General features: G+C 46.5%; 1 pseudogene; it reads right to left on the reverse strand.

The window, feature by feature from the left end:
* Positions 1-36,348: 36,348 nt before the first annotated feature.
* Positions 36,349-56,148, reverse strand: LOC125121953 (zinc finger MYND domain-containing protein 11-like; annotated as a pseudogene).
* Between the last annotated feature and the right edge of the window lie 15,941 nt (positions 56,149-72,089).

Here is a 72,089-nt window from a genome sequence, read left to right on the forward strand (position 1 = left end):
TGGCTCCTTTGAGCCCATTGGCTCAAAGACCATATGTGCCGCAAGGCATAGGTTTTCGTTTTTGTTGTCTTTTTCCTTTTGCTTAGCTGGCACAAGAAACATGTCTAAGCAATGAGAATAACTTTTGAAAATCAATTTATATTCTGTCAGCCTGAGCATCGTTAACAACCTCTGCTAATACAGCAGTAATGAACACCTGGAAACACAGCAGCTGTTGGGAGAATGAGGTATAAAAAAACACCACGATGACAGCTTGTTTTTCATAAGCTAGATTGGTGCTGTGCAAATGGGAGAGGCAAACAGACACAATGGAAACTAGAGAGAGAGAGAAGAGGAAGGGAAAAGGGAGGAGCAGTTATGTTCTGGAAGGACTTTACTGGGAGAGAGTCCTCACTCCTCCGTTGGTGACCCACCTCCTCTGAACTGGGCACCCTGCGTAAGATACCTGTGTGCTCAGGGATCCCTCTGGCCAATCAGAGGCCAGAAGTCCTGTGTACAGATGCCTCCAGCCTGGGAGTGCATCCAGAGGCACACGAGCTGTCTGAGCAGACCGGGAGGGCCAGGGCAGGAGACATTTAGAGTTGGAATTGAAGCTAGAATCAGAGTTTGTCTGGGGTGCAGGAGAAGAAGCCCCAGCTGACGAGGGGCACTGAGGGTCTTGGGGATTCTGGGTGTGGCCAGAGCATTGGCTCTGGAGTTGGGGGGACAGAAGCCTGTCCACAGGAGGCCTGGGAAAGCAGGATTCACAGGTGACAAGGCAGATGAGAGCTCTGCCCTCCTGCAACACATGGAGGAGGGGCAAGGTCAGCAGAAGAATGTGATACCTTCCCTGGGGAAGGTGCTACTTCAGATGCAGCAGCTTGGAGCATTTTATCAGAAGAGACTGGAGTGAGCAGAGCCTGAGGCCAGGAAGCCTGATCCACAGCCTGGTGGGGAGCCCAGGGAAGACTCCCTCACCAGTCTCCACCTCACCCACCCAGGCCTCAGGGCTTTGTCTTCCTGAGCACACTAGACTTTGCCCTTGCTGGTTCCTCTGCTTGGAACACTATACCCCTCCCCCAACACACAATCACCACCCTTTTCCCTCCCCCTCCCCCCCCCCCCCGCCCCCACCCCCTTGCCTCTCTCACTTAGTTGTGTGACTTCAAGTCCTCTCCAAAAAAAAAAACCACACACACACACACACAAAAAAATCCACATTTGTGGATTAACCCACTGAGCCACAGCAGGAACTCATATAGTAGGATTTAAAATAAACTCAAAGAGCTTCTGGCTGGGATAAAAATTATCAGGCCATTAATTGCCCCTTTAATCCCATTGCAATTGTTACAAGGTTCTCGAGCCCCTCCTGAGTAACTTGGCCTACCCCTTCCTGTCCTCTACTAGGAAAAAGTATTTGACCCACTCCTCACCCTGCCCCTATAAGGGCAATATATGCCCCCAAGCAACCAGTAAGTGTATGGTAAGACTTCTCCTCACTCCTTTGTCCTGGGGCTAGAAAAGCAGACATGACCACGCCACACCGTAGGGGTAGGCTCTCCCTGATCATCAGGAAGTCGTCCAGGACCTCTTAAAGCAATAAACTTATCTTTCTTTTCACCTGGCTATGAGTCTGGAGATTCTTTTTCCAGCCCAAACACTGACCACTACGTTAGTGTCTAGACATGGTGTCTCTGGATTGTTTTTATTACTGCAACTTTGCAATAAGCTTTTATTTATTTTCTTTTTTTTTTTTTTGAAATTACTTGGGAATTTTATTTTCTGTTTAATAAACTACGTTAGTTTTCTGAAAAAATCCATCTACTATCAAGGCAGTAAAAAAAAAGGAAATTTTTTTTTCTTTTTATGGCTGCACCTGTGGCATTTGGAAGTTCCTGTGCTAGGGGTTGAGTCAGAGCTGCAACTGCTGGCCTACACCACAGCCACAGCAATGCCAGATCCAAGCTGCATCTGCAACTTATGTTGCAGCTTGTGGCAATGCCAGATACTTAGCCCACTGAGTGAGGCCAGGGACTGAACCTGCATCCTAACAGAGACAATATCAGATCCTTAACCTGCTGAGCTGTGACAGAAATTCCTGCAGTAAGGTTTGAAGTCAGGATATGTGAGAGTCCTCCCACTTTACTTTTCTTTCTCCAAAAAAGAAATTTTTGGCTACTTGTAGTTCCTTACAATTCCATATGAATTTGAGGATCAATGTTTCATTTGTGCAAATAAAAAAAAAAGGTCATTGGAGTTTTGATAGAGGTTGCACTGAATCTGTAGGTCATTTTGGGAAGGTGTGTCATTTTAGCAATCCTGTCCTCCAACCCATGGATATGAGATGTCTTTTCATTTAATGAGATCTTTTTAAATTTCTTCCAGCAACATCTTAGGGTTTCGCTGTATAAGACTTTCACCTCTGGAGTTTCTGTCGTGGCTCAGTAGTTAATGCATCCGACTAGGAACCATGAGGTTGTGCCCACTGGCCTTGCTCAGTGGGTTAACGATTTGGCATTACCATGAGCTGTGGTGTAGGTTGCAGACGTGGCTCGGATCCCATGTTGCTGTGGCTCTGGTGTAGGCTGGTGGCTACAGCTCCAATTAGACCCCTAGCCTGGGAACCTCCATATGCCATGGGAGCAGCCCCAGACCAGGCAAAAAATACCAAAAAAAAAAAAAAAAAAGACTTTCACCTCTTTGGTTGAATATATACCTAGAAATTTTCTTATTTGGGGTGCTATTGTAACTTGAATTGTTATTTTCAGTTCTTTTCAAACTGTTCACCACTCTTATACAAAATCACAATGGATTTGTGTGTGTTGACCTTGCACCCTGCAACTCTGCAGAATGTATTAGTTCTAATAGTTATTTTGTGGATTCTTAGGGATCTTCTATGTGTAGAATTATGTCATCTGCAAATAAAGATGTTTTCTTTTCTTCCTTCACAATTTGGAAACTTTTATTTCTTTATCTGTCTAAATACGCTGGCTATGACTTTCACAGCAATGTTGACTAGACCTTGGCATTCTTGTCTTACTCCAGATCTTAAAGGAAAAGCCTTCAGTTTTTCATCATTGTGGTTCTTTAATAAATGCCTTTTATCATGTGAAGGAAGTTCCTGTCTATTCCTACTCTACTGAGTGTTTTTTATCATGAAAAAATATTGACTTGTTCAACTGTCTTTTCATATCTATTAAGATACATATGGGTTTTCTCACCTCCATTCTATTAATGTGGTACATTACATTGATTAGTTTTCTTATGTTGAACTACCATTGCATTCCTGGGGTAAATCCCACTGGTCATGTGGTATAATCCTTTTAATGTGCCCTTGGATTTGGTTTGCTAGCACTTTGGCATGGCGAGGTTGTATCCATATATGTAAGGCCTACTGGTCTATAGTTTTCTTGTGGTATCTTTGTCCTGCTTTGGCATCAGAGCCCAGGAAATTTTTAAGGATTGAATTGTGTCCACCCTTAAAAATCCATATGTTGAAGCCCTAGTCCCAATGTGACTGTATTTGGAAATAGAGCTTTTAAGAATATAATTAAAGGGAGTTCCTGTCATGGCTCAGCAGAAACAAATCTGACTAGCATCCATGAGGATACAGGTTCATTCCATGGCCTCACTCAGTGGGTTAAGGAGCCAGCCTTGCTGTGAGCTGTGGTGTAGGTCATAGACATGGTTCAGATCCCAAATTGCTGTGGCTGTGGCACAGGCCAGTGGCTACAGCTCCAATTCGACTCCTACCCTGGGAATCTCCATATGCTGTGGGTGTGGACCTAAAAAGACAAAAAAGACCAAAAAAAAAAGAATGTAATTAAATGAAGTCATAAGGAGGGGGGGCCTATTTGATAGAACTTACATTCTTATAATGAGAGGAAGAGACACTAGAGAAAGGAAAGTCCACATAAGGACCCTGCAAGAAGATGGCTGTTTGCTAGCCTAGAAGTCTCACCGGAAACCACCACTGCTGGTGCCTTGATCCTAGGCTTCTAGCCTCCAGAACTGTGAGAAACTATTCAACTATTGCTAAGCCACCCAGTCTATAATATCATATTATGGCATCCTGAGTTAACTGAAACAGAAGTATTCTCTGCTCTTCTATTTTGGAAGAGTTTAAGTAGGATTGGTGTTAACTTTTAAAAAAAATTTGGCATTTAGGAAAATTCACCAATAAAACCATCTGATCCTGGACTTTTCTTTGTTAAGAGGTTTTTATTCTTTGCTACACAAATGGGTGTTCCTCCAAGTTAGGATATATTGCCCAAGACCTTTTTTTTTTTATGGTTGATTTACAATGTTCTGTCCATTTATACTGTACAACAAAGTGACCCAGTTATATATTTATATACATTCTTTTTTTCACATTATCCTCCATCACATTCTATCACAAGTTATTACATATAGTTCCCTGTGTTACACAGCAGGATCTCATTGCTTATTCACACAAAATGCAATAGTTTGCATCTACAAACTCCAAACTCTCAGTACCTCCCACTCTCTCAACCACAAGTCTGTTCTCCAAGTCCATGAGTTTGTTTCTTTTCTGTAGATAGGTTCATTTGCGCCATTATTAGAGTCCAGATATAAGTGATATCATACAGTATTTGTCTTTCTCTTTATGACAATTCACTTAGTATGAGAGTCTCTAGTTCCATCCATGTTTCTGCAAATGACATTATTTTGTTCTTTTTTTTTTTTTTTTTGTCTTTCTGTCCTTTTAGGGCAACACCCATGGCATATGGAGGTTCCCAGGCTAGGGGTCTAATCAGAGCTGTAGCTGCTGGCCTACACCACAGCCACAGCAACACCAGATCCAAGCCACATCTACGACCTACACCGCAGCTCACAGCAATGCCAGATCCTTAACCCACTGAGCAAGGCCAGGGATCAAACCCGAATCCTCATGGTTCCTAGTCGGATTCATTTCTACTGTGTTCTTTTTTAATGGCTGAGATATGTGTGTGTGTCTGTCTGTGTGTGTGTATCACATCTTCCTAAACCATTCATCTGCCATTTGGACATTTAGGTTGTTTCCATGTCTTAGCTATTGTGAATAGTGCTGCAATAAACATACAGGTTGATGTATCTTTTTCAATGAAAGTTTTGTCTGGATATATGCCCAGCAGAGGAATTGCTGTATCATATGGTAGTTCTATATTTAGTTTTCTGAGGTAGTTCCATACCATTTTCTGTACTAGTGTACCAACTTACATTCCCACCAACATTGTAGGAGGGTTTCCTTTTCTCCACACCCTCTCTGGCATTTGTTATTTGTAGACTTACTAATGATGGCCATTCTGACCTGTGAGGTGGTACCTCACTGTAGTTTTGATTTTCATTTCTCTGATACTTAGTGACATTGAGCACTTTTTCATGTGCCTGTTGGTCATCTGTATGTCTTCTTTGGAGAAATGTCTATTTAGGTCTTCTGCCCATTTTTCAATTGGACCGTTTTTGTTTGTTTGTTTGTTTGTTTGTTTTTGCTGTTAAGTTGTATGAGTTGTTTGCATATTTTGGAGATTAAGCCCTTGTTGGTTGCATTGTTTGAAACTATTTTCTCCCATTTCAAAGGTTGTTGGGTGTTAAGTTCTCCTACTATTATTGTATTCTCATCAATTTCTCCTTTTAGGTCTGTTAGTAATTTTTGTGTGTATCTTGGTGCTCCTATATTAGGGTCATATATATTGATGATTGTAATATCCTCTTCTTAAATGGATCCTTTTATCATTAAATAGTGCCCTTCTTGATCTTAAATGGCCATCTTGATCTTGCCCCATTTTTTAATGTCATCAGACATGGAAATCAGCCCAAATCATAGAAGGTCATAGAATGAGAAATTAGATCTCAAGTGTCCAAATTGGCCAGTCAGACACTTCTATCAAGTGAATAACGCTCTAGGGTCACTTAGTATCCTTTAGTGGCTAAAGACTATTTTTACTGTTTGCTACACAAATGGGTGCCTATCCATGTTAGGTTATTTTTCCCAAGTTTTTTTTTTTATGAACATCATTAGACTGTTAAGAGAGGTTTTTGATGACCAGTTTGATCTCTTTACTCATTATAAGTCTGCTGAGATTTTCTATTTCATCTTGTGTCAATTTTGGCAATTTTTTTGTTTCTAAGAATGAGTCCATCTCATTTACATTATGGGGGGCAGTATACAGTAATCCATGGTATTCTCTTACAATCCATTTACTTTCTATAAGGTTGGTATAATTTCCCACTTTAATTTTTGGTAACAGTTATTTATGGCCCTCTCTTTTTTTCATAGTCTAATTAAAGGTTGCCAATTTTGGTGATCTTTTCAAAGAAATAACATTTGGTTTTGTTGATTTTCTCTATTGTTTTCCTGTCTTTCTTTTTTTTTTTTTTTTAATTTGGTCTTTTTTAGGGCCACACCCATAGCATATAGAAGTTCCCAGGCTAGAGATTGAATCGGAAATGCAGCTGCTGGCCTACACCACAGCCACAAAAACACAGGATCCAAGCCACATCTGTGACCTACACCACAGCTCACAGCAATGCCAGAACCTTAACCCACTGAGCGAGGTCAGGGATTGAACCCGCGTCTTCATGGATACTAGTCAAGTTCGTTAACCACTGAGACATGATGGAAACTCCTCTCTATTGTTTTTCTATTCTCTCTTCTATTTTATCTCTATTCTAATTACTATGACCCTGTATTTTCTGTTAGCTTTGGATTTAGTTTGCCTTTATTTTGATATTTTCTTCAGTTGTAAAATTAAGTTGGTGACTTGAGATCTTTCTTCTTTATGTTTGCTTTTATAGCTATAAATTTCTGTCTGAGCACTGTTTCACCATATCTTAAAATTTTTGGTGCATTGTGCTTTAGTTTTCATTTATCTCAAAGTATTTTGTAATTTATTTAGTGATATCTCCTTTGACACATTGGTTGCTTAAGAGTGTGTTGTTTCATTTCTATGTATTTTCTTATTTTCCAGTTTTCCTTCATTTATTTACTTCTAGATTCATTCCACTGTGGCTGGAAAAGACACTTTTATGTTTTAAAATTTTGATGTTTTAAAATTTATGTAGAATTGTTTCATGGCCTAAATAAATATGACATATCCTGGAGAAAGTTACAAAGACACTTGAGAAGAAGGTATATTCTTTTGTGATTGGATGGAGTGTTTTTGCTTTTGTTTTTGTTTTTTATGACTGTACCCATGGTATACGGAAGTTCCTGGGCTAGGGGTCAAATCAGAACTGTAGATGCTGGTCTATGCCACAGCCACAGCAACACCAGAGCCAAGCCACATCTGTCATCTATGCTGCAGCTTGCAGCCATGCCAGATCATTAACACACTGAGTGAGGCCAGGTATGGAACCCAAATCCTCATGGACACTATATCATGTTCTTAACCTGCCAAGCCATAATGAGAATTCTTGGTGGAGTGTTCTTTTTATGTTTGTTAATTCTGATTGGTTTATAGTACAGTTCAAGTCCTCAATTCCCTTATTGCTCTTCTGTCCTAGATGTCCTGTCATTGAAAATAGGGTGTTAAACTTTTATATTATTGTTGTAGCATTATCTATTTCTCCTATTTTGTCAATATTTGCTTTACATATTTTGAAGCTCTGTTGTTTGGTGTGTACGTGTTTCAAATTTTTCTATCTTCTTGATAACTAGAAACTTTTCAAAAACATATTATGTTCTTCTTTGTCTCATCATAGTAATTTTTAAATGAAAAATCTATCTTTTCTGATATTGGTATAGCCACTCCAGCTCTCTTTTTCCTTCCTTTCACTTTCATCCTATTTGTGTCTTTGGGTCTAAAGATGGTTTATTGTAAGCACCATACAGTTGGATCATTTTTTTTTAAATCTGTCCTGCCAATCTCTGTGTTTTATTTGGTGAGTTTAATCCTTTTACATTTAAAGTGATTGCTGATAGTAAAGAACTTACTTCTGCCACTTGTTTTTTTTCCTATATTTTATGTTATTTTTCTCCATTTCTCCAATAACAACTTCGTGTTTGAATGATTTTTTTCTAGTATACCTTTGTGATTCTCTCTTCATTTACTTTTTTGCATATTTTTATTTATTTTCTTAGTGCTTACCATGGAGATTACAGCTGACATCTTAAATTTATTACAACCTAATTTCTGTTGATACAAGCTTAGTTTAAATAGCATACATTAGGAGTTCCCGTCGTGGTGCAGTGGTTAACGAATCCGACTAGGAACCATGAGGTTGCGGGTTTGGTCCCTGCCCTTGCTCAGTGGGTTAACGATCCGGTGTTGCCGTGAGCTGTGGTGTAGGTTGCAGACGCGGCTCGGATCCCGCGTTGCTGTGGCTCTGGCATAGGCCGGTGGCTACAGCTCTGATTCGACCCCTAGCCTGGGAACCTCCATATGCCGTGGGAGCGGCCCAAGAAATAGCAAAAAGACAAAAAAAAATAAAATAAATAGCATACATTATCTTTAATCCTATCCCACTTTGTCTTCCTTTTGTGTTATTATCATCATAAATTTACATCTTTATATGTTGTGTGCTCTTTAACATAGATTTATAATCACTGTTTAAGCATTTGTCTTTTAAATCACATAAGAAACAAAAAGTGATATTATAAAGCAAAAATGCAAATATTAACTTTTTATATTAACCTATGTAATTAACTTTAGTGGAGAGCTTTATTTCTTCATATAGCTCTGAGTTACCTTCTAATGTCCTTTCATTTCAACCCAAAAGGGTCTCAGCATTTCTTTAGGATAAATCTACTAGCCACAAACTCTCTTAAATTTTGTTTATCTAAGAATGTCACAAAGCTACTTTGGTCCAAATAGTAAGGTTGTAGTTTCCATTGCAGCTCAAAGGTAATGAACATGACTAGTATCCATGAGGATGCACGTTTGATCCATGGCCTTGCTCAGTGGGTTAAAGGATCTGGCATTTCTGTGAGCTGTGGTGTAGGTCACAGACACGTCTCAGATCTGGCATTGCTATGGCTATGGCATAGGCCAGTGGCTTTATCTCTGATTCAACCCCTAGCCTGGGAACTTCCATATGCCACATGTAGGGCCCTAAAAAAGATCCAAAAAAATATGGTACTGGCACAAAAACAGACATATAGTTCAATGGAATAGAATAGAGAACCCAGGGAGTTCCCGTCGTGGCGCAGTGGTTAACGAATCCAACCAGGAACCATGAGGTTTCGGGTTCAGTCCCTGCCCTTGCTCAGTGGGTTAACGATCCGGCATTGCCGTGAGCTGTGGTGTAGGTCGCAGACGTGGCTCGGATCCCGCATTGCTGTGGCTCTGGTGTAGACTGGCAGCTACAGCTCCGACTCGACCCCTAGCCTGGAAACCTCCACATGCCGCGGGAGCGGCCCAAGAAATAGCAAAAAAAAAAAAAAAAGAATAGAGAACCCAGAAATAAACCCACACACTTATAGTTAATTAATCTATGACAAAGGAGGCAAAAATATACAATGGGGAGAAAACAATTTCTTCAGTAGTGGTACTGGCAAAACTGGATGGCTACATGTAAAAAAATGAAATTATAACATTCTCTAACACCATATGTAAAATAAACTCAAAATGGACTAAAGACCTAAATGTAAGACCAAGACCAAGTACCATAAAATTCCTAGAGGAGAACATAAGCAGGGCACTCTTTTTTTTTTTTTTGTCTTTTGAGGGCCACAGATGAAGGTTCCCAGGCTAGGGGTCCCATCAGAGCTACAGTTGCTGGCCTACACCACAGCCACAGCAATGCTGGATCCTTAACCTACTGAATAGGCCAGGGGTCAAACCTGTGTCGGGACACTCTCTGACATCAGTCTTAGTAATAATTTTTTGAATCTGTCTTCTCAGGCAAGGAGGAAAATAGTGAAAATTTAAAAATGGTATCTAACTTAAAAGATTTTGCACAGCAAAGGAAACCATAAACAAAATGAAAAGACAATGTACTGAATGAGAGAAGATATTCACCAATGATATGTCTGATCATTAATATCCAAAATATATAAACAGCTCAAATGACTCACCATTAAAAAAAAACCCGGAGTTCCCATTGCGGCGCAGTGGTTAACGAATCCGACTAGGAACCGTGAGGTTGAGGGTTCGATCCCTGCCCTTGCTCAGGGCAGGGACTCAGATACAGAGAACAAACTAGAGGTTTGTTGAAGGGAATGGTGAAGGAGGAGCAAAATAGGGTAAGGGGATTAAGAGTTACACACTACAAGGTATAAAATAAATAAGATACAAGGATGTGATGTCCAGCACAGGGAATATTGCCAATATTTTGGGACGGTTTGGTTTTGTTTTCGTTTTTATTGTGGTTTTGGGTTTTGTTTTTTGGCTATGCCTACAGCATGTGAAAATTCCTGGGCCAGGGATCAAACCTGTGCCATTGCAATGACCAGAGTCACAGCAGTGACAATCAATGCTGGATCCTTAACCCACCAAGCCACCAGGAAACTTCAGTATAGCCCATATTGTATACTAATTTTAATGAAGTATAATCTATAAAAATGTCACATCACTATGTTGTACTGCTGAACCTAATATAACATTGTAAATCAACTATACTTCAATTTAAAATAAGAATATCTTAGAGTTCCTGTTGGACCTCAGCAATAATGAACCCAACTAGTATCCATGAGGATGTGGGTTTGATGCCTGGTCTCACTCAGTGGATTAAGGATCTGGCATTGCTGTGAGCTATGGTGTAGGTCGCAGACATGGCTCAGATCCTGCATTGCTGTGACTATGGTGTAGACCAGCAGGAGTAGCTCTGATTCAACCCCTAGCCTTAGAACTTCCATATGCTGCAAGAGAGCCCTCACCCAAACAAAAAACAACAACAAAAGAATATCTTAATTTCCTCTTCATTTTTGAAGAAAAATTTACCAGACATAGTATTCTTGGATAACAGGGTTTTTGTTTTTTTTTGTTGTTTTTTTTTTTTGTCTTTTTGCTATTTCTTTGGGCCGCTCCCACAGCATATGGAGGTTCCCAGGCTAGGGGTTGAATCGGAGCTGTAGCCATTGGCCTATGCCAGAGCCACAGCAACGCGGGATCCAAGCCGCGTCTGCAACCTACACCACAGCTCACGGCTACGCCAGATCCTTAACCCACTGAGCAAGGGCAGGGACCGAACCCGCAACCTCATGGTTCCTAGTCGGATTCGTTAACCACTGCGCCATGACGGGAACTCCTGGATAACAGGTTTTTACTCTCTCAGCATTTTAAATATCATTCCACTGCCTCTGATCACCATAGTTTCTGATTAGAAGATGGCTGTTAATCTTATGAATCATTTTTTGTACTTGACATGCTGCTTCTCTCTTGCTCTTTTTCTCTTTGTCTTTAATGTTAATAGTTTGATTATAGTGTGCCTCACTGTGGTTCTCTTTGCATTTCTCCTGCTTGGATTTGCTTAAATTTCTTGTCACTGTACACTCGTTAATGTATTCATTCATGTTTTCCATAAACTTGAGGAGTTTCCAGCCAGTATTTTTTCAAATTTTTTTCTGCCCCTTCCCTTCTTCTCTCCCTCTCCCTTTCTCCATCTCCTTCTTCCTCTGTCTCTCTTTCTCTCAATCTCTCTCTTTCTCCCCTCCCCTCTCCTCTTTCTGGGACTTCCACATGTATATTGGTCTGTTTTACAGTATCTCCTTTGTTCCTTCAGCTTTTTCATATTTCTTCTTTCTTTTTACTTTCTACCCTGATTTTAGCTGTCCTACCTTCAAGGTCACTGATGCTTTCTTCTGCCTGATCAAATCTTCTGTAGAACCTCTCTAGTAAACTTATTTTGTCTATTGTAATTATCAGGTTCAGAATTTCTATTTAGCTCCTTTCTATACTTTCTCTTTGCTGATACTCTCTACTTTTCCATACACCATTCTGATTCTTTCAGTTCTTTGTTCATGTCTTTCTCCAATTCATATATAAGATAGTTAATTTAAAGTCTTTGTCTAGTTAGTTCAATGCTTGGGCCTTCATGGGAATGGCACCTATCAATTTCTTTTTTCCTATTGAGAATTGGAAATTTTGAATATTGCAATATAATAGCTCTGGAGATCAGATGATGCCCCGTACCCATGGATTGCCATTTTTGTTTATTGATGGCTGCAGTCATCCTTTTGTTTAGTGACTTTTCTGTACTAATTTTTGCAAAATCTATATTCCTTGTTTTATATGGTTGCCAAAGTCTCTGTTTTCTTATCTCTGTGGTGAGTCAGTGACCTGACAGTGATTTCTTTGAATGTGTGGATCCAATTTTAAAAGAAAAGAAAAAAAAGGGTATCTTGTCCCTTTAAATTCTTTCAACAGAAGTTGCTTCAGCCAGAGTGGTTGAAACAATGGCCAGCATCTATGCCGGCTCCTTAATTACCCATCAAGGCAAAATAAAACACGCAATCCTATTTTTGGAGGCCAAGTTTTATTGCCCACATTGGCACCAGAAAGCACACAAGGAAGACAAGCCATCTTCCCCACAACTGCTTACATCAAGCCTGGAGAGTAGAGGATGGTAGCTGCTATACAAATACCAAAGTTTGCCAAACTTCTCTTCATCAAACACTCCCCTGGATGCTGCAAGGATTTGACTATATTCCAGAGTTCTGAAATAGCTGATTATGATAGTTTATGCCAGTTCAGGAAGTGTTTTGATAGAACAACCAATTCTACTCTGCCATCTTCTATAATATGTAACCAGTTGTTTATTTACCATTTTCTGGATCACTTTTCTACTTTTTCCATGGTTGGGTCTATATTCAGGCTTCCTCTCTCTTTGGGATAAAGTTTTGGTCCTTTGTACTTACTTGGGAAATCAACCATCTATTGAGTTGTATTTAGCAGCTTCAAAACCCTAATTCAATCCCCTCCACATTTGAGGTCCTACCCCTCCTTTCCAGGCCCTGTACTTTTTCTTTTTTTTTTTTTTTTTTTGTCTTTTTAGGGCCATGAGGCACATGGAGGTTCTTAGGCTAGGGATTGAATCACATCTGTAGCCACCGGCCTAAACCAGGGCCACAGCAAGGTGGGATCCAAGCCACATCTGCGACCTACACCACAGCTCGTAGCAATACCAAATCCTTATTCTGCTGAACGAGACCAGGGATTGAATCCGTGTCCTCATGGATGCTAGTCAGATTCGTTAACCGCTGAGCCATGATGGGAATGCCCAGGCTCTGCCCTTTAGATCCCTGCTTCTGTTCCATTATGAAGATGCGACACTTTCTTCAGGGGCATGAAGTTTAACATACAATGAAAGGGGTTTTTTTTTCCTAATTATTGTTCAATTTCTAAAATTTTGCAGACTTTTTTTTATTAATTAGACCAAATTCAAGTTTATCCTTGAATAGACTGCACTCCACTCACTTGTATTCCAAGAGAATTTCCTGGGTGCTTGAGAAATGGAGTTCCTGGGAGGGGCTGTGGACCTGCACATTAACTTTGAGTCTGATGTAGGGAGTTGGTCCTGTTGCAATGCCATCCATCATGTGGATTCTGGCAAAACACACTGGGGCCAACAGGACTAGCTAGCAATTTATCCCTTTTGTTGAGAGTTTTCCAAAGAACCAGTTCAACTATTTATTTACGGCTTGGGATTTCTAATTCAGTAATTTCCATTCCTAACTACTAATTCCTTTGTCCTGATTTCCTTATGTTTACTTTATTCTTCTCTTTTTTAACTTGAATTCAAGCTTACTTTATTTCTCTTTCTGCCTAACATTGAAAGCATTTAGGGTCATGAATTTGCTTCATTATAACTTTGACAAATTTCCTAGGTCTTGATAAATAACATTTTCACATTGCTGTTAATCTTAAATGTTCAGCATTGTGGTTTCAAATTTGTCTTTGATTCAGAAGTTATTTGGTAAATGGTTGCAGTATTTTATGCTTATTTAATCTACACATGGATGGGGTCTTTTGTTTTTACTTTTGTTATTTGTCTCCATTTTCACTGCACTGGGTCAAAGCACTGACCTATAAATTTCTGTTAGAAGGAATTTACTGGAAATTTCTTCTTGGCTGTTGCCTAATGAATGAAATATTTTTTGTAAGAGTCCCATGGGCACTGAGAAAGAGCATGGCTTCTTAGTCTGAAGGGCACAGAGTTTGGTGTGTAAGTTTTAGGTCACCCCCCTGATTACACCACTAAGAGTCTCCACGTCCTTATTGATGCATCCAACCCTCAGAGCTATGCTATAGTTTTTCAGTATTACTGTGCTTCTTTCACATTTCCTTGGGTTCATGTTTGCAGTTGAAGGAGGGTGATGTCAGCCAAGGGAATGCTGATGTTAACAAAGAAATACAAGTGGAAAATATCACTGAACAAAGGAGAGGCAGCACATACATCCACAGTCAGTGGCAGGAGCCCCTGTTTCCCCTGCAGAGCCCTGGCTGCCCATTGAAGGCAAGTGACACCCTAGCCTGGGACCTGCTGCTCATGGGACATCTTCAGGCTGCTCCATGGTCCAATTCTGCATGTTAGGAGATTTTCCAGATTGCATTGTTTTGGGTGACCAATCTATAGAAAGGGCTTGGAGAGTTGGGCAGAAATATAACACCAAGTTAAGGGAATTGAATTATACTACCAGCCCCTGCTTAAAACCATATCCATCCTCCCCTAATTCTGCCCCATTGATAGCTTTAGCCTCTGTGGCCCCTTAGAAGCAGAACTAAGATGGCCAAAGAGGAAGTTTTCAGTATGACTTTCAAAGGCCTTCTGGATCTTCCTCTGCTCACATTATACAAGGCCCAGTAAATTGCCCAGGCCGCAAGCAATGTCCACTGACTAATCCAGTGCTAGATGGAAAAGAGGCACGTTTTTATTCTCTCTCTCACACTTTTCTCCTCCCCTCTTCTACTTTTTATTGATCTTTGGAATCTTAGAATCAGTTGCTCTTTGTTTTGATATTAGATCACTAGTATCTTTTCATGACTTGTATTAAAATAGTCATACATGCTTCACAAATAAAACAGGAAAACACAAATTAAGGCCATGACAGAACACTCCTCTACACCCACCCTATTGGCAAACACTGAAAATCTGACAGTACCAAGTACCGGCAAGCACCATGGACACATAGGAACTCTCAGACACTGCCAGGAAGAATGCAAATTGCTGCTAACACTTTGAAAAACAGTTTGGTCTTGGAGTTCCCATCATGGCGCAGCGGAAACAAATCCAACTAGGAACCATGAGGTTGTGGGTTCGATCCCTGGCCTCGCTCAGTGGGTTAAGGATCAGGCGTTGCCATGAGCTGTGGTGTAGGTTGCAGATGCAGCTGGGAACTGTGGATGTGGCTCTGGCATAGGCTGGTGACAACAGCTCCGATTAGACCCCTAGCCTGGGAAATTCCATATGCCACAGGTGTGGCCCTAAAAATACAAAAGACAATAAAAAGAAAAAGAAAAAAAGAAAAACAGTTTGGTCTTATCTAGGAAAATTGAAAATATGCTTGTCTTATGACCAAAAATCCCCTTTCTGGGTAAATGGCCCAGGGAAACATGAGCACAGATGTACATATACAAGGATGATCATAGCAGAAATACCTGTATTAATTAATCAAATGTCCGGCATAATCCTTCTGACCATCAAAAGTGGAATGGATCAATAAACTGGGGATGTATTTATACAATGGAAAAATAAATAAACTATGGTACATACAACTTTCACAAACATAATGTCAAGTGAAACAGTAGGACCCAAAACACTACATGGAGAACTGTACACAATCACCAGCCCAAATCCCTACCCCAAACTGCAGACTATACACCACTACCCACTTTTTCACATGCATCACAAAATCAACACACACACACTGAAGTCCTGATCTCGCCCCCCCAGGTCTGCTTCTCCCATCAGCTTGGTTAATGGTGATTCCACCTTCCCTTCAGGCCAAATACCCTGCAGTCATTGTTGCTGCTCCTCCTTTCATGTCTAAATCTGATGCCTACTTGCTTCACTCCAAGCTCTACCCAGAGTCTGGCCACCAATTCTTCTCAAACCCTGGTCCAAGCCACCCTTATCTCTCACTGCACTCATCAACAGCAACTTCAGATCTCCATGCTCCTCCCAATACTGACAAGTCTCGCAACCCAACATGGTCTGGTCTTCTGTGACCCCTATTCTGCCCCTTGTTCACCCTGCATCAGTCACTCTGGCTTCTCTCTTAGGCCTTGGACACGACAATCATGGTCCTGCCTCAGGACCTTTGCGCCTCCATTCCCTCAATCTGGAACACTCTTTGTACCCATGGGCCCTCTCCATCACTTTCTTCAGATGTCTGTGTTCAGATGTCAGCCTTCTTTGGAACACCCAATGTAAAACTGCTCCCTCAAACTTTTCTTTATGGCTCAGGGAGTTAAGAACCCAACATAGGAGTTCCCGTCATGGCGCAGTGGTTAACGAATCCAACTAGGAACCATGAGGTTGCGGGTTCGGTCCCTGCTCTTGCTCAGTGGGTTAAGGATCCGGCGTTGCCATGAGCTGTGGTGTAGGTTGCAAACGCGGCTCAGATCCTGCGTTGCTGTGGCTCTGGCATAGCCTAGTGGCTACAGCTCCGATTCGACCCCTAGCCTGGGAACCTCCATATGCTGCGGGAGCGGCCCAAAGAAATAGCAAAAAAAAAAAAAAAAAAGACAAAAAAAAAGAACCCAACATAGCATCCATGAGGATGTAGGTTCAATCCCTTGCTTCACTCAGTGGGTTAAGGATCCAGTGTTGCTGCAAGCTGCAGCTTAAGTCACAGATGTGGCTCAGATCCCGTGTCGCCATGGCTGTGGCGTGGGTCTCAACTGCAGCTCTGATTTGACCTCTAGCCTGGGAACTTCCATCTGCCATGGGTGAGGCCCAATAAAACTGCCCCCTCTTCTCCCCTTGGCATCCCCATGCCTGAGCCCCACTTTAGCTTGCTCATACTTCTGCACTTTTTGACATTGTCTGTAACTTGCTTATTTCTTTATTGCCTTCCCCAGCCCACCACCACATGGAGAACATCAGCTCCATGAAGACAGGGATATTTTCCTGGTTTGTGCCATGCTGTGCTCCAATGCCTGGAAATGGCCTGGGACATAGTATGCACGTATTTTAGCTTAGCATCCTAGAAATCAGAGCCTGAGATCAAATATGTGTGCCAATGCTTCCCAGGAGAAAGAGTGAGAGAAAGAAAAGGGAACCCAGAAGGAGGAAAAGCAAATCCTGACAGTGCTCAGCCAACTGGGACACAGCCTGAGGCCAAAGTGCTGCAGGAAGGGGCAGCCCAGGGTGCTATGTGCTTGCTCCTCTCACTGGCCGAGCTCTACTCCCTAGGGCACTGACTTCGTTCCCCGCCTCTCTAAGCAGCTCCTGTTGGTCTGCTGGGTCAGATCTGGGCAGGGAGCTGCAGAGACAGGATTCAGAGCTGACTCTCACTCTTGGCCCCAGGGATGCCCACATGCTATGTCTCCAGAAAGCACAAGAGCCATGCCCAGGACCACTAAGCCTGGAAGTGAGGTGAGCAGCCATAGCCAGGCATATCCAGGCCTAAGCAAACAGTGGGACATAAGAAAATTGTATATTTGCTCCATGTATTTGCTGGTAAATGTATCCACTCTTCCGAACTGACTCGAAATGTCACTTTAACATAGAATAAATTTTTGGAGTCACTGATTTGATTGATTGATTGATTGATTGTCTTTTTAGGGCCACACCACGGCATTTAGAAGTTCCCAGGCTAGGGGTTGAATTGGAGCCTGCGGCTGCCGGCCTACATCACAACCACAGCAACAGGGGATCTGAGCCATGTCTGCGACCTACACCACAGCTCATGGCAATGCTGGATCCTTAACCCACTGAACGAGGCCAGGGATCAAACCCACATCCTCACGGATACTAGTCAGGTTCATTACCGCTGAGCCACTATGGGAACTCCTGGAGTCACTCATTTTAAATTACTATTTTACATTATTTACTGTCTTCAATTATTTTTAGAAATACATTATTATTCTGTTTTGCTCTCTTATTTATAACAATACATATGACTCATGGTGTGGCTTAAGGGTTTCATAAAGTCAGGCCTGATTGCTTCCTGCTGGCACATTTGTCCCAGGATGTCCCTATTTTATCCGCTTGTTCCTCCTTGAACAGTGAGGAGTCTGACATTGAGCCCAAACCAAGAGAATCGTTCTCCTTGCACCCCCTCACTCTCCACATGGGTATCTTTTTTTTGCTTTTCTTTTTTTTTTTTTTTTTTGCTTTTTAGGGTCACACCTGTGGCATATGGAAGTTCCCAAGCTAGAGGTTGAATTGAATTGGAACTGCAACTGCAACCTACACCATAGCTCAAGGCAATGCCAGATCCTTAACCCGCTCAGCAAGGCCAGGGATTGACCTCATCCTCATGGATACTAGCTGGGTTCACGTCCCTCTGAGTCACAACCGGAACTCCCCCAACATGGACGTCTTGACAGTTTCTGTCTCAGATCCCATGTGGTGGGTTGCAGCTGGTTCAGTGGTCCGGGCTCCTAGAAGAGGGAGCAGGACCAGGTACAGAGTGCTGGAGGGCAGACTTCGTCTTTCCCTAGGCCAGCAGCCAGGAAGTCTGGGCGGGATATTCCTGGCCATGTGGCCTACATCAGGGCTCCAGACAGGGGCTCCAGGTGTGTGGGTACACAGAGTCATACTTAGACACTCATGGTCACAGCCAGCATAAATAACACCAAGAGCACTGAGCATGGCAAAAAGTAGTAAGATCATACCTTTGTTTACAACACAACTTTTTTTTTTTTTGAGTGAGGAAAACAATACGTTGCATTGGTTTTTTATTAAAGTATAGTTGATTTATAATGTCGTGCCAACTTCTGCTGTACCGCAAAATGACCCATATACATACATTCCCTTTCTTATATTATCTTCCATCATGGTCCATCCTAAGAGACTGGGTATAGTTTCCTGCGCTATACAGCAGGACCTCATTGCTTATCTGCCCTAAATGCAGTAGTTTGCATCTACTAACCCCAAACTCTCAGTCCACCCCCACTCCCTGCCCCACCCCCTTGGCAACCACAAGTCTATTCTCCATGTCTGTGGGTCTGTTTCTGTTCTGTAGATAGGTTCATTTGCACCATATTTTAGATTCCACATATAAGACAACACAATGCATTTAATTGTAAGGTCCTACAATTTAGTTGTTGATAATAGTTGTGTTTGACAACCTGTTTGTAAACTTCCCAAATATCTGGCTATCTGTTCTGGGTGGGCGAGCCTGCTCCATGTCCCATGGGGTCCTTCAGAAGCATGACCCAGGTACCACCAAAGCAGGGAGCACAGGAAGCCCTTGTGGTTGAGAAAAGTGGGTAAATTGGGGCATTTCTAAATCAAAAATCATTCCAGAGGGACAAACCACCAGAGTTTTATCTTCAACCTGGAGGGTTGAAGTCTGCAAGAAAGAAAAGGCCAGGTGGGCTAGAATTAAAGGATTGGCAGGCAGGAGGCCTGAGGTTGAGCCAGCACCAGGCCAGCTATGGGCCTGGAAGGGGATTGAATATGCAGTTAAAGGACCCACCTTCGAACTGGTGTCAGCTGTCTGCCTAGCACTGGGCTGCACTCAACAACCTAGCAAGGTGGGTTAGAAATGCCCCAATTTAGAGTCACTAATTAACTGGTTAAATCAATGAGCTTGCAGAGTTCCTAATGTGGCACAGCGGGCTAAAGATCCAGCTTATCTCTGTAGAGGCGCCAATTCGATTCTCCATAGTGCAGTGGGTTAAGGATCCAGCATTGCTGCCGCTGTAGCATAGGTTGCAGCTCTGGTTCAGATTCAGTCCTTGGCCCAGAAACTTCCATACGCCACAAGCAGGGCTGAGAAAGAAAAAAAGAAGAAGAAAAATGAGCTTGGACTTTGTGTCTAATGTATCAGTCCTCAGGGACTCAGTGGTGAGCTGAGGGCAGGTGGTCACAAGGGCTGTGTGGGCTGGATTGGAGGGAGAGACAAGCCACTGTCACTTAGGTGGCCAAAGCCTCCTGAGAAGGGAATGTTTGAGCAAAGCCCTGAAAGAGGTAGGGAGCTGCCCCAGAGACAAGTGTCCCAGGCAGAGGCCCCCACCCCCACCCCAGGGAGCTCCCAGAGAAGCAAGGTACATGGGCGGCAAGGAGAGACTGGGCAGTGTGGTCAGGGCTCAGTCTCCTAGGGGTTAGGGATGGGGGCCCAAGTTGAGCACGGCTGCTGGCAAAACAGAGTCATGGGGCCAGCAGTTGGGAGGAGGGCCTGGGGGATGATACCAAAGTGCTGAGGCAGGGCAGGATTTCAGGTGCATCCTGAAGGAAGATGGAGGGTTGGAGGGGCCTGTGGAGGATGGGCTGATGCAGAGACCCAGCTGGAAATGGGGAGAGGGGATCCAGCCCAGTGGACCCATTCCCAAGCTTCCTGCCCTGCCCCACCAGCAGGCCAGAGCTTTTGAGCACAGAGATCAGATTTCCAGTTGGGGATTATATATGAAGTCTGGATGGGGAGAGGGGCAAGATGAAGAGACAGAGGGCACCAGCGGGGAGGGGGCAAGGATTGGGTGCAGTGATGGGTTTTATTTTTATCCACGTTATATATACACTACAGTCAGAAGGATGGTGAACTGAGAGATGCTGCTGGTGAGAGCTTCAAGACAGGCCACTGACCAACCATGTGCTTGGAAAGTGGCGAGGCATCCACCAAAGCACTCAAAGCCTGCCAGGTGCAGCCCCACCCTGGCTTCTGGCCATCTGACCAGCCAGGCTTAGGCTGATTCTCTGCCCTGAAGTCTGCAGCAGCCTGCCATCCTGCCTCAGCCTGTACCACTGAAACCCAGGCCTTGGGCCCGCTTCTCCTGGGTAGAAGCCTCTCCCTTCTCATTCCCTTTCTGGCCACCCAACTAACAAGCCAGGGTCCCCTGCACCTTCCCGGATATGTACAAGGGCAAGGGCACATTCTTTCCCCAGATACCATGAGGCGAAAGGGGTGCCTGGCGGGGGACCCTGAGTGCACACCCTGCAGAAAATAAGCACCTTGTGTCTCCTCCAGCCTCCCCAAGCCCCACCTGAGGGAAGCTCAAAACCACATTCAAATTCAGCTCTCAGCTTGAAGAAATGATGCAGGTCCTAAAACATCTGCTAATTTGCCTGCTCGCTTTTCTTAGATATACTATCCTACCTTCCTTTCTACTTTTATTTTATTTTAACTACATCCAGCCTTGTTCCATAAAAGAAACAGATGTTGCTACCAAGTTACATATACAGAACAATGTTAAGTTAGAATTTTAAAAAAAAAAAAGAAAGAAAGAAAGAGTTCCTCCTGTAGCTCAGCTTGTTAAGAACCAGACATAATGTCCATGAAGATGAGGGTTCGATCCCTGGCCTCACTCAGTGGGTTAAGTATCCACTGGTCACAGATGCAGCTCAGATCAGGCCTTGCTATGGCTGTGGCTGTGACTTCACCTGCAGCTCAGATTTGACCACTAGCCCTGGAACTTCTGTAGGTACAGCCACTTTTAAAAAAAAAAAAAAAGGCAAAACTACTCCAGGCAAAGTGGAGTGGGCGGGGCCTGGGACCAGGTGACCTATCTGCTATATGGTCAGTGCATCACCTCTGCACACTCAGCCCCTCCCTTCCGTTCCAAGCACTTTCCTAAGGCATCTTCCGGGGACCCAGGGCAGCCACAGGGAAGGCAGGTGGGAAGGCCCCATGTCCAGCCTGGGACACAAACTCAGGGAGAACAGAGAGAGTTCCTGGGGTGGAATTGCCCCACCACCGGTGACATGGTTCCTAATGAGGAGGACTCCTTGCAGGTGGCACATACTCTGGAGCCCAGACCCTGGACACTGGAGGGCAGGGAGTGCGATCTTGATCCCACGGTCATGGGACAGCCTGGGCAAGGAGTCTCTGTCTTTTTTTTTTTTTTTTTTGTAATTTTTTTTTGCATGAGTCCCTGTGAATTGCCTTGAACCCTTTGTGGGAAGAGGAAGGGCATTCATTAATTAACAAATTAATTAGGAAATCTTTCTCCATCTACTCTTTACACCTGGGCCTGCCCATTCCCAGCACAGTGGCTGCCCTGAGCATCCAGCAGCGTAGAGGAGGCTGTGGGCTGGCAGGCATGGCAGTCCCCGGGAGAGTTTGGAGCCCTAGGCCTCTCCCCATGCCTGTGGGCAGCTCACAGAAGCCTGGCGCCCTGTAACTGGATGCCTCCCTCAGGAGCATCCTGGCCACCTGGGCCTCCCCTACCCCCATCTGCTTCCTTCCTTCTTCTCCCTGAGCCCCCAAGGACTGGGACCCTCCAAGCTGCGCAAGCTCCACCCCGTGTTCCCCTCTGCCCATGGGTCCACAGCAGCTATGCAGTCAAGCTGAGCTGCAGGCACAGGGCAGAGTGCTCAGCACCCTGAGCCTCAGCCTCCCTAGGGAACCACCAGGAACACCCCTGCCCCAGGCCTGGCCTCAGAGCCTTGCTCCTACCTCACATTACCTGCCCTGGAGCTTCCCATTGGGCCTGGCCAACACGAGGCCTTTGCAGGAACCTGGAGGCAGAAGCAGGCAGATCAGACCCAGGCTGGCATCGATGCTCTGGCGTTCTCCCTGCCATGCCACAGCAGGCAGGGCCGTGTCTTCTACCTGCAACCACTGTCTCCATGAGCAGTGGCTTCCTCCAGCCAGGGCTTTTTCCAGCTCCAAATTGTGGCTGGGCCCCCAACCCCAGGCCTTAGTGAGCCTGTGGCTGCTTCCTCTGCTCACTGGTTCTGTCCAAGGCCACCCAGGTTGAGGATGCCATTCCCTGCTGGGACTCTTTTTGGTACATCTTTTTCATTCCAAGCTGCCTCAAACAAGGCTCTTTGGTTGGCAAGAGGAAGACATGTACAAACCACATTAAGCCCCTGTGTCACCAGCCCTGAGACCATCCTCAGGCTGGACTCAGAAAAAATTGTTATATGGGAGTTCCAGCTGCAGCTCAGTGGAAACGAATCCGACTGGTATCCATGAGGATGCAGGTTCAATCCCTGGCCTCGCTCAGAGGGTCAGGAATCCAGTGTTGCCCTGAGCTGTGGTGTAGGTTGCTGACACGGCTGGGTTCTGGCATTGCTGTGGCTGTGGTGTAGACCGGCAGCTATAGCTCCCGTTCAATCCCTGGCCTGGGAACTTCCATATACCACAGGTACAGCCCTAAGAAGAAAAAGCAAAAAAAAAAAAAAAGAAGAAGAAAAATCTGTTATACTCACAGGCACAGTTTCTGACAGGGAAACCGTGCGGATGAGGGTCAGCAGAGGAGAAAAGCTCCAGCTAGAAGCCCAGCTAGAAGCCCAGGCACAAACCTCCGTGTCCTTCTCAATGGAGTCACATGGGGACACACTTAATTTGGCTAATAGCATGGAAAGACTTACAAACTCTTCCCAACCAGGGAGTTTCCCTGAGCCAGGGTTTTTACTGGGGCTCAGTCCCTGACTCCAGCGCCCTCCCAGAAAACACACAGGCATTCATCAGAAATCAGCTCGACATGGATGGTAAATTTCTCTGGTCAAACTGGCACAGTGTGGCCCCCAAGGCCTCAGAGAGGCAGAAATACTCTTGCCCGGCAGACTATTCTAAGAACTCTGAAGACAGGCCTTTCTCTGGAATGGGCAGGGTTTGAACAACCCAGGCCTGCCAGGAAGCAGAATGAGGAAAAAGCTATTCCCAGAGCTCAGGCAGCACTGCCAGCTGGGCCTCCAGGGAAGCAGGAAGGTCATCCCTCCTCCATCTCACAGGGGCCACCCTAGTTTCTCCTGCTTCTTCTCGCCCTTCTCTGTTTCCCTGTCTTCCCTTCTCTTCTTGCCATCTCTCCTCCCTCCTCATCCTCCTCCTCCCTCCCTCAGTCTCCCCTTCTATAGGTACTTTGGTGAAAGGCAGCTGCCGCAGGCCACCTGTCTCCCTTGTTCTTCCTCTTTTTTTTTTTTTTTTTTCCTTGCTTTTTAGGGCCGAACATGGGGCATATGTAAGTTCCCGGGCTAGGGGTTGAATCAGAGCTGTAGCCAAGGGCTTACACCACAGCCACAGCAATGTGGGATCCAAGCCGCATCGTCAACCTACACCACAGCTCACAGCAACACCAGATCCTTAATCCACTGAACAAGACCAGGGATCAAACCCGCATCCACATGGATACTAGTAGGATTCATTTCTACAGCACCACAGTGGGAACTCCTTCTGTATTCTCTTGATTCAAGTACACTTGCAGGTGTCTGAGGTCCAATTCCTAATGACTGAGAGAATGTGCTTGGACCAGCCTGAGTCATAAGCTCACACCTGCTCCCATCAGCCATGGCAAGAGAGGCAGGTGCAGAGAAAGGTCGTGTGGGCCGTTGAGACTCCCCGGAACACATCTGCTCCACAGGCACAGCACTCAGTAGCCACACGGACAGGTGAAACCCAGGTGCTCATAGATGGTGTGGGAAGAAGCAAATGCACATGGGAGGAGGAGCCTGAGGAAGCCACACTCCTGTTTCAGCCCCAAAAGCTGTCAGCACAGCTTCCTGGAACTTATCTTCTTTTTCAGAAAGACCTGAAACAGTCTCAAATGATCTCAGTCTGAGATGATCTGACCTCACTGCCAAACGAGGGACATTTCTGCCTGATGCTGCCCCCTTCGTGGGCATAGCTGGTCTCAGACAAAGGGGACAAGTCAACTTGACCAGGAGCAAGGGGGCCCTTTAATGTAGGGGACAAGGCTGCAGACCCCTTGTCTTCTGGCCCCACATTATTAGGGCCCCTCTGGTGGCCAGGGCAGCCCTGACTGAGGTTCATAGGACTCCCAAAAGAGTCCTCACCTAGGAGGAAGGGGGCTGCTTGACAAACCGGGCCAGGACCTGATGGGGGGGATGCTGTGGTGGCCAATGGGGTGAGGCTGGAAGTGGGGGCAGCTACTTTGGCCCACATGCAGAAAGAAGCAGGGAGCCCACTGCAGGGAGAGAAGAGGATATGTGGCCAAGCCGTAAAGGGACCCAGCCCCTGGCTCAGGTGTGAGTGTGCAAAAAGAAAGGTGAGAAGAGAGGCTGGGCCAGCAGCCACCAGGCTGCAAGGACCACTGTGCAGCTATGACACTCTGTGGCCAGGCGGGGAAATAGGGCTGACTCCTCAAGTGGAGGCAGCCCCAGGACAGCCAAGGGGAAGGGCGGTCTCCTCCCAAAAAGGTGAGCGTGAGTGCGTTCAGCCTGTAGCTGGAAAAACAAAAGTGATAGCATGTTTTCTGGAGACGTGGGCACCGTGATCGTTGGCCCAACACCCAGCATGGAGGCACCCCGCTCCTTGTTCTCTCCTGCTTCTCCACTATGCAAACCCAGTTTTGGGAGTCATCCTGGCGCTGTCACAACAGGCTGCCAAGACTGATGTTGGGTTAAAGGTTATTCCTTCCGGGAAAGGTAATGTTGAATGTGTGGAGGCCAAAGAATGAAAGCTGTGGGGATGGACTGTCAGTACTTAGAAAACAGGAGCAGGCTCAGCAGTAATGAACCCAACTAGTATCAATGAGGACACGGGTTCAATCCCTGGCCTCACTCAGTGGGTTAAGGATCCAGCATTGCTGTGAGCTGTGGTGTAAGTCAAAGACATGGCTCAGATCTGGCATTGCTGTGGCTGTGGTGTAGGCTGGAGGCAGAATTTTAACTCAGGTAGTCAGCGTAGGGATATGGGCCTTGATACATTCTTTGTGGCTATTTATTAACATTTGGAAACTGAGGGTGGCATGGCAACCCCAATTGCTATAAAGATTGTGGGTATTGCCCCGTGGATCCATCACATCAGAGTCAAGAAGGCTGCATCTGCTGCTGACATGGACACCAGAGAGGCTGTACAGCACCTCGAGAATTCCTTCATGGTCAAGTTCCAGAGACTCCCTTCACCATCATCAGAGAGTGCTAAGCCTTGGCCCTGGCGACCCCTGGAAGCTGGTCAGTCTATGCATAGCAGAAGCCTGAGCAGTTGCACGTGAGACTTAACTTGGACTCTGAGACTTAACTTGGACTGTGTTCTGTCTATAGATGTAAGAAGCGAGTAATTCAAGAAGAAATGAAAAAAGTTGCAAGACCTATTTTTGTCTTCCCACAAAAACAAAAAGGGGGAGGAGATGTCGCAAGACATGTTTCTTTGAAAACTCCATCTTGTCCATCTTTACTTTATCCCATCTTCTTGCCTTACTTTATCCCATCTTCCTGCTTGGAAAAACAGTCACAGTGCTGGTAAATGACTTAAGCCTTTAAGCTTAAGTTATGTGCCTAGAAGTCAGAGTAAGAGCTTAACCTTTTACCAGCTAAGTGGCTTTTAAAATAGTAAAAGAACTTATATAATAGCAAACAAACCCTATATCATCCACCCATAGCCACGCCTCACTTGATCTCATCTAAAGAGCACAATAAAAGCAGTGTGGTTTCTTGAGGCAGGGCTCTTGGTCCCTGAGACCTTGAGTCCCCCCCAGTTCCCACCTTTACTTAAGATAAATGTCTCTGTGTCTTGTTTTATGTTAACTTTTTTCCTTAAGTTCCACAGCACCCGTTCTTCAGCCCCATCCTGCTGAGCTGGCCTCAGCACAGCTCCAATTCAACCCCTAGCCTGGAAACCTCCATGTGCCATGGGTGTGCCCCCCCCCCCCCGAAAAAAAAATAAAACAGGAGCAACACTAAGGGCCTAAGTGTTCTTCCTGCTGCCCTGCTCCTATCCAATCAGAAAAGGAATGGATTGTGCATCCAGAGTGCCCTTGGCCACCCCTGTCCCACGGGCTCCTGGAAGCTTCTGTGGCCCCCAATCCAGTCTCTCCAGCAGGGAGTCTGGGCTTCCCACGAGTCAGGGCAACACTTGGCATGCATTTCCACCATCCCCATCTTTTTCATTTCTTCCCCCAGGCCAAGCATTTAACCCCTCTGAGCTGCTGTTTATCCATCAGTAAAATGGATAGAATAGTATCAATCTCACCAGGGTGTTATTTAGACTTATTTATTAATGCTGGCAATATACTCAAAGCCCTCAAGATTAAAGCAATAGATCACTGGGAAATATTATCGCATCCTGTTGCCATAGAGATGGTTCCACTCTCTGGGCTCTTCTTCAGAGCTCCATGCAGCCTTCGGCTCCAAGGGTCTGGGGAGTAGAGCTGCACCAACCAGGACATTAACACTAACAACAGTGATAATTAAATTACGCAGAGAGGAAGCCCATGAAATATGTATGGGAGAGAAATGGATCTGATTCATTTAGGCAAATGGGCATGTTTTCCCATTAGAAATGACTCCCCTGAGCCTGGGGCTGGCTCCCTGTAGCACTCATCTGTTTAGACAAGGCAGGGGAACTGGGGTCTGGGTAGGAGCCTTAAGTTGGGGGCTTGGGTGGGGCAGAGACCCAAGTACAAGCTTCTTGAAAACAGCAGCGCTGCAGGGCCCAGAACTGGGGTGGGTGGCCCTAGAGCACAGCAGCCCTAGGCAAGACTCTCCTGCAGCCCCCCGACCATCCCTCCAGGAGCCTCTTCTGTAAGACAGAGTGGCCCTGGGGTGACCCACGTCTGTTGCGATGATGCAAGGAGACAGGAATGAGGCAGGGGCTTCTCTCAACAGGGATTCCTGAAGGAATAGGATCACCCACCCCTTTGAAATGAGAGGACTCTAGGCTTCAGAAGCAGGTCAGGAAAATTCTCTGTGTTGTTGGCTCTCCAACTTACTGTCCAGTGGGAACAAGCCACATGAACTGGGTCCCCGACGCAGAAGCATCAAAGCTAGCTGCATCTCGCAACCCTCCCCTCTCCATCCCACTGCCCTCACCCTGTCAGCCAGCTCAGTCCAGGATGCCTCTTCCAGGCAGGCACCCTAACCACCTCGACTGACCCTGCTCAGCACAGGCCCAGGAACACGTCCATCCTGTGGACAGAGACCAGCTGTCTCTACTCCTTCATGCCTCCTTCCTGTCCAGGATGGGAGTGAACCTCTGATGGCAGGGAGCTCTCAGATCCCAGAAACACGTCCCTGCCCTGCTCTGACCAGGAGCTGGAGGAAAGGCTGCTGCCAGAGGCCTGGGTCCCTGAAGGGAGGAGCTGGAGCCCCAGCATGGAGCTGGACACACAGTGGGTGCTTAGCAAATGCACTGTTGGCTCCCAATGACCCTAAGACAAATACCCCACACTTCCTGCCTCCAAAACTGCCTCTGTCAATGGCTCTCTCTGAGCCAGAGTCCAGGCCCGAGGCCAGGTGGAGACAGACCACACATACAGGCCAGCCCTGAGGGCTTCTGTTCCCCTAAATGGTAGGGCCCTGGCATCTGCCCCTCCTTCACTAGCTCACCTGGGAAAGTGGCTGCATGTGCCTCCTGTCTTGGCTTGGTCTCCTCTCAAGGCCTCCAACCCCGACTTCAGTGGCTCAGGATGGAGGCACCACAGAGGCCCTTTGGAGAGGGCACTATCACTCTGCCCATTTCCCAGATAAAGAAACTGAGGCTTGGTGAGCTTGGTCGTTATCCCACGGTCATCGAGCATGTCGGCGGGGGCAGGGTGCAGACCTGGCCAGGCCCCATCTCCCAGGAAGGTTTTGTTGCTGGCTGTGTCCCCATCATGGAGAGACAGGCTCTGTGTCAGGGGCAGGGTTTGGGCAGGGGTCCTGACTTTGTCCCTTGCTGCACCCCACCTCCCTCAGTTTCACAGAGTCCTCCTCCATCTGTGTGTACCCCGTGATAAAGGGAGAATGGCTCTCAGGCACCCAGGGGCAACGCCAGAAAGGAGCCCAGGTCACCCTGACCCAAACAGAAGGCACAGAGAGGGGCCCTGCCAGGAGCCATGAAGCAACCCTCTGAGGTCACCATAGGACATCCTCTCCCTGGGAGGTCACTGCCCTGTCCTGGTTCTGTCCTGGTTCTGAAGTCATCATGGGTGGCTCTAAACACGCCTCCATTTAGGTCTTGTGCCCCCACAGATGAGGAGCTCCTCTCAGGCTGCAACAGACCCTCAATCATTTGGGGCCTGACCCCCACTCCTACCCCCCACCCCCACCCCCAACCCACACACGCGGTCTGATTCAAAGCCCAGCATGCTCTCCCCACTCCACCGAGGCTCAGAGGATTGGCCCAGCCTCCTTCACCGTGACTGTAACCCTGCCTGGGCCCCATTTCCATGGCTTCCCTTCCCCCCCTTGGCACATGCCAGGCAGTATTCTGGAACAGAGGAGATACAGGGGAGAAAAATAAGAGCTGCACCCTCGTGAAGTTCACAAATCAGATGGCACATGTGTGGGGTTGTGGGGTGGCCAAGGAGCCTTCCTGAGAAGGTGACAGCAAGCAAACAGCTAAAGGAAGTTTAGGAGCTGCCCACAGGGTATCAGGAAGAAGAGCACTCCAGCCAAGGACACAACACGTGCCAAGGCCCTTCCCACTGTGTCCAAGCATATGAAGGGCACCTTGTTGAGCTCCCAGTGCCCAAGTACAGGGCTGGCACATGCCAGTTTCCTTAATAGTTACCTTATCCCTGGAGCCTCTCGACCACCTGAGAAGCCCCACTTTGCTGCTAAGGAAACTGAGGCTCAGAGATCTCAATGGCTTGCTAAAGATCACATACTCATCTGCCTGGCTCCAAGATCTGTGTCTGTCCTTGTCCCCTCCCCACTTAATGCTGGGAGTCCAGCCCACCTGGCCTTGGCATTGATATTCCTCTAGAGAAAGACTGTACAGGTGAATGAATGAATGGATGAAGGAATAAAGGAGCCCACACCAAGACATGCCTTGCGGTCTGGCCGGGCAGGGGACTGGCCCCAGTCTCTCTTCAAAATAGGTTGTGGCTGGTTGATCCCTGTGTCCCATGAAGCTACCCTGCAGCCAGAAACCTCAGGCCAAGGCTAAGGCAAGCAGAACCATGACCCCAGTCAGCCAGCTTTTGCCGGTGCCAGGGCCAGAAGGGGCATCTGAGTTACTGGCAGGGAGCTGATCCACACCTGGATGACAGCCGCAGAAAGGAGGCAGCAAGGAAAGGCATCAGGAGCCCCATTACCACCCCGCCTTCTTCTCCAGCCACCTCTCACCTCCATCCTGTGGGCCCCAGCTCCCAGGCTCCCACTGGTTTGCTGCAAGAATCCCCCTGGCCAGGGCTTGGGTTGGCGTCCCTCTACCCAGAAAGCTCAGCGTGGCCCCCTCCTGCTTCTGAGACTCAGCCCAAATTCTGCTCCCCCCAGGCAGCCTGCTGACCCTTCCCTCCCCTCCCCCACTCCCCGCCCCTGGGTCCATCATTACCCCCCTTGAAGACCCAGCCCACCAAGGACTGACTGCTTGTCACTGTTGTACAAACAAGCTAGGGCCCTGTGGGACTCCTGCGCACACAAGCATTTCTGGGTCCTCCATTCCTTGTTTTTAGGGAATAAGCTTCAGCCTCTAAGACCTTTCCTGAGTTCCAAAGGGCAGTTGCTAATCAGGGAAGGGAAGGGATGCAGAGACCAGGGAGAAGAAGTCAAGAGACAACAGTGCAGCCTTGGGGCAGGGTCCTGGTTCCTCTTCAAGGAATGTACATAACAATATCTTCAAGCCTTTCGGCACAATTAAAAGCCCCAACAGATGGAAGAACTACTTGATGAAGCTTTCTTCATTCTGGGAAGAAGGAGGACCACCAGAGCCAGTCCTGGACCACTAAACACCAGCTTTGAAGGACAATGCATGCTTGCCTCTAGCCTGATCCTCATCTGCAGCCTTGTTTTCCACTTTCCAAACTATAAAACCACCTCCTAACCCCTTCCAAGGGGTCACAGTCTTTAAGGCATTAGCCTGCTGTGGTTCCCTTTCCTGGCAAAGCCATCTTTTCCTCCTCCACCCAAAACTCTCTCCACATAGCTATTCGGCGCCAATGGACAGAGGCCAAGTTTGGGCAACAGTTGCAGTGCTCGATGCAGACCTTGTTTTCCCTGGAGCAGGCGCTGAGAGTGCATCCCTCTGCCCTCTGTCCCCAGCAAGCCACTGGCAGGCTCTCCTGAAAGCATTCGGGGATGGAACCAAGCTCTCCCTGCACAGCTCAGGCAATCTGTTTTCTCTTTCCGAGAGTGCTGCAAATCCATTTCCCCGACAGTGATGGGAATGGGTATTGTCAGCAGTGGGGAGGGCACATTATGAATGATTCCACTCGAGTCCATTTCTAAAAGGAGGAAATCAATATGCTCTTCCCGGCACAGTCTGCTCCCCTCACCTGACCTCTCTGCTCAGGCCCCAGCTGCTCCCTGCCACCCCCCTCTCCCCTCCTTCCTTCCCAGAAGGGGCTGGCCCTTTCTCGGAATCACCCACAAACCTCCGGAAACCGGGCTTCTCTTCCAGGGAGAGTGCACCCATCCACCCAGGTCACCCGGGGAGAGAGGAACTTGATCTCGCAGCACAGTCTGTGCTTGAGAAACTTTCAAGGCCTGGGGCCTCCAAAATCACCATCAAGGCTGGGCACCCCACTCAGCATTCACACAGATTGTTTGCAAAACCTGTAGGAACACCCAGACATCAGGATCTGTCCTAGGACCATTGCCTGATGGGCAGGCTAGGAAACTGAGACTCAGGCAAAGTGGCCCCCCAAGGATACACAGCTCAAATGTGGCAAAACCTAGGTGCCAAGCCCAGATTTCTGCCACAGCTCCAGCTGGTCAAACACCAGCTCTGTCACTGAAAGCCGGTTGAACCTGAACAAGTCCCATAACATTTGCAAGCCTCCTCTAGAGGGCTGGTATAACGCCTCCCTGTGGTGACACAAGTCCATCTAGAAAACGTCCGGCCAGTGGTGCTGTAAACGAGGCTGTCCCATCCTACATCTGTCTCTGCTTCTCCCCTCCTAACAGACCTCATGCCTGGCTGTGTTCTTCAGAAAGTGAAACCCCTTACCCAAATGTGTCCTGGACCTTGCCTGGCCATCCCACCCCCACCCCCTTCTGGGAAGCTTCAGCCTGTGTCACAGCAGCAACACAGCCCCTCCTGGCCTGAGGCTAACTTTAATAATGAATGTTCAGTGAGCATTCTCTTTACTTAATTCACTCTCTCTCACCCCAAAGTCAGGCCATCCATTTTTCTGTTTTGCTTTGGAAGCCTTTCCACAAATCCACTTTCAGGAGGCAACATGATTCAGCAAAAAAAAAAAAAAAAAAAGGCTAAAGAAAACATGCAGAGACCTGGTTCCAGCTGTGCCATCGACTGGCTGTGTGACTGGAAACACCACTCTTCCATCTCCAGCCTCAGTTTCTCCCTCTGTAAAATGGGAAGGTTGAGCTAGCTGCATCACCAGGGCCCCTCCAGCTGGGGGCGGCACCTCTCTTCTGCATGAGAGGAACTTCTGCTGGGCATCACCTGATCTGCCCTGGGGACAACCCCCTGGGAGGAATTTACAATCAGAGATTAGTATCGCTCACACTACTCACCCAACGGACAGTGAACACCCTTGTGGATGTCCCCTCACTTTTTTATAGAGTCAGGTCCAGCTACTTGCCCCTTAAAAAAAAAATACTCGCAAATGTTGGTAGAAAGGCAGGTTGCTTTCAGTCAGAACGCTTGCCATCCTGGGAGATGGTGGACTCAGTGTCCCCCAAAAACTATCTCTGAAGATTCTGCTCAGCCATGAAATTTTTTAAAGAGAAAAGGGAATTGATCTCGGCTAATCATTGAGACGGGGGTCAGTGTCATTGCCATCCCCAACTGTGTGCAGGCGTGTAGATGTCTTGTGATTTTGTTTCTTTAGATGCTATTGTGAACTGAAGTTTGGCACTTGCCATCTGCCTCTACGTGGATTAAACCATGAGCCACTGCACTGCCGACCCGAGGCACACCCCCAAGCAGAGCTGATGCACTCTGTGCTCTGGGGAAACTGGAAGAGCAGATCTTCAGAGAGTTAGATGTTTTAGGAGAAAACTTCTTGCATCTCCTCATATTAGAAAACCACTAAAACCCTTCATGGTGCTGTCTGCTCCTCATGACTAGTAGTAACCTTCTGTTACAGCAAAAATTCCGTAAAATGTATGCAGGGCTGCGTGCACCTCCCCCTTCACCTTTATCACTTATATCTTGATATTTCCCCTTTTCTCTTTGGGGCAGCTTTTCAGAGCTATCTGAAACACTGCCTCCTGGACAGTAGCTAAGTGGACAAAAGACGTCACAGTCACCTGTGAATGCAGTCACTCCCAAGAGTGGGCCATTGAACCCTGAGGAAACTCAGGAAAGAAACAAACAAGACTGGCCCACAGCTGAGGTGCATATCAAAGGAGTGATTCCACTAAGCCCAGACCTTTACCTCTTCCCACAGAAACTGGTTTTCTATAAATCTTTTTCTGTAAATCTTTTGTTCCTATGACCTTTCCTTTGTTGCAAAAACTCATATATCCTAGGTCCTTGGAATGGTTTCTCAGGGCTACCTGAGATGCTGTCTCCTGGGCTTAAGTCCTAATTTTGCCCCAAATAAAACTTAACTCTCAACTTTCAGGTTGTACATTTTTTTTAAGCTGACACTGTCTTGTTCAGTTTGTTCAGAAATCACTGAAGGGGAAGCTGGGGAAGTGACCTAGTTGTAGGTTAGATACTTATTCTTCATTTCTACGTCTTTGGTCTATGGAAAGACCAACAAGTTTAGGCAGGGCATTGTGGAATCAAAAGACTTGACAGGTACCCTTGGACCAGAGCTGAGTAGAGATGGGGGCTCCTGGTTTAAGACCCATGACAGGGAATTCCCATCATGGCTCAGTGGTTAACGAATCTGACTAGGAACCATGAGGTTGCAGGTTCAACCCCTGGCCTTGCTCAGTGGGTTAAGAATCCGGCGTTGCCGTGAGTTGTGGTGTAGGTGGCAGATGCAGCTCAGATCTCCTGTTGCTGTGGCTATGGTGTAGGCTGGCAGCTACAGCTCCGATTAGACTCCTAGACTGGGAACCTCCATATGCTATGGGTGCGACCCTAGAAAAGACAAAAAAAAAAAAAGATTGGTGACAGGACTGCTGCCTGGAGTTTGGCTGCTCCCTGGAAGAGGAAGAAGGATCCTGGAGGATCCAGGAGGTTAGGAGGTTACACTCATCACTTCTGCTCACAATTAAGCTGGAACCAGTCCCTGGGCCCCCCTCAACAGGGAGGAACCCAGGAGGTTCCCCTTTCCAGGGTACACAGGAAGCAGCCCACCGCCTGCCACCCACGCCCACATTTCCTAAGCAGGGGCTCGGGTGGGGCTGCCTAGCCATGAGAGAAGAGGGGAGTGGGCAGGGGCCACCTGGCTCCCCAGATCTGAGCCTCAGCCAGACAGGCTCTCTGTGGGAGCTCTGGGGGCCTGGTGGGGAGAAGGGTCCTCCAGGACTGGCAGCTGGGGGCCCTCCTCCTGCCCTGCCCCTGAGCATCTTCATGAGGGTGCTGCACGTGGGGCAGCTTGGTGGGTGGCGGGGGACAAGGAGGAAAGGGAAGACCATGTGGGCAGGCAGCCAGGATCCCAAACATGCGGTGGTCCAGATGGGATGGGTGGGCAGCGCGCAGAGGGCGGGGCGTGAGCAGCACCAGCCCTGCCCTCTCCCGATATTGGGCGAGGGTCACGAAGCTCCGCCCCCAGGCCTGCCCTGACCTTGAAGCCCCTGCCCCTCCCCTCATCCCTGGTTTCTAAGGAATCTGCCAGCACCAGGCCCGGGAGGAAGTCCAGTCTGAGCTGCTGCCCACCAGCCTGGTAGGACCTGCCCCTCCCGCCTGAGGGAGTACCTGCCAGGGAGCAGCAGGCTGAGGTTTTTGGCAGCAGGCGGGTTACTACGCCAACGCTGCAGGTGAGACAACACAGACCCGTCAAAGCTTTGTTTTGACCTTGCTAGCAAATTGCCCACCGAGGACTCGACCCAGCCGGCCACCTCAGGGGAAAAGTGAGGACACAGAGGACAATAGCTCACACAGTCCTTCAGGGGACCAGGAGAAGAACTTGCCCCTATTCCAGGAGGCTGATTAAATCCTGCCCCCACCACTGGCACCCCTTGGGTCTGCCCCCAGGGCAGATCTGAGAAGCTTTATCTTCACCCCAGGCACCCCCCTGTGGTCCCCCTCACTACAGCTTAGTTGACTGCCCCCAATACACATAGGTTCCCAAGCACCAGAACCCAGGGCCACCCCCTTGGACCTCTGAACCCAGCACAAGTCTGGCCTCAGCAAGATCAGGATGTTTGTGGGCTGGAGATGGATGAGTTCACTGATAGCCACCTGGGACCAACATGATAAGAGCATTTCCTCTTCTCTTTAATTTGCAAATAATTTTGTCCTAGTGGAAAAGAGGTAAAATACAAAAAGAAAATTTAAGACGAAAGGGGAAAAAAACCTCATAAAGTTGCTATTGACATATTCATATATTTCCTCCCAGAATTTTCTCTATGTACAGCTTTTGTTTGTTTATAAAGCAAAATTGCAGGGATTGGGTGTGATTTTGCTGCCTGGTTTTTGTGCTCAAGGTCACATTTGTAAACATTTTGGGGGTGTTAATTCACATGTTCGGTAAACCCTTTAATGACTGCACCGTATTCCTTTTTAATCACTCCATAAGTTTATTCTATTTTATTTTATTTTGTCTTTTTAGGGCCATCCCAAAGCATATGGAAGTTGCCAGGCTATGGGTCCAATCCAAGCCAGATCCTTAACCCACTGAGCAAAGCCAGGGATCGAACCTGCGTCCTCATGGATACTGGTTGGTTTCATTACCACTGAGCCACATCGGTAACCCCTACTCACTCCATAAGTTAGATAGTCATTCCTCTAATGGGGACATTAAATTGCTGCTAATTTCAGGCCAGGTAAATATGGCCACAGGGCCTCTCCCCGGGCAGGAGTCAAGGTCTGCATGCCCAAGTGTGCTCAGGACAGAGTCTCACCTGCCCTCCTTGCTCAGGGCCCTGGGTTTACTAAGACTTTGACACAGATGCCAGTGGTTTTTTAGCAACTATGGCTGGCACCATCTCAAGAGCAGGGCTAGGAATCAGCCCCCTGGGCACCCTCCCCCATCAGCCCCTGGTCCTGCTCTCACCTCCAGCCTGAAGGAGGGGGAGTATCTTCCCAGCCTGGGCTCTCTCTGGAACCCTGGCTCCCTCTGTCCCTCCCACCTTCCAGCCAGGGCTAGCCCGGGCCGGCCTCACACCCCTTGTCTGTGAAACAGACTTGATGATGACTTGGTTACCAGTCTGGAAAGGAACATACAATGAGGAGAATGGCCTCTGTTGGGGAGGGGATGCTCTCACTGTTCCTGCAGGCCTGGGGACACTGCGGGCCCCTGGGGAGAGGCTCATCCAGCCAGAATGGGGAGGCAGGAACTAGGGAGCCTCAAGTAATGTTGCTATGGCTTAAGGCCCTGGAAGGTGGGGCTCCCTGAGTCAGCGCCCCCCTACCACTCAGTCTCTCTGCCTTTCTGCACCTATGCTCACTGCCCCCTTCTCTCCTAATCAGCCACCGCCCTGCCAGCAGCATGCACTCCCTCCTGCCCCTTTCTGTCTCAGCTGGCTTCTCTTAGGGCCTGGGTGGCTGGTGTCCACAAACAGGTTTCCTGGTCCAGGCACCCCCGCCCCGGTCACATGGCTCAGGCCTGGGGAGAGTAGCAGCCCTGAGTACAGTGATCTAGGGCAGCAGATGCCCTCGGAGAAGGGTAGAAGTGGGGGGAAGGCAATCACCACAGGTGTAACAGGAGGAGGACCAGGGCCTTGGAGCCAGCACCCAGGGCTGCCCAGGAGACACAGTCGCCCGCCACCAGTATCCAAGCTCAGAGTAGCCCCTGTGCAGGTGGAACCCAGGGGCTGGGGTGGTGCTCTTGGGGATCTGGGCAGGCCTAGCTGAATCCATGGTACCAGACACACATCAGCAAAGAGCTGCCGACTACCTCTGGAGACAGCCGGGCCTGAGGGGAGGAAGAAAGGCAAAGGGAGAGACACCGCCACCGCCATACAACAGCTGGGGACCCAGGTGCCAGCAGCGACAGGATGTCCCTGGGGACCCCTGCTCACTGGGGGATAGAAGGTGGGGAGGGAGCATCTGGGACTGGGGGGCAAAGGCAGGAAAACCTAGATGATCACCAGGAGTGATATTACCGGGAGGGCAGTCAGCCACCCTGTGGGCACCCCAGATGCAGAAGCCATGCCTTCCCAACAGCCACGTCCAGTGGGGCCTGGCCATCTGGGCCCACCAGGGGACTTCTCTGAAGAAATGTCCATCATCACCTTCAGCCCAGCAGTTGGCCTATGTGGCAGCCCTGCTTCTCCCTGCCTACTCTTGCTTTATCCCAAGATCACTGTCAAAAAATTGTCCTGCCCAGTAAACTCTCTCTGAGTCTGCTTCCAGAAAAGTGTGGACCCTCCTGGGTGAGTGGTAGGGATGCTGCCGAGATAGTTCCCAAGGGTGCTGGGCACGGTCAGCCTGGCAGCAATCCTCCACCTGCCCTCCTCCTTCACTGGGGCTCGCCTGCTCCCCCAGGGCCCAGTGTCCCTCTGCCAGCTGCTTATCACCGCAGCAGTCCTCACTGCTGCAGTCCTCATGGCCTGCAAAGAACACTACCAGGCTACCCACTGCAGCCCATCTGAGGTTGCCCCCATGGGAGCCCTGAACCTACCTCAGCCTCAACTTCCTTCACAGGCAAGACCACTGTGCCATGGGGAGCCTGGCCGGTCCACTGGGTCCAAAGGTGCCAGATCAAAGGCAACTTGGGAGAGGCCACTAGGAGTTGATAGCAGACCTTTGGTTTAGATTGTCCCACCTGGAGAATTTCTCATCCAGGAGACGCAGAAGTGGGGGGACCAAAGACCCAGCTGGAGCATCACTGGGAACTGCCCCCGCCCCACGCCTCGCATTAATGAAGCCACAGAGAGCAGAAACCCCAACACGTGATGTACAGGGTCTCTGGGAGGAATATGGTGTGGCGCTGTGAGCGTCACCTTGGGAAGAGCTGGAGTTTCATGCCGCCTCACGAAGGTTACAAGGACACTGAGCTGGGGAGTGGATGGGTTTCGAATGCGAGGCCCATGAGTGTGGGCCAGCACAAGCTGTGGCCGCCCTTAAGGGTGTGGCTGTGACCAGCATGCCTACACCCAAGTGCATGCCTTAGCAAAGTGCCATAGACCTGGAGGCTTAAGTAACAGACATTATTACCTCAGTCCTGGGAAGCCAGACTCCAAAATCAAGGTGTCAGTAGGGCTGGTTCCATCTGAGGCTGTGAGGGAAGGCTCTGACTCCAGCTACCTCCTTGGCTTAGAGATGCCCGTCCTCCCCCTGCACCTGCATCTCCACGTGGTCCTCCCTCTGTGATGTCTGTATCCAATCTCCTCTTCTTCAGGTCTTTTTAGGGCCACACCTGCAGCATATGGAAGTTGCCAGGTTAGGGGTCGAATCGGAGCTGCAGCTGCCAGTCTACACTACAGCTCACAGCAACGCTGGATACTTTAACCCCCTGAGCAAGGACAGGGATTGAACCCAGGGATCAAACCTACATCCTCATGGATACTAGTCAGGCTCCTTACTGCTGAGCCATGATGGGAACTGCTACTGCTTCTGCTTCTTCTTCTTTTTTGTTTTGTTTTTTTGTTTGGTTTTTTTGTTTTTGGTTTTTTGGGTTTTTTTTTTTTTTTTTGGTCTTTTTAGGCATATGGAAGTTCCCAGGCTAGGGGTCAAATTAGAGCTGCAGCTGCCAGCCTACACCACAGCCACAGTAATACGGAATTCAAGACCCCTCTGTGGCCTACACCACAGCTCACAGCAACTCCATATCCTTAACCCACTGAGCAAGGCCAGGGATTGAACACATCCTCATGGATACTAGTTGGGTTCATAACCCACTGAGCGACAATAGGAACTCCTATCTTGGGATACTGAGTAAAATTCCCTGTGCTATAGTAGAACCCTGCTGTTTGTCCTTCCTATATATAATTGCTTACATCTGCCAACCCCAAATTCCCAGTCCTTCCCTCCCCCACCCCACCACCCCCATCTCCTCTTCTTACAATGACTCCAGTCCTATTGGGTCAGAGCCCACTCCAGTTACCTCGTTCTAACCGAGTTGCCTCCGTAAGGACCTTATGTCCCCATAAGCTCACATGCTGAGGTACCAGGGGCTAGGACCCCAGCATACAAATAGAGGGACGCAGTCCAGCCCATAATATCAAGACTTGGTGGGCTTGTGCTGCCTCCCTGCACCAAGAAAGTGGGCCTGAAGATGGCAGGAAGTCCACCAGAGGCTTTGGGTGCCTCTACACAGGCTGCAGGCCACCAGGGCCACCAGCCACTTCTCCCCGCTGCCACCCAGGAGGCAACAGTAGGAAGGAGGGTGGCCCAGAGCCAGCCAGAGCGCCAGCAACCCTGTCATCAATCATCTGACAGCTCACTGCCTGCTCTGGGCTCTAAAATAACACATCGATTTTGGAGCCAAGGCTAACTTTAGTTACCAGTGATGCCGCTAACAGGGGAAAATAAGTCATCATCATTAGAAGTGAATCCAAATGAATGAGCTTGCCTGGGTCTCACTGGGATTTGGGCTGCTGCTTTTTTTTTTTTTTTTTTTAATAGTCATAGTTTGCTGACATAGTTCTTCCTAATCTGAAGCAACATGAAAGAAACATTTTACCCAGTATGACACATTACCATTTGGGAAATATTAAGGCATTGATTATTCTGCTTATCTATTGCTGTTTTACAAACCATCCCAAGATTTAGTGGCTTAATACAGCCCATTTTATTATCTCTCACTACCTGGTGGATCAGAAATTGGGGCAGGGTGATCCTTCTGCTCTGAGTGACATGCCCAGGGTTTCTGCAGAGTTCCCAGCTGGCAGTGCAGCAAGGAATCCAAGAAGAGAGGCTGGGAGCCACGTCCAAGTCCAACACCAGAGGTGGAGAGAGCAACTTGGAGAGGAGCCAAGGGAACCAGCGGCTGGCATGTTAGGTTCCAGTCAGCAACAGGAGGACGTCAAGAGCAAAGGCATCCAGCTGGCAGAGCAGCCCCAGACTCACCCACACTCACACTTGTTCTCATGGACACTCACACACACTCACACTTGCTCACATGCACACACTCACCCACATGCACACTCACATGCACACTCTCACACACTCACCCCTGTTCACATGGACATTCTCACCCACACTCACACCTGCTCACATGCACACACCCACACTCACACCTGCCCATATGCTGCCTCATATAACACCACACTCACACCTGCTCACACGTGCACTCACACACACATTCACCCACACTTATACCTGCTCACATGCACACTCTCACACCCACACCTGCAAACATGCACACTCTCACATACTCACCCACACTCACACCCGCTGACATGCGCACTCACACATACATTCACCCACACTCTCACATGCACACACTCACCCACACTTAACCTGCTCACATGCACTCACACCTGCAAACATGCACACACAACCACTCGCACCTGCCCACACGCTGCCTTATATAACACTCACCACACTCACACCTGTTCACATGCACACTCTCACCCACACTCACACATGAACACTCTCACACACTCACCCACATTCACAACTGTCCACGTGCACACTCTCACACATGCTCACCTATATTCACACTTGCCCACACATTCTCATATTCACACTCTCTTACTCATATCTGCACATACACACTTTCATGCACACACCTGCTCATACATGTGCTCCCCCTCATTTACACACTCACCCACACTCACACCTGCCCCCACACATGCACTCAGAGACACACACACAGTGACACCTGCCCACACACTCATATTCACATTCACACCTACTCATACCCTCATGTGCTCTCCCTCATTTACGCACTCACAGTCACACATACTCATACACATCTGCACACTCACATTCACACACTCTCACAGACTCACAGTCACCCTCACACATCCACGCACACACCACTCACACACACTCACGCTCAGAGACTCTCATACACACAATGTCACCACAGCGCTAAGCTGTGGCCCCCTCGAGGACAGTTATATAGAACATGTGAAGTGGAATCACCTCAGGAATTCCTAAGAAGATGTCCACCAGGTCACAGGCCTGGCCAGGTGCTGGCAGGCATCAGGGAGGGGAGGTGACAGACATGAGGGTGGGAGGGAGCAGTGCTGATCCAACGCCAAGACCCCCTTTCTCCTCAAAGATTTGGCTTCGTGATTCATGGACTCCATCCCAGAGGTGCACCTATGAGATACGTGGCTAGCAAATCATTTATCCCTACAGTGACTTTTTTGTGTGTTTTAAATTAGTTATCACTTTTTAAAACTAAGGAGATACCACATACAATCTAGATTTCTGGCTTCCCTTGAAAAGCTGTAAGATAGGAGTTCCTGCTGTGGTACAGTGGGTTAAGAATCCAACTGCAGTGGCTTGGGTTGCTGAGGAGGTGTGGTTCGATCCCCGGCCCCAGTGCAGTGGGTTAAAGGATCCAGCATTGCTGCATGTGTGGCTCCAGTTGTAGCTGCAGCTCTGATTCAGCCCCTGGCCTGGGAACTTCCATAGGCTGTGCGTGCAGCAAGAAAGAGAGAGAGGAAGAAAGGAAGAAGGGAAGAAAGGAAGGAGGGAAGGAAGGAAGGAAGGAAGGAAGGAAGGAAGGAAGGAAGGAAGGAAGGAAGGAAGGAAGGAAGGAAGGAAGGAAACGAGAGAGAGAGAAGGGAGGGAGGGATGCAGAAAGGGTGGAAGAGAAAAACTGGAAGACTTTGAAACTTGTGTGATGCCAGCCTGAGTGCTGGGCCCCCACACGGATCCCACCAGCTGACCTCAGGCCTGGGGCGGGGGGCCTTTCCAGCACCCCCCATGCTGGAGTAGGTGACCTCCATGTCATAAAAGGGCAGCCCTTAGAGGTTATCTACCTCGGCCTCTCATTTCCTGTTGGAAAGTCAGGCAGGAGAGGAGGCAGCCCTGTCCGCAGCCACAGTGGAGCAGGACCACTCAGCCTGGCCTCCTCCGGTGATGCCAGGGTAGCACACACCTGACACATCTCCTCGTCCTCAGCTTCCCTCTCCCGGGGCCTCGCGCTGTTCCTGCCCCTGGTGTACGCTAGCTGCGACTCCAGGCACTTGACCATGGGAGAAAACACAGCCCAGTTTCTCCAAATTCCACTGCCAAAGGGGAGCCCACAGCTCCAAATGCTGGACAGCCTGGGATGGAGGTTCTGCCCCCAGAAGGGCAACTGTCTCCAGAGCCCAAAATGGCCCCAGGATGAAGGTCTGCCTGGAGGTCAGCTGATGCCAGGCTTCTCACACCATCTGCGTCCCAGGGACTCTGTTGTACCCCAACAGTCAGGGTCCCCACTCCCTGGGCACCAGCCTCTTATCCCCACCTCTCCATGCCCTCCTTGATAGCACCCACCTGCTCACACAGACCTCATCCATAGCCAGGGTTCAGAGAAACCCAGATGACCCAGGCTCCAACTCCCAAGTGAACAAAAGAATTTCTAAACCACACAGAGGAGTCCCCATTGTGGCTCAGTGGTAACAAACCCAACTAGTATGAGATGTGAGTTTGATCCCTGGCCCTGCTCAATGGGTTAAGGATCTGGTGTTGCCATGAGCTGTGGTATAGATCACAGATGCAGCTCCCACTCGACCCCTAGCCTAGGAACTTCCATATGCTGTGGGTGCAGCCTTAAAAAGAGAAATAAGATAAAATAAATCCCACATAGAACAGGTGACATCAGGTAAGGACACCTATACTCAGCATTGTTGCAAGGATGACAACACAGGCTGATGCCTAGCAGGTGCCTGGGAGATGACAGCTGCTGGCATGATTAACATCCAGGAAAACTTCACATTCTCTCTTGACTAAATTTGGCCAACATGGTACAGTGGAAGAGATTCGTTAATTCCACCATATGTCCTAATTGGAACCATAGCTTGAATCACCACCACTTGCCAGAAGAAAAAAGAGAAAAAGGCAAGCCAAAAAAAAAAAAAACTTTTTTTCTTGATTGGAGCAGTTATCAGGCAAATGGTTTTTGTCTCAGCAATCATCCCACAACCCACAACCAATGGGAATAGCTCTGAATCCCAGGGAGAACTATGTGCTAACTGTGATTTTGCAGGCACCATAGAGCACAAGGCAGTTTACAGGGCAAATCCTCATGAAGCAGCTGCCTGCAGGTGGTGAGGGCAGGTCAGAGCTGAGCCCACCCAAGTCCCTGCTTCCTGCAGCTCTGGGCTAAGGGCATGGGCAGACAGAGGCCACATCTACCTATGCAGTCCTCTCACGGGACCCCTGGCAGAATGCACCAATAGCACAGAGGTTTAGGGACCCCTGCAGCTGTGAGCTGCCAGGGCTTGCCTTGACAGACATGGGGCTCATGGACCAGGAGTGTGCAGAGGCAGATGAGATGTGCGGTTACAGAGGTCAGGAAGCTCTGCTTCCACCTTTGTGGAGGGAGCTGGGAGCCAGGTGCTGGGAGACTTCATGTCCATTAGAAAAATACCCTACACCTCCTCTCCTCTCAGTACCACGGACTCTGAGAGGAGAGGAGGCCCAGGTGCCACTCCACATCCTCCAGGCCTCACCTGCCTCTGGTCCTAACCTATGTGCTCACTGACCAACTCCACACAGATGAACATGGGGTGCCTGCCCCCGCCATCGCCCTTGTCTCCCCCGCCACTGGAGCATTCCTGCTGGCACCCCAGGGAGGCTGTGGAATCCACGCACATGTGTGGAGGAAAGAAACGTTATGCCCTGGACAGACTTTTACCCAGTGGCATACAGGAACCAGGGGCCAAGTCCCTCCCATCCCCCTGACCCCCCACAGCCCTGAGGTCAACGGTACAGCTTCCTCAGGGGCCCTGGGTTCAGTCAAATCCAGCACATCGGACAGCTCCTGTGGGTGCCCTCTCCTGCCCTGGCCCTTATTCCCTAAGAAATTCATTCTTGGCATAGAGATACCACATAGCATCGCCCACACAGGGAACACGTGGGAGGTATGAGTCATAGCATAGGGTCATCACAAGTAGGGTCTGCAAGGCCACCTTGTTCAACCCCAACCCCCTTCTTCCATTTTACAAATAAACTGAGATCCACGAGGAAGGAGGGAACTCGTCCAAGGCCACACAACTGACACACAACTAGGACTAAGTTCACATCTTTCATCTCCTTGGCCAGTTCTTTTTGTCCTCCACCCTGCTGTCTCTTCAGGGTCCCTCATAGGGCAGATTTAGGACAGGGCCCAAGGGAGACAACACTGGAGCCAAGGGGATGGCATCTCATGGAGATGTCTCAAACACCTGGAGGTAAGTGAGCAAAGAATGGATCTTCCTGAAATTTCTTGATTAAAATCCTGGCTCCTGACTTCTGGAGTAGACTCATTCTCCCTGTTCCTCCCTGATGAGCTCATTATGGACCCTGAGAAGGTTGTAGCAAACCAAATACTGAAGGAGGTCTCTGAAGCAAAGGTAGGGAGACGGTGAGCTGGCTTAGGACTCCAGAACCAAGGAACAGCACGGTGGCAGGAACTCTTGCCTCCCCCACCCAACAGAAGAAAGAGACCCACACCCCCGACTTCCCAACCCCCAGCCCAGCAACAGAAGGCAACTGGGCGGGGGCCTCATTCCTCCCCCAGATCCTTCGGGTGTCTCCATCACACACACATCATTAGGCAAGCCCAGTGCCACCAGCAAGACTGATCAACTAGAAACCTGTCAGAAATAAGTGACAAGAGACAGTGAAACTGTTCTTTATTCTTCTGTGCCTGAGAGTCCCTTTTCCATTGAGAGCTATCAAGATGGGTGGTAGGCAAGGCCAGCATGAGAGACTACCACAGGCAACTTAGTCCAAAAAGCTCTCTGTCCTTCCTTGCCAAAAAAATCCTGGGTAGGTGAGTAAAGGCCCAGTTATAGCAAGTGGGCTGGTCTAGGAAGCCCTTTTGTCCTCTTGGGCCCAAGACTCTCCTCCCCCACCCAGAGACACTTGACCATCCAGTGGTGGCATGGCCCCCACTCCCCACCAAGAACTCCTGGGTAGCCTGGCCTGGGAAAACTCCCCACCCACCCCCGAGGCAGCACCAGCAGGGACCAGTGAAACAGTCAGGAACATAGTATCGATTAACCAAGCAGACAAAAGTAGTTGCACGAAAGCCCTGAAGTTTCTTTGGAACCACAACTGACAAGAGTAGACAGCAAGCTGCCTGCTAAAATAAAGATTATATAGAACCCAGAGTCTCTAACATAATAAACAAAATACCCACGATAAAATAACAAAATTGTCCATCATACCAAGAACCAAGAAAACCACAACTCGAATGAGAAAACACAGTCAACTAATGCTGATGAAATAAAATTCATATTTTATGGGGAGACAAAAAATGTAAACATAAAATTCTTCTCTGCCCATGTGAGCTTCCTCCCTCCTCTTTAGTGTATATGGTGCATTTACACTAACCAGTCCTCCTTGGGAGATAACATTCCTTCTTAATCCTGTAAGGGGTCATGATGACCTACTACTCACTTTGTACATGCAGATCTGGATTGTGTAAACTGTCAATACATCATTCGATGTATAACCTTTGCCTCAAAAATGTCTATAACTGTGCTTTTGAGTCAGAATAATAACTCAGGTAGTCAGTGGAGGAGCATGGGCTTCCATGCATTCTTTGATTCAGCTATTGATTAATTTTGTGGCTTGAGGGCTCCAGGGAGTAACATCCCCACAGGCCTTGCTTACTATAGAGAGTGTACCTATGCCCAGATGGACATTAATCCCTATCCCCCTCTGACTCAGTTTATGGAAAGAAAAGGGCAAAGAAACCACAAGACTTACGGGATATCCACCCCTAGGACCTCTATTGGACAAGGACTGATATAGGTAATTGGGCAAGGCCAATGGAAGAAAACAACATCTTTCTGGACCCCATGTTGATATCCGCCCCCATCTTTAAGGGAAAAAAACCCTCAAAGACAATAGAAAGGGGAGTTCTTCTCCCCACTCCCAGCAGCCCTGGAAGCTATTTGGTTTCCTGTAATAAAGGCTTTGCTTGCTTGCTGCCTGTGTGTTCACAAAGTTCATTCTTTGGCTGCATGAAGAAGAATCCAGATTCTGGTAACATCTTTCTGGCATCACTTTGACCTCTCATGGGCAAAACAGTTCTTAGAGCTTTCTGAAATACATGCAGATCTGGATTGTGTAAACTGTCAATACATCATATTGTCAATACATCAATACTGTCCCCCAGGTTGTAATACTCAGATTGGCTTGAATAAAATTTTCTATATCTGGAGTTCCCATCATGGCTCAGCAGTTAACAAATCTGACTAGCATCCATGAGGACCTAGATTCGATCCCTGGCCTCACTCAGTGAGTTAAGGATCTGGCATTGCTGTGAGCTGTGGTGTAGGTCACAGACAAGGCTTGGATCCTGCATTGCTGTGGCTGTGGTATAGGCAGGCAGCTGCCACTCCGATTCAGCCCCTAGCCTAGGGACCTCCACACACCACAGGTGCAGCCCTAAAAAGCAAAAAAAAAAAAAAAAAATTCTACTTTTTTCTTAGATTCACTGTAATTAGTTTTTCATCAACATTTGCATGATGTGGTCAGCAAGATATCAGAGATACCCAACAAAGTATACCTGGACTCTAAACCTGAGCAGCTGGTGCTAATGTGGGCCCTTTAAGCCCCACTAGCTTCCCAGTGCTCCCAAAGTGTTCTTCACCTGATCCCCAGATCTGTGTTTTTAAGTGATTCTAAAGGTTGTATTCTTTTTTTTTTCTTTTTTTTTTTTTTTTTTTTTTGTCTTTTGCCATTTCTAGGGCTGCTCCCGCAGCATATGGAGGTTCCCAGGCTAGGGGTCTAATCGGAGCTGTTGCCGCTGGCCTACACCAGAGCCACAGCAACGCAGGATCCGAACTGCATCTGCAACCTTCACCACAGCTCACAGCAATGCCGGATCCTTAGCCCACTGAGCAAGGCCAGGAATAGAACCCACAACCTCATGGTTCCTAGTCGGATTCGTTAACCACTGAGCCACGACGAGAACTCCCTAAAAATTGTATTCTTTTTTTCAAGACTTGGAGTCTTAAGGGGCACCAGTGCACTTAGGCAGAGACCTAGGGGTTTCTGGGGAGGAGGCCTAGGGAAACATAGGTGGCTGGGTTTTCATTAAATTTACCTTAAATTTTTTAAAAAAGTTGATATGTGGTCTGAATAAACCATTTACTAGTGAAATGAGAGACTGAATTATTCAGAGCCTGACAGGATTTTCTTTTTTTTTTTTTTTTTGCCTTCTTCCCTAAGCTAAATGAGAGAAAGAAAAACATTCCAACATTAGTGGGTAGGTGTGTCAATTCTTTAATGTCAATGAGGTAGCCACACAATTCTTTGAGGAATAGAAATATCGGTCCTTGGAGTTCCCATTGAGGCACAGCAGTAAGGAACCCAACTAGCATCCATGAGGATGCGGCCTTGCTCAGTGGCTTAAGGATCCGGCATTACCATGAGCTGTGGTGTAGGTTTCAGACGGGACTCAGATCCTGCATTGCTGTGGATATGGTGTAGGCCGGCAGCTTGAGATCCAATTCCACCCCTAACCTGGGAATTTCCATACGCTGCAGTGCAGCCCTAAAAAGCAAAAAAATAAAGAAAATGAAAAGAAAAGAAAGATCCATCCTTGTTTTACAAATCCAGTCTTTACAGGATCTAAGTATGGCTCCGGAAACAATTCAAAGCCCACCAATAATTTTTACCTCCCCCAAAACCTCCCCTATGAATCTTAAGATGTTTTCAAGTATTGAAAAAAAAAAAAATTCTGTCATTAAGAGAGCAAAGTTCAGAGTTCCCATTGTGGCACAGCAGAAGCGAACTCAGCTAGTATCCAGGAGGACCGAGGTTTGATCCCTGGCCTATCTCAGTGGGTTGAGGATCTGGCATTGCTGTAAGCTGTCATTATAGGTCACAGATGTGGCTCAGATCCTGCATTGCTGTGGCTGTGGTGTAGGCCAGCAGCTGCAGCTCCCATTCGATCTCTAGCCTGGGAACCTCCACAAGCCGCATGTGCAGCCCTAAAAAAGAGAGCAAAGTCCTCCTAGGAGAACTGAGCATTTCTCCTCCTGTGCCTTTGAGGTATAAATGTTCCACCTTTTCTCTAGGAACTCTTCTCTAGGCCATCTTTTTTAAATGCAAATTTCAGGAAGGTAACTCTTAGAAGAAAGAACAGAAGAAGGACAGGTAATTTGGAACTTGAACAATTACAAATCTTAAGCAGCTTCTCTATTAATATTAATAAAAATGGTTTAGTCATCTAAACAGGTGAACTTGATTTGTTCCATCTGCCAGAAATTCAAATTTTTGAATCCAACCTCTTTTGTAACTGATGGGTTTTGTATTATTGTACCTGATTCATGACTGAAATTCTGGAGTGGGAATTATGGGGTCTCTGTGTCTGTGTGTTTATACGTATCTATATTTGCGTGTGTTGCAGATGTATAGTATTGTCAAAATTAATTTGTAAAAGAGCTCTCTTTAATTGGCTTAAAGGAAATCAAGCACTTATGTAAATACTCAGAAATATGAAAGAAACTAACCCAAATGAATTTCAGGATCATGTGATCTAGGATTCCTTTGTAGTGAATGAAAACAAGTTTAAGTTTTTTGGTTTAATTAATACAAACATGTCTTTAGAGTCATCAGCATTAAGTATGATACTTTGTGCCTAGCTCTACTAGAAATAAAATAAGATTTTACTCTTGTTACAAAATTTGTCAGCAAGGGGAATTCCCGTCATGGCGCAGTGGTTAATGAATCCGACCAGGAACCATGAGGTTGCAGGTTCGATCCCTGGCCTTGCTCAGTGGGTTAAGGATCTGGTGTTGCCGTGAGCTGTGGTGTAGATTGCAGACGAAGCTCGGATCCTGAGTTGATGTGGCTCTGGCATGGGCCGGTGGCTACAGCTCTGATTCAACCCCTAGCCTGGGAACCTCCATATGCCACGGGAGCAGCCCAAGAAATGGCAAAAAATAAAATAATAATAATAATAATAATTTGTTAGCAAGAGAAATAACTTGGTATGATGAAAATTTTAAGTAATTTAAATGTAACTGAGACATGAGGTTTTAGGTGAACTCTTTAGGAATAATCATGGTTTAGCACAATCTACTTAGAAGAAGTTTTGTAACCGAGCAGGATCATATGGGGCTCCTGAGCACAAGGTTTTCTTTGTTCCCCATTTCTTGTTTTTAGAAATTGGGCCTCATTCAGCCTCCATGACCTTCCTTGAGTTCCAAAGGGCAGGTTCGAACAATTGCTCATAAGGGAAGGGAGGGGATGCAGAGACCTTCCTGAGGAACAGTAAAGAAACAATAGTGCAGCTTTGGGGCAGGGTTCTGGTTCCTCCTCAAGGAATATACATAACATCTTTGAGTTCTACGGAACTAAAACCCCCCAACAAATGAACACCAGAGAGGAGGTCCACCAGAACCAGTCCTGGGACCACTAAACACCAACTTTGAAAAGGAAGGAAATTTTGCATCTACCCTGATCCTTATCAAGGACCCTACTTTCTATTCCCAAACTATAAAACCATGTCGAATCCCTCCCAAGGGAGGGCATATGGAAGTTTCCAGGCTAGAGGTCAAATCAGAGCTGCAGCTGCCAGCCTATACCACAACCACAGCAAGGCAGGATGCGAGCCGAGTCTGCGATCTACACCATGGCTCACAGCAATGCTGGATCCTTAATCCGCTGAGTGGGGCCAGGGATCAAACTAGAATTCTCATGGATCCTAGTCATTAACTGCTGAACAAGGAACTCCCAAGTGTTTTTTCACAGTGACCTATGACCCTATTTAACAAGAGTTATAAAAGATTTTTTTGATATTTTTGACAAACTTCCCAGATAAAATTCTAATTGAAGACGTTTTGACCTCATAAATTTGGGATGCTTCAGAGATCCCCTGAAGCATCTCAGAAAAAAGAAATGTTAAATTAATTAGGATTATTTAGTAAGTTAAACTACATGGGGAGCATTGTCAAATGAGTGGTGATAAACTTCCTGATGTTATAGGTAAATGTCATTAATATAAATGTTTCAGAAATTATATGAAATTTCTAAAAGTTGAATATATCTTGATATAATATTATCAGCCATAATTCTAATTATCATCTTAAAATGTTGTATGTTACAGCAATAAATAAGTTTGTCAGTTGCATTATAATCAAGTTTTTAACCTTGCCTTTTGTGTGTGTGTGTCTTTTTTTTTTTTTTAGGGGCCACACCTGTGGCATATGGAAGTTCGCAGGCTAGCGGTCCAATTGGAGCTGCATCTGCGACCTATACCATAGTTCACGGCAACACCAGATCTTTAACCCACTGAGCAAGACCAGGGATCAAATCCATGTCCTCATGGATACTAGTTGGGTTGATTACCACTGAGCCACTATGTGAACTCCCTAACCTCCCTAACCTTGCATTTTTAAGTCTTTTCTCATTTATAGACAGTTATTGTTGCACTCTAGTGCTTTTGCAAAAATTCTTCATCTTGAAGAAGATTCATAGAAAGAACATTTTGGTAAGTTCAGGTTTCTGATAACTTTCAGATCATACTGCTGAACTGGGTAAGAAATCAAAGAATTCTAATAGAAAATCTGATGGCTTCATCAAGGCTATTTAATCCTTATTTTCCAGGTATAAGAAAACCTTTCCCCTCAAGTTACGTATGGCTTACAGAAATTTGGTAAAGTATACCTTTGTAAGTAGAACCAAAACATGCATCTTTTCTGTCTACCTGATCCCTCCAGAAATTGGGACCTCTTAGGTTTCCAAAAGCCTTATCAGGTGTATAAGGAAGGCCACTTCCTGGAAAGTGCAGAACATTCAAGATATTTTGGAGACTCCAATAAGAGAGGAATTCATCCAAATCTGAAAATATTACAGGCAGAATCTGTTGGAAAACCCATAACATGACTTTCCTGGCCTTAAGAGTCTTTTTGAAAGTTCATTTTGATATTTCTTATAAAAAGTTCCAGCATAATTTAGAAGAGCCTGCATGATCAATTATATTTATGTAAATAATTAGGCAGAGTTTATTGAAACCAGACTTATTTTGCAAACAAAGCAGTATTACTTTAGCTATATTTGGGTCATTTTAGAGAGAAATTTTTTCAGTGGATATTAAATTCTAGTGGGTTTTTTTTGTGTGTCTTTTTTTTTTTTTTTTTGTCTTTTCTAGGGCTGCACCCGAGGCACACGGAGGTTCCCAGGCTAGGGGTCTAATCAGAGCTGTAGCCGCCCGCCTACGCCACAGCCACAGCAACACAGGATCCGAGCAGCGTCTGCAACATACACCACGGCTCATGGCAACACTGGATCCCCAACCCACTGAGCGAGGCCAGGGATTGAACTCATAACCTCATGGTTCCTAGTCGGATTCATTAACCACTGTGCCATGATGGGAACTCTCTAAATTCTAGTGTTATTAATTGAAGTCTGTATTTACTAAGTCTCATTTCCCAGGTAGTTCCTTGTTGCTATGTTACATTATATTATCAAGTTTGATTGAATTATTATTAATTTTTTGTCTTTTTTTTTTTTTTTCATCTTTTCTAGGGCTGCACTTGCGACATATGGATGTTCCCAGGCTAGGGGTCTAATCGGAGCTGTAGATGCCGGCTTATGCCAGAGCCACAGCAACGAGGGATCCAAGCCCAGTCTGCGACCTACACCACAGCTCACGGCAATGCTGGATCCTTAACCCACTAAGCAAGGCCAGGGATTGAACCTGAAACCTCATGGTTCCTAATCAGATTCGTTAACCACTGCGCCACGGTGGGAACTCCTCAAGTTTGATTGAATTATTAACAGAACATTCTAAATTTATTTCTGTAATCTATTTTGGGATAAAGATCAGATGCTCCATGACCTGCAACTAGGAGATTATTCATACTGGAAAAGACATCAGATAAAGGACTATTTACAGCCATGTTGGAAGGGGCCATAATAGGCCTTTTTTCTTGAATGGACTGCAACTCCTACTTCTAACACCTGACTTCTAAGACCAGCACTACCAGACCAGAATGAGAAGAAGACAACATCTAATGTATATAGCTGACCCAAGATGTCAGACCAGGGCTTTATAATAATTATTTTGAGAATTGCTCATACCTTTGCTTATGAACCAAATATATTTCTTCCTTGGGCTTAATCATATGCAAGTTTCAGAAACCAATACAACTGCTGGGTTTGTGGCCAGTTATCTGTGTCCAGTACCCTAGGTTACTTTGGTGGGATTCTCCTCTCCAAGGTTCTAACTAATTGGCCCATAGAAAGTTTACTTTTTTTTTTTTTGTCTTTTTGCTATTTCTTGGGCCACTCCCGCGGCATATGGAGGTTCCCAGGCTAGGGGTCTAATCGGAGCTGTAGCTACTGGCCTATGCCAGAGCCACAGCAACGCGGGATCCGAGCCGCATCTGCAACCTACACCACAGCTCACGGCAACGCCGGATGCTTAACCCACTGAGCAAGGGCAGGGACCGAACCCGCAACCTCATGGTTCCTTGTCGGATTCGTTAACCACTGCGCCACGACGGGAACTCCAGAAAGTTTACTTTAGAAGAAAGAAACTCTAGGAGTTCCTGTTGTGGCTTAGTGGGTTACAAATCCAAATAGAATCCATGAGGCTGTGGATTCAATCTCTGGCCTTGATCAGTGGGTTAAGGATCCAGCATTGCCATGAGCTGTGGTGTAGGTCACAAACATGGCTCAGATCCCTCGTTGCTGTGGCTGTGGCATAGGCTGGTAGCTGCAGCTCTGGTTAGGTCCCTAGCCTGGCAACTTCCATATGCCTTGGGCATAGCCCTAAAAAAAATTTTTAAAGCTCCCTCCCCCACAAAAAAAGAAAAAACTCTAGAACCATGAAAACTATCACCAGTACCACTAAATGGGAACATTTTAGCTGGGCAATTAATGACACATATTCTGAACCTGGCCATAAATACACCTTTTCTAACCACCGCTAGATGTTAAATATTTGGTAGCTCCTAGTGGGACCCAATGGGTTTAGGAATAAGTTCATGGTCTTGGCTCTCCCCAGATTGGTTACAAAGCTGCACAGTTTGTTTCCTGTGGATTCAAGGTCACCTACAGATAGCCTGGAAAATAATTCCTGCTGATCAGCTTTTAATGCAAGCATCCTGGATATGATCAGTTTTCCAATGTTATAAGCAACTGGCCACAGTATTTGTTCCTTCAATTATATTATTACCCATATAGAGGCTTTAACAAAATTTACTCGGCAAGCTTTGAGTAATAGTAATCAAGCCATTAGCTTGCTCGGTTTAGAAGTCTCCATGATGAGAAAACTGCTCCTATAGAATCACATGGCCCTTGATATTCTAACTGCCTCCCAAGGGGGGACTTGTGCTATAATGCATACCGAATGCTGTGGTTTTTTACCTGATGATTCTTCTAATGTAACTTGTCTTATGACACATATGAAGAATCAGATTCCACTCTGAATGATCCTCTTCCCAATTTAGAAGAAATACTAGGAAAATGGTTTAGTTTAGGAGGCTCTTAGATTAAACATTTACTAATGACATTGTTCCTTTTTATTTATTTTTTTTTTTTAGGACTGCACCCATGGCACATGGAGGTTCTCAGGCTAGAGGTCTAATCGGAACTGCAGCTGCCAGCCTATGCCACAGCCACAGCAACTTGGGATCCAAGCTGCATCTGTGACCTACACCATAGCTCATGGCAAAGCCAGATCCTTAACCCACTGAGCAAGGCTAGGGATTGAACCCACAACCTCATGATTTCTAGGAGGATTTGTTTCCACTGTGCCATGATGGGAACTCCTAAGTGATAGCTTCTTGCATTTTGTTCTGTGTATCACCTACTTCTACTAAGATACTGATATCTAAACAACCTGAAACTGTTATCACATCTATAGTTCTCAGTAAGTTAATGAGTATGTGCAATGCACAACGCAAGGCAAAATTGACATAAGTCCTATTGGACAACTTGTAATTGACCATTAGTCCTCACCAGACATCTTACTAATACAATCCACTAAAAGGAAAGAAAGAACAAAGCTATAAACACCCAACATAGAGAAATAATGGACCCACAGCAGGTAAGCAACCACCCTGACATTGAGAGACCAAATATTTGATCATCAAATGCTTTCTATTGAAATATTAATGATCAAAATGGGAAAATTGGTGAAGTAAAATATATATTTTATGGCCAGACAAGAAAAATGTAAACATAAAATGTTTATTTGCCTGTTTAGACCTTCCCCCTTTACCATGTGTTGTGCATCTGTGTTAACCAGACCTCCTTAGGAGATAACATTCCTTCTTAATCTTGTAAGAGATCACAGTGACCAACTACTTGGCTTTGTGTGTGTAGATCTGGGTTGTATAAACTGTTGAGATATCATTTAACGTTTAACTCTTTGTCTCAAAAACATATATAACTGCTATGAATTCTAATGGGTAGAACTGTCCTCAGAGGTTTCTGAAAAATTATCTCTCAGGTCATAATTCTCAGATTGGCTAGAATAAAAATATTCTATTTTTTATATTCATATTTCTTTCTTAGATTGACTATTAATTTTTTTTCAATAATGCCAACACTGAGATGAACTGCTTGTTCAAATTATCTGACAAGGAATTTAAAATAGATATAAAAATACTTTAACAAATTCCCCACAATGAATTCTCTTGCAACAAATGAAAAAAATAGAAAATCTGAGCCCCAAAATTAGAAATTATAAAAAGAACCAGGAGTTCCCATCATGGCGCAGAGGGAAAGAATCCAACTAGGAACAATGAGGTTGCATGCAGGTTCAATCCCTGGCCTCACTCAGTGGGTTAAGGATCCGGCCAGCATTGCCATGAGCTGTGGTGTAGGTTGCAGATGTGGCTTGAATCCTGTGTTGCTGTGGCTGTGGCTTAAGCCAGCAGCTTTAGCTCCAATTAGACCCCTAGCCTGGGAACCTCCATATGCAGAAGGTGTGGCCCTAAAAAGCAAAATAAATAAATAAATTAAATTAAATTAAATTAAAAGAACCAAATGGGAGTTCCCATCAAGGCTCAGTGGTTAACGAACCCAACTTTTTTTTTTTTTTTTGGAGAGGAAAAGCAAATTTTTACTTTATTTATATATTAAGGATCCAATGTTTATTCCTGTTCTTAAAGTCCTCATCTTAAAGTTAGAAATAGATAACGATCCATTGTTTTTCCCATGTTTCAGCTTTTGTACTCATTTAAAACCGTATATAACATAAAACAAAAAAATTCAGAAAGATTATAATCTTTAAATAAATTGGAAACAAACTTCCTTAGAGCAGTGCATCAGACACTTAGGTAAAAAGAAAAAGAATCTCAAAGGTTCACATACGCAAGGATAGCAGAACCAATTGTCAGGGCGAGCATTTGACAAATAGAAGCAATTCTTGCAAAGCTGTAGTTCATCCAGCTCATGACATGTGTCTTTATAGAGCAACCTTGCTATGTCAGCCTGCTCACTGTCTGCTCCATAGAAAATCACTGTGTTGTGGAGCAGCAACCGAGCATCGGCTTTGAACTCTTTGTAACTTCAGTATTTCCCTTCATTCACTTTCTCCTGTATGGCAGGGACGTCAACTGCCGAGTGCACCAGCTGGGTGCTTGTTGTCCTTCCCCTTTTTATTAAGATCGATTGCCCGCTCCTTCATGCGGGAGACGATGAACCTCAGGTATGGACTCATCTCCTGCTTGTTTGTGTTTTTCTTCTTGATGCTCCTGCAAGCTGGGGACTGCCAGTGACTACTGCTGTCTCTAAGCCTGTACTCATCAGACAAACACTTGGAATGATACACACAAAAACACAGGTCACATATCAACACCTCTCCAGGCAAATGACAGTCAAAACAATACCAGTCATGATTTTCTGTTTCCCAGTCCTTGTTTGGGGCTGCTGTCCTGGAGAAAGTCTGCATACTGTAGGCAATCTCATCTCCTGGCAACCAATATCCTTCCTGTTCGATACCAGCTTTTGAACCTTTACAGCCCACTGTCACCATCTCCACAATAAGACCATCTTTCACAGCTAAGCTGAGCTGGATCGTTTGGATGCATACCGTGGACTCGAGACATATACTTTGTAATATGGTCAATGTTAGCAGTTTGCTTCTGATTTCTTATAATCTCAATGGCTGCCCAAAGATGCTGGATAGCTTTTGTATCTGCCTGCCCTCTTTTTGTTAAGCGTGCCATGACCTGCTTACTCCTTTAGGGTGTAGCCTCGCCGAGGGCCGAGTGCAGAGTTGGGGCGCCGCCGCCGCCAACGCAAAAGTTTGCCTCCTGCCAGGCCGCGGTGCCGCTCACATGGCATGTGGAGCAGGGCGGCTGCTCGCCAGCCCGGCCTCCTCCGACAAACACAACTATTATCCATGAGGACATGGGTGGGATTCCTGGCCTAACTCAGTGGTTTATGGATCTGGTGTTGCCATGAACTGTGGTGTAGGTCGCAGACAGGGCTCGGATCTGTGTTGCTGTTACTATGTTATAGGCCTGCAACTGCAGCTCTGATTCAGCCCTTAGCTGGGCAATTTCTGTATGCTGTGGCTGCAGCACTTAAAAAAAAAAAAAAAAAACCTTGGAGTTCCTGTCATACCTCAGTGGAAATGAATCTGACTAGCATCCATGAGGAGGCAGGTTCGATCCCTGGCCTCGCTCAGTGGGTTAAGGATCTGGCACTGCTGTGAGCTGTGGTGTAGTTTGTAGATGCGGCTTGGATCCCAAGTGGCTGTGGCTCTGGCATAGGCTGGCATCTCTATCTCCAATTCGACCCCTAGGCTGGGAACCTTCATATGCTACGGGTGCAGCCCTTAAAAAAAAAAAAAAGTGGAGGGATGGGGCGGATGAGGAGACAGGGACTGTCAGCACCAGTAAATGGGGGTCTGAATCCCTGCCCTGCTAGTTTTGTCATTTGTGCTTCTTTCCCTCCATGTCTGGGTCATCTGTAACCTCCTTGTGCATCAGAACACATTTACCTGCCTGTGTACACACTCAGCCTAGACTGAGTTCAAACCTGGTCTTTTTTTTTTTTTGCTTTTTTGCTTTTTAGGGCCACACCCTTGGAATATGGAAGTTCCCAGGCTATGAGTTGAATCGGAGCTATAGCTGATGGTCTACGCCACAGCCACATGGTATCCAAGCCCCATCTGCAACCTACACCACAGCTCATGGCAACACCAGATCCTTAACCTCCTGAGCAAGGCAATAGATTAAACCCACATCCTCATGGGTACTAGTCGGATTCATTTCTGCTGTGCCACAACAGGAACTCCCTCAAACCTGATCTTTGTTAAACAAATGTTTTCATTTTTCAAAACATTCTGCAGTGGGTAAAGTTCCCAGAGCTGTCAGGGAGGCTGAGAACTGAAGAGGGTCTGGGGTAGACCAGCAAGGCGGAGACAGAAGTGGGGGCATGGTGGGGCCAGGGGAGTTCCCCAAAGTTCCACCTCTGCCCTACCTGAGCCACCAGTCACCCCATCCCTGGCACACTGTGGAAAGAGTGGCCCACTGTGGAGACCTCCTGTAGGAGAAAATGTCCAGGTAAAAAGGTAGAAAGGAGAGACCCAGGCCATGATGACTGCAAAAAAAAAAAAAAAAAAAACTCAACCATGAAAAGCTGAAAGCCTCTCACTAAATTCTCAAGGAACAAGACGTGGATGCCTACTCATCATTTCTATTTAACACAGTATTAGAAGTCCTAGCTACAGTAATTAGAAAGTCCAGCCAACTGCCCCTAACCACCCCTTCCCCACACATCTGCTTCTGTAAAGTTGCTTCCGCAATCACAGCCCTGCCTGTTCTCACTCCGGTCTGACCTGCAAGCATGGACCCGGAAGAGCTAGCCCATAAAAGCCTTGTGAAACCCTTCTTTGGGGCTCAGATTCCGGAGAGAGATCTCCTCTGAGCCTGCCGGCATAATAAACCTGAGTTCTCCAACTCTCCGAGTGCTCAATTGCTCACCGGGTAAGAGAGCTGCTGGAGCTGATACACTGCAGCCACAGAGCTGCTGAAGCTGATACCCTACAGCCACAGGACTGTCACTCGAGTTGATACACTGTGGCCTCGGGGCCGCTGGGCAGCTGCCATAATACTCCAACCCACCCCCACCGGAGCTGCAATGTTTTGTGTGCCCAGGGCTAGTCGGTCTAGGGAATGAGGACAGGAGACACCAGGGGACAGCTCCCCAGAAATCACACCTTGAGTACAGCAGGCAGAGGCGCCTCCAGCAAAGGCACAAGATGGCAAGCGCTCTTTTTTTTTTTTTGTCTTTTTGCCATTTCTTGGGCTGCTCCCATGGCATATGGAGGTTCCCAGGCTAGGGGTCTAATCAGAGCTGTTGCCACCAGCTTACGCCAGATTCACAGCAACGCGGGATCCGAGCTGCGTCTGCAACCTACACCACAGCTCATGGCAACGCCAGATCCTTAACCCACTGAGCAAGGCCAGGGATTGAACCCTCAACCTCATGGCTCCTAGTCGGATTCGTTAACCACTGAGCCATGATGGGAACTCTGGCAAGCGCTCTTTCTAGAGATGATTCCAATCCCTCTTACTGGGCAACTGCCAAACCAGGCTCTGTGCCCAATGCAGGAAAACAGGAGGGCTGAGACCCCCAGGTTGGGAGGGAGCTGAGCCCAGGGGCTTCTGAATGCCAGAATCAGGCCAAAATAATCAGAAGCCCAAGCCGCCCTGGTGAAATTCTCCTCAAGCAATTTGATTGAGGGATTGGGTTAAATGTCCTTAGGTGGGCAAGGTGCCCTGCTGTCTCTCTCATCACGCCCCCATCCTCTGACCTCCTTTAGAAGGACCTTGGGAAGGACTGATGCTGGGTTGTGGGGCTGGCCCAGCCACATCACCGCCCAGGAGCACCCAGCGCCCAGCATGCAGGCAGGAGACAGCTCCAGAGACAGGTTTGGAGAGCCGCTCTCATCTATATGCTAATGAGCCCATGCAAGAATTACGGGGTTAATTAAGCATCTCTGCCCTCCCTCCATTTTATCTGCCCTGGACACTGGGGCGAGAGAAGGCAATCGCTACCTCCAATCAAATTAGCTGTCCACGGACTGCTCCCGGCCTCTCCCCTCCACAAGGAGGGGATACCGGCACCCAGAGTTAATCGTGTTCATTTCACAAGGCACCGGGGATTTCAAAAATGATCAGGAATCAAACCCAGGAGCAATCAGCCCCTGAACCTTCTGCTCTCAGCTTCCTCTATGCAAAGGGAGTGTTATCGCTGCATCCAGGCCACATGCTCCCCTCCTGGAGGGAGGTGACCAGTTAGTGGGAAAATGACAGAAGGCAGCAAGCTGGTGGAGCCTTGGGGCCAGGAGGCTTCCTCTTACCTCCTGGGCCCTAGATCCAGCACCCCTGCCTAAGACCATCAAAGGTACTGTGGTTTCTTTTATGTTTCTGCCCCAGGTAAGCGATTTAAATTATCTGCACCTCGAGTTCCTTACTTATTAATTTAAAATACGGCATCCACCTAGCAGAGTAAGAGCAGGACACTCTTTGGGCAGCACAATGGGCATTGTGTCAGTTTTATCCCTTTCCTTCCATTTCTCCTTTTGAACCCTGATCTTGAGCTCCTATAACTCCCACCATCAGAGTCCAGTTCAAAACTCCTTCCAGGAGTTCCTGTCTTGGTGCAGTGGTTAATGAATCCGACTAGGAACCATGAGGTTTCGGGTTCGGTCCCTGCCCTTGCTCAGTGGGTTAACGATCCGGCGTTGCCGTGAGCTGTGGTGTAGGTTGCAGACGCGGCTCGGATCCCGCATTGCTGTGGCTCTGGCATGGGCCAGTGGCTGCAGCTCTGATTCAACCCCTAGCCTGGGAACCTCCATATGCCACAGGAGCAGCCCAAGAAATAGCAAAAAGACAAAAAAAAAAACTCCTTCCACCAAACACCTCCCTGGTAACTCAGTGTAACCCAGCGACAGCCTGAAATACAGTAAAGAGTATGCATCAGTAAATATCTGTTGAACAAATGAGGTAGAATAGGAGGCATAACCAAGATGTTGGAGTGGAAAGATCTTCAGCTCACCTCCTCCCACGAGCACATCAAAATCACAACTATTTACAGAGCAGCTGTTCATGAGACCAACCTGGAGACTAGAAGAAAAGATCTCCACCTGAAAATGTAAAGGAACCCCAATGAGATGCATAAGAGGGGTGGATATAGGGTATAGTCAAGGCCCATATGCCCAGGTTGGTGACCCAAAAACAGGATGACAATTACAACTGCAGAGGTTCTCCCCAAGGAGCAAGGGTCCCTGCATGGGAAGAAGAGCCCCAGAGCATATGGCTTTGAAGGCCTGTAGGGCTCTCATAGAGGAGACTCTATTCCTCTATGAAGGACATAGAGACTCTACTCTTAAAGGGTGCACACAAAGCCTCCCCTGCTCCAGGGCCTAGGGAAGAAGCAGTCATTTGAAAGGAGCCTGGGTCAGACCCACCTGCTGAAATTGGAGAGTGTCCTTGGGAGGCAGGAGGTATCTGGAGGTCACCTTCAGGACAGAGATGCGGGTAGGAGCCCTTTGGGGAGCTAGTTCTAACATGAGAACACTAGGGTTAAGTGCTATTGTGGGAACCCATGTGCACAGTTCTTCCTCTAGCCTATAGCTCCAGGGGTTACCTGCCCACCAGCTGGGTGGTGCCAGTCACAGGACCTCCCAGACCAAACAGCCAGCTGCTCCAGGACCCAGCACTGTCACCAGCTGGTCAACAGCAGACCCCAGGGCTGCTCCAAGGGCCATGCCAGAGCAACTCTGGGACCCAAACCTCCCCCTGCCCCACGACCAGAGGGCTGGCACAAGCCCCAAGACACCCCAAGAATAAATCTAAACAAAGAGATAAAAGACCTATACTTGGAAGACTATAAGATATTAATGAAAAAAAACTGAATACAAAGTAAATAAAAACATATGCCATGATTGTGGAATGTAAGAATAAATACTGTCAAAATGACCATACTACCCAAGAAAGTCCACAGATCTTTTGCAATCCCTAACAAAATGCCAATGGCATTTTTCACATAACTAGTATAAATAATTCTAAAATCTTTATGGAAACAAAAATGGCCCCAAATAGCCAAAATAATTCTTGAGAAAGAACAGAGCTGATGGAGTTCCCATCATGGCTCAGCAGTAACGAATCCAACTAGGATCCATGAGGATGCAGGTTTGATCTCTGGCCTTGTTCTGTGGGTTAAGGATCCAGGGTTGCCATGAGCTGTGGTGTAGATTGCAGATGCAGCTTGGATCTGGCATTGCTCTGGGTGTAGTATAGGCCAGCAGCTACAGCTACGATTTGACCCCTAACTTGGGAACTTCTAAATGCCACACCCAAGCCCCCCCCCCCCAAAAAAAACACTGGAGGAGTCATGCTCCCTGACTTCGGACTTACACTACAAAGCTATAGTCATCAAAATAGAATGGTACTGGTACAAAAACAGACACATAGATCAGTGGAACAAAATAGAGAGAATAAACCCACCCACATATGGTCAATTAATCTATGACAAAGGAGACAAGAATATACAATGGGACAAAGGCTGCCTTTTTGATGAATGACATTGGGAAAACTGGACAGCTGCATGCAAAAGAATCACACTGGACTATTTTCGCACACCATATATAAAAACAAGCTCAAAATGGATTAAAGGCTTAAATGTAAGACCTGAAACCATTAAATTTCTAGAAGAAAATACATTCTTTGACACTGGTCTCAGCAATATTTTTTTGGATAGCTCTCAAGTAAGGGAAACAAAAGCAAAAATAAACAAATAGATATACATCAAACTAAAAACATTTTGCACACTGAAGGAAACTATCAAAAAACAAAAACAAAAAGGCAGCCTACTGAATGGGAAGAGATATTTGCAAATGATACATCTGATAAGGGATTAAAATACAAAATATACAAAGAATTCAGGGAGTTCCTATTATGGCTCAGCAGTTAACGAACCCAACTAGGATCCATGAGGATGCAGGTTTGATCCCTGGCCTTGGTCAGTGGGTTAAGGATCCAGCATTACTGTGAGCTGTGGTGTAGGCTGGCAGCTGTATCTCCAATTGGACTCCTAGCCTGGAAACCTCCATATGCTGCAAGTGCGGCTGTAAAAAGCAAAAAAAAAAAAAGAACTCATACAACTCACCATCAGAGAATAAACAGCCCAATAAAAACCTGGCAGAAGACCTGAATATACATTTTTCCAAAGAAGACATACAGATGGTAAACAGGCATGTGAAAAGAAGAGCTACTAATTATCAGGGAAATGCAAATCAAAATCACAATGAGCTATCACCTCACATCTGTCAAAATGGTGATTATCAAAAAGATAACAAGTGTTGGCAAGGATGTGGAGAAAAGGGAATCCATGTGCACAGTTGGTGGAATGCGAATTGGTGCAGCCACTATGGAAAACGATATGAAGTTCCTCAAAACTTAAAAAATATAACTCTCATGCAATACAGCAACTCCATGCTGGGTGTTTTTCCAAAGAAAACAAAACCATTAATTCCAGAATATATATTTACCCCTAAGTTCATTGCAGCATTATTCACAACAGCCAAAATAAGGGAAAGTAATCTAAGTGTCCATCACCTGAAGAATGGATAAAGAAGATGTGATACACACACACACAATAGAATATTAGCCATGAAAAAGAACGAAATCTTGCCTGTTGCAACTACATAGATGGACTTAGAGGGTATCACCCTAAGTGTAGTAAGTCAGTCTGAGAAAGATAAATACTGCATGTTCTCACTTACATTGGAATCTAAAAAACAAAACAAACGAATAATCAAAACAGAAACCGATTCCTAGATATGGAGAACAAACAGGTGGTTGCTGGAGCAGGGCGCAGGGGGCCATGAAAAGGAAAAAAGGTAACTATGTGAGGTAATGAATGCTAATTAGCCTGATTGTGGCAGTCATTCCACAGTGTATATCTATATGAAACCACTATGTTGTACATATTTTAAATGTATACAATTTTTGTCAATTAATACCTCAGTAAAGTTGAGATAAGGTTTTTTGTTTTTTTTGTTTTTTTTTTTAGGTGAGCTAAAAGGGCTTGGAGGTCAGTCAGAAGGTAAAATAAGTCCCCACTGAATGCCCTTGACAGACACAAGTCACCACACGCTTCCCTGCCAGGATCAAGGCTAACCTCAGAGGCCAACCGGTCAGAATTAACATCTGAGATAAAGCCCACCAGTCCATCCCAATTTAGCCATTTATAAATGCAGCCTTGGAAAGAGACAGCTAGTTAGTGACAGCAATGAGAGTAGATAGAACATGGACCCCTGACACTCTTCACCCCCCAAACTGAGTTCATCTGAGTCAGCCCCATGTCCCCAGATAGAGTTTAGCTCTGAGGAGCAGAGATAAGACTTTCCCCCATATGGAGGCTGGCTCAGGGCATGTGGTAGGTAGAATTTTCACATGATCCCCAACGTTTCCACCCCTCAGGGGTACATGCCCTATGGATAGAGTGGGAGTCACCTCCATGATTAGGTTATGTTACTTGGCATAGCTAACTTCAAGATTGAGAGATGATCCAGGTGGGCCTAACCTAATCACATGAGCCCTTTAAAAGCAGAGATTTTTCTCCAGCTGGTGGCAGAATAGGAAGTCAGAGATTCCAAGCATGAGAAGGATGAACCTTTACTGGCTTGAATGTGGAGGAGATCACATGACATGTAAAGTAATAGCTTCTATTTTTCTTTTTTTCTTTGTTTTTTTTTTTTTTTTTTTTTGCTTTTTAGGGCCACACCCTCGGCATAGGAAGGTTCCCAGGCTAGGGGTTGAATCAGAGCTACAGCTGCAGCCTATGTCACAGCCACAGCAGTGCAGAACCTGAGCCACATCTGCAAGCTACACCACAGCTCACAGCTACAACTCCAGATCCTTAACCCACTGAGCAAGGCCAGGGATGGAACCCGAAACCTCATGGTTACTAGTCAGATTCGTTTCCACTGTGCCACAACGGGAACTCCTCCTTGAACTTTCTTTACACGTTCTCCTTTACAAAGCTTCAACTGTCCTGCCCTTGAAAGTGTCCATTAAGCCTCACACCTCGGTTTCTGGCCCCTACATGGATACCTGGCAGGCTCTTAACGAGCCCTCCTCTCCAGCCAGTGCCCGACCTGGCCCTGTCCTCTCCAACAGAGCACAAGCCCCTGTGAGCCAGAGCGCATCAGCCGTGTTGCCCCACCCTCAGCCCAATGCCAGGCACTGTGAGGCACTAATAAACATCCTGTGCACTATAAATGCCTAGAGAGCCTGCAGACCCTACAGGAACAACAATTAAACAGTAAACCTCTGAGCTGCCACAGTGACACTTAAGTAACAAAGCCTCAGGTTGACCAGCCCCATCCATACCCCAGGGGCTTTCTACTCACTTCAAGTACCTCATTCTTTTTTCTTTTAATAGCTTTATTATTATTATTATTTGTTTTTTTTTTTGGCTCCCACCCACAGCAAATGGAGGTTCCAGGCTAGGGGTCAAATGGGAGCTGTAGCTGCGAGCCTATGCCACAGTCACACCAGATTTGAGCAGAGTCTGTGACCTACACCACAGCTCATGGCAACACCAGATCCTTAACCCACTGAGCGAGGCGGCAGTTTGAACCTGTGACCTCACAGATGCTAGTCAGATTCATTTCCTCTGAGCCACTATAGGAACTCCTTAACAGCTTTATTTTTTATTTAAGTATGGTTAATTTAAAATGTTGTGGTAGTTTCTGGTGTACAGCAAAGTGATTCAGATAGATAGATAGATAGATAGATAGATAGATATTCTTTTTCAGATTCTTTTCCATTATATATATATATATATATATATATATATATATATAGTCTTTTTGCCATTTCTTTGGGCCGCTCCCGTGGCATATGGAGGTCCCCAGGCTAGGGGTCGAATTGGAGCTGTAGCCCCTGGCCTACGCCAGAGCCACAGCAACTCGGGATCCGAGCCTCATCTGCAGCCTACACCACAGCTCACGGCAATGCCAGATCGTTAACCCGCTGAGCAAGTCCAGGGATCGAACCTGCAACCTCATGGTTCCTAGTTGGATTCGTTAACCACTGCACCACGACTGGAACTCCTCCATTGTATGTTATTGTAAGTTATCGAATATAGTTCCCTGTGCTATACAGTAGATCCTTGTTATTTATCTATTTTATATATAATAGTGTATATGTGTTATCTCTCCCACCCCTTTTCTCTTTGGTAACAATAAGTTTTCTACTTCTGTGAGTCTGTTTCTGTTTTGTAAACAAGTTTATTTGTAACATATATTAAATTCTACATATAATCATAGGATATTTATCTTTCCATCATACTTCAATAAGTATTTCCATCATACTTACTTCTCAGAAATGAGAATCTCTAGTTGCATCCATGCTGCTGCAAATGGCATTGTTTCATTCTTTTTTATGGCTAAGTAGTATTCCATTGTGTATATGTACCATATGTTCTTTATCCATTCATCCATCAATGGACAATTGGGTGGCTTCCATGTCTTGTCTATTGTAAATAGGAGCACTTCATTCTTAAATATGAATTTACATCCAGCAGTCACCAAATATTTGAAGCAATCCTCTCACACAGAAACAATGAAACCAAACGGGGGGAAAAATGGAGGAAAAAAATTGCCAGGAAGATACAGAACAAGACATAGAACAAGAATAGATTTCTGTGGGGAAAGTAACAGATGCATAAAGAACTATTGGAAATTAAAATTATGATGGCTAAAATAAGTAGAACAAAAAGACAAAGAGTAGAACAAAGAGAAATAGAAAAGAGAAGAGAAAGGGTAAGAAACTTAAAGGATCAATTCAGAAAATCCACAGTCTCACTATGTAAGATCTCAAAATAGAGAACTAAAAATAAATAGGAGAGGAAAATTATCAATGAAAGGATAGTAAAAATTTCCCGGGTTGTCTTAGTCCACTTGGGCTCCTATAACAAAAATTCCATAAATGAGGAAGCTTATAAACAATAAACATTTCTTCCTCACCACTTGGGAGCTGGGAAGTCCAAGACCATTGGCAGGTGTGGCACCTGGGAGAGCCCACTTCCTGGTCCACCGACATCTGTCTTCTTGCTGTGCCTTCTCAGGGTGGTGTGGGAGTTCTCTAGGGTCCCTTTTATAAGGGCGCTAATCCCATTTATGAGGGCTCCACCCTCATGACTTAGCACTTCCTAAAGTTTCCACCTCCTAATACCATCACCTTGCATGTAGGCTTCAACACAGAGTTTTAGGGAGACAAATTTCAGTCCACAGCACAGGTCATAAGGTTCAAGTTGAAAGGGCCCAGCACAAGGGAAGAAAAACCACCTGCACCAACACATATCACCATAACATCTTAGAACACCGTAGAAAGAATAGATCTTCAAAGCTTCTGGGGCAAGGGTGGGGGGAACTTGCTCATAAAGGAATTAGAATGGTGTTCAACTTTTCCACAATGAAACTAGAAATCAGGAGATAATGGAGCAATGCCTTCAAAGTCCTTAGGGAGAAAAAAAAAAACTGTTTAATCTAATATTGCACATCCAGCTGTATAATATTTGTATTTCTCTCCCAACCTCCAATTTAGCTCCCTTCCATTTGTAAAGGTTGGACAGGTAAAACATTATTTCCCAGACTTTCTCGCAGACAGGGTCCTAGATAAAAACTAGGTTCTGTGGGAGTTCCCATCATGGCTCACATCTGTGACCTACACCACAGCTTGTGGCAACGCCAGATCCTTAACCCACTGAGTGAGGCCAGGAATCAAACACGCATCCTTACAGACACTATGTCAGGTTCTTAACCCTCTGAACCACAGCGGGAACACCCAGATAGTGGTAGTTTTTCTCTTTTCTCTCGTCTTTGGTCAGTATTAATAAAGCTTTGTGGGAGTTTCCATCCTGGCTTAGCGGTTAATGAATCTGACTTGCATCCATGAGAACGCAGGTTCAATACCTGGCCTCACTCAGTGGGTTAAGGATCCAGCCCTGCCGTGAGCTGTGGTATAGGTCACAGACTTGGCTTGGATCCTGTGTTGCTGTGGCTTGGTATGGACTGGCAGCTGCAGCTCTGATTTGATCCCTGGACTGGGAACCTCCATATGCCATGGGTGTGGCCCTAAAAAGCAAATAAATAAATAAATAAATAAGTTCTGTGTTTGGTGGAGGTAATTCTCACACAGATTTGTTAGTCAGTCCTGGATAAGGGGTCGCTTTCCTTTATCAGGTTTCTAAATTCTTTCTTGCTGCTTCATTGGTATGACAGCAAGCAGGGTAGTAGCAGAGGTGGCTTCTTTCTATATGACCCTGAGCCTGGATGGAAGAACTGAGGGTCTAGCCTCCAGTATCCAGGGGTCCAGAGGATGCTGCCCTGTTGGAGGACTCCAGATTCGGGCTGCCGGTTCCAGAGACTGCCTCAGGGGACCAGCTCCCCCGTGGACAGTTCTGGATTATTCTGAACATTATTCTAAGAAGACCAGTCTAGAGATTGCTCCTTTAGAGCTTCCAGACAGATGCCCTGAGCTGTTTCCCCTTCACCCCACCCCTGCCTTCAGGGGACCTGCAGTCTATGACTGCCTCTTGCAGGACAAACTCTGGGGTGTAATTTCTGTCCCAGAGCTGCTGTCAGGGCCGATGCTGGCACTCCATCTGAAATCACCCTGAATGGCTTTCTTTTTCCCTCTCCTGCTTTCCCGACTCCTTTCCTAGTTTCTCCCAGGAAGGTTGTCCCAATGGATCATCTCACACGGTCTTCAGATGATCTTCATCTTCAGAATCTGTTTGGGGGAAATGTTTTCAGATGTGCAGGGATCCTAAAAAGTTACTTCTAATAGCTTAGGAAGATGTGAGAGGACATACTTCAGCAAAATGATTGTGTAACACAAAAGAGGAAGCCATGGGACCATGCACCCATCCCGAGCTGCAAAGGAGGGCCTGGGATGACAGGCTGCACAGGGTCTGGAGAGCAGCAAAGCACCAGGAAGTCCGCATGAGAGGGCCCCGCCCCAGAGACCAGAAAGGGATAGGATGTCAATTTGACTGTTTGGAAAACAATATTGATTCACATAAAACCATTTAGGAAAAATAAGTATAGGTACATAGAAAGCCAAATAAAGGGGAACTATGCAGATATTAAGTCCAGGAAATATCATCATGATCTACTTCACTTAGCAGTAAGTAAAATTTACTGTCATGGTAATAGAAACACTGACCATCAATTTATCCAAAAGTTGCAACGAAAGTATACCAAAGGATGGGGGAGGGGCCCGGGCAGGGAGGTCCGTGGAGAGCTCAGTCACCGTCTTCTACCACAGTCAAAAGATAATGCTTAGGAGTTCCCGTCGTGGCGCAGTGTTTAACGAATCCGACTAGGAACCATGAGGTTGCGGGTTCGGTCCCTGCCCTTGCTCAGTGGGTTAACGATCCGGCGTTGCCGTGAGCTGTGGTGTAGGTCGCAGACGCGGCTCGGATCCCGCATTGCTGTGGCTCTGGCGTAGGCCAGGGACTACAGCTCCAATTCGACCCCTAGCCTGGGAACCTCCATATGCCGTGGGAACGGCCCAAAGAAATAGCAAAAAGACAAAAAAAAAGATAATGTTTAAACTGATTCATCAAGAAATAGCAGGAGTTCCCATCATGGCTCAGAGGAAACGAATCTGACTGGCATCCATGAGGATACAGATTCAATCCCTGGCCTTGCTCAGTGGATTAAGGATCCGGTATCTTCCCTGAGCTGCGGTGTAGGTCTAGGTCACAGATGCAGCTTGGATCCAGGGTTGCTGTGGCTGTGGTGAAGACCAGCCAGCGGCTATAGCTCCAATTTGACCTGGGAACCTCCATAGGCTGGAGGTGTGGCCCTAAAAAGCCAAAAAAAAAAAAAGGAAATAGCAGTATCAGGAGTTCCCATTGTGGTTTAGCTGTTTAAGAACCAGTCTTAATGTCGGTGGGTTCAATCCCTAGCCTCAATCAGTGGATTAAGGATCCGGTGTTGCCGTGGCTATGGCAGAGCCGGCAGCTGCAGCTCCAATGCGACCCCTAGCCTGGGAACTTCTGTCTGCCACAGGTGTAGCCATTAAGAAATTTGAAAGAAGGAAGGAAGGGAGGGAGGGAGAAAGGAAGGAAGAAAGGAAGAGGGAAGGAGGGAAGGAAGGAATAAATAGCAGTATCAGCATATTATTTAGAAATATGGACATGAATACCACGTGTGAGTATTGCAAACGGAAACCTATTTGACATGAATTCATCTTTTTCGACGTCATTACTTCCAAAAAGATGAAGCATAGCTTCTGATGGCAGACACACACACAGACACACACCCAAACACACACACACCCCTCACACAACAAAATAAGGGTGGAGGAATAAGAACAGAGCCAGAGAGGAAGCAGAGAGAAGGGTTATGAGGGACAGAAGCCCTTTTCTCTGGGGCCCACCGGAATCACAATATCACAGCCAAGGAAGACATAGCAGCCACACAACAGCCACACAGCAGACATACTCCACACACAGCAATTTAAAAACTCACCATCCAGGCCCCAAATCCCACCCACTGGTAGCCATTGCTGGCCCAAAATCCACACTACAGATTCACTTATCTGAGTTGAGCATTGCTCTCTCTTTAAAAGTAAAAGTTCCAGATGCTTAATATCACTGATTATTAGAGAAATGCAAATCAAAACTATGAGGTACCACCTCACACCAGTCAGAATGGCCATCTTTAAAATGTCTACAAATAACAAATGCTGGAGAGGGTGTGAGAACCCTCCTACATTGTTGGTGGGAATGTAAATTGGTGCAGTTACTATGGAGAACAGTATGGAAGTTGCTTTAAAAAACTAGAAATAGAATTACCATGTGATCCAGCAATCCCACTCCTGGGGATATATCTGGACAAAACTATAATTCAAAGATAAATGCACATGGATTTACCATTGTGGTGCAGCGGAAACAAATCTGACTAGGAATCATGAGGTAAGGGTTTGATCCCTGGCCTTGCTCAGAGGGTTAAGGATCTAGCATTGCCTTAAGCTGTGGTGGCAGGCGCAGCTCAGATCTGGCAGCATAGGCCAGCAGCTATAGCTCTAATTAGACCCCCTAGCTTGTGAGTCTCCATATGCGGCCCTAAAAAAACCCAAAAAAAACCCCACATAGATACATGTACCTCTATGTTCATAGCAACACAATTCACAATAGACAAGACATAGAAACAACCTAAATGTCCATCAAGAGATGAATGGATTAAAAAGATGTGGTGTATATACATATACATAATAAAATATTACTCAATCATGAAAAAGAATGAAATAATGCCATTCGCAGCTACGTAGAAGGACCTAGAGATTTTCATAAGTGAAGTAAGTCAGAAAGAAAAAGACAAATACCATGTGATATCACTTGTATGTGCTATCTAAAACATGACAAAAGGAGTTCCCATTGTGGCTCAGCAGTGAGGAACCCAACTAGCATCCATGAGGACGAGGGTTCAATCCCTAGTCTTGCTCAGTAAGTTAAGGATTTGGTTTTGCCCTGAGCTGTGGTGTAGATCACAGGCTTGACTTGTGTCTGGTGTTGCTGTTGCTGTGGTATAGGCTGGCAGCTATAGCTGTGATTGGACCCATAGGCTGGGAACTTCCATATGCCATGGGCGCAGCCCTAAAGAGACAAACAAAAAATAATAATAATAAAAATTTTAAAAATATGACGCAAATCGGTGTTCCCGTCGTGGCACAGTGGTTAACAAATCCGACTAGGAACCATGAGGTTGTGGGTTTGATCCCTGGCCCTGCTCAGTGGGTTAAGGATCCGGCGTTGCTGTGAGCTGTGGTGTAGGTTGCAGACATAGCTCAGATCCCGCGTGGCTGTGGCTCTGGTGTAGGCTTGGCAGCTATGGCTCTGATTCAACCCCTCGCCTGGGAACCTCCATATGCCGCGAGTGTGGCCCTAGAAAAGGCAAAAAAAAGACAAATAATAATAATTAATAAATAAAATATGACACAAATCAACATATCTATTAAAAAAAAAAACAGATTTACAGACTTGTGGATGCCAAGAGGGAGGAGGAAGGAAGAGGATGGAGTGGGAGTTTGGAATTGGTAGATGCAAACTTTTTTTTTCTTTTTTGGCCACCCCTCAGCACATGGAGTTTCCAGGCCAAGGATCTGATCCAAGCTGCAGTTGACACATAAGCTGCAGCTGTGGCAACAGCAGATCCTTAAGCCGCTGCACCGGGCAGGGGATCAAACCTACATCCTAGCACTCCCAAGATGCCGCTCATCCCATTGTGCCACAGTGAGAACTCCAGTAGAGGCAAACTGTATATAGAATGGATAAACAATGAGGTCCCATTGTACAGAACAGGGAGCTATATTCAATATCCTATAATAAACCATAATGGAAATTAATATGAAATGAAATGAATATGTATAATATTATTATATATGATATAATAATTATATTATATATAATATAATTTAAATTGTATAATTATATATTATATAATTACAATATTATTATGTAATTATATATTATATTATATATATATATATATATACACATATGTATGACTGAGACACTATGCTCTACAGCAGAAGTTAACACAGTATTATAAATCAACTATACTTCAATAAAATTTTTTTAAGTGAAGTTTCCCTGCCAGGGTTGCACACCTCATAGGAGTATGCAAAAGGCACGGGCTGGGTCCCAGCTCAGGCTGTGTGCCCTTGGCAAGCTGCTTAATGTCCCAGAACTTGACTTCTCCGTGGGATGAATTACAGAAATGGCTGCCATCTTCAAAGCCCTTCCCATCATTGTGGGAGGGCCTTGTGGTTTGCTTTGACTAACAGGTAGTGGCAAAACTGACACTCTGCCTGTACTGAGTCTAAATCTAAATGAGGCTTATAGCTTCGATGCCCGCTGCTCTCAGTAGTTCCCTCCACAAACATGGGCATACGCCAGGGCTAACCTCCTGGATGGAGGTTGAGAGATACAGTCACTCACATCACTCCAACAAACAGCCAGCAGACTTCCAGACTCGTGAATAAGGTCATTCAGGACCATCAAGCCTCCACTCGACCCATCCACTGACCGCCATCACACGCAAGCCCCACCAAGTCTAGTCCAGCCCAGACCACAAGAACCACCCAGCAGAATTGTGGGC

Source organism: Phacochoerus africanus, chromosome 3 (assembly GCF_016906955.1).
Source record: "Phacochoerus africanus isolate WHEZ1 chromosome 3, ROS_Pafr_v1, whole genome shotgun sequence".
NCBI lineage: Eukaryota > Metazoa > Chordata > Mammalia > Artiodactyla > Suidae > Phacochoerus > Phacochoerus africanus.